Below are 72,089 nucleotides of genomic sequence, written 5' to 3' on the forward strand. Positions count from 1 at the left end.
TGCTTATACCTCCCGCCAGTTGAAGCCTAATGAGAAGAACTACCCCACTCATGATCTCGAGTTGGCGGCAGTTGTGCATGCTCTTTTGACTTGGAGACATCTTCTATTGGGAAGAAAAGTGGACATTTTCACTGATCACAAGAGTCTCAAGTACATCTTCACTCATCCTAATCTCAACCTCAGGCAGACTCGATGGGTCGAAACGATTCAAGAGTATAATCCGAGTATCGAGTATACTCTAGGCAAGGCCAATGTGATTGCTGACGCTTTGAGCAGGAAAGCTTACTGCAACAGTCTGATTCTCAAGCCTTATCAACCCGAGCTTTGTGAAGCTTTCCGCAAACTTAATCTGCAAGTTGTTCCTCAAGGTTTCCTCGCCAACCTTCAAGTCTCTCCTACCTTGGAAGACCAGATTAGCCAAGCCCAGCTTCTTGATGCTATGGTGAAAAAGGTGAAGATTGGGATTGCCAAGAGTCAACCCAAGTACAAGTGCTACTGCCTTGATGAAAAGGACACTCTCTTCTTCGAGGATCGTATTGTGGTACCCAAAGGTGACCTCCGTAAAGTGATCATGAATGAGGCTCACAATTCTCTCCTCTCCATCCACCCTGGGAGCACGAAGATGTATCAGGACCTTAAGCAGGCTTATTGGTGGACTCGAATGAAGCGCGAGATTGCTCAATTCGTGAATGAATGTGATGTCTGTAGAAGAGTGAAGGCAGAACACCAAAGGCCAGCAGGTCAACTCCAACCTCTTGCCATTCTAGAATGGAAGTTTGACCACATTGAAATGGACTTCGTAACTGGGTTTCCAAAGTCCAAGCATGGCTATGATGCTATATTCGTTGTCATCGGCAAACTCACCAAAGTGGCTCACTTTCTGCCTATCAAAGAGTCAATCACTGCAGCTCAATTGGCGGAACTCTATACCTCTCGTATTGTCTCTCTGCACGGTATTCCACAGATGATCTCTTCAGACCGTGGCAGCATCTTTACCTCAAAGTTTTGGGATTCTTTTCAGAAGACCATGGGCACCAACATCCGCTTCAGCACAGCTTTCCATCCTCAAACTAGCGGTCAAGTCGAGCGTGTCAACCAGATTCTTGAAGATATGCTCAGGTCTTGTGTGATCTCTTTCGGCATGAAGTGGGAGGATTGTCTTCCTTATGCTGAATTCTCCTACAACAACAGTTTTCAAGCAAGTTCGGGCAAGGCCCCATTTGGAATTCTGTATGGCAGGAAGTGTCGTACCCCTCTCAACTGGTCTGAAACTGGTGAACGTCAGCTTTTGGGTAATGACTTAATCACAGAGGCAGAAGAAATGTGCAAAGTCATTCGTGATAACCTCAAAGCAGCCCAATCCCGTCAGAAGAGCTACTATGATAGTAAGCACCATGATTTGGCTTTCGAGATCGGAGATCATGTTTACCTCCGCGTCTCTCCTATGAAAGGTACTCGTCGCTTCAGTATCAAAGGGAAGCTTGTCCCCAGATACGTGGGACCTTTCAAGATTGTCAGCAAGAGAGGCGACCTCGCCTATCAACTCGAGCTTCCTTCAAACTTTGCAAATGTTCATGACGTGTTCCATGTCTCTCAGCTTCGAAAGTGCTTCAAGACTCCTGACCGCACCGTCAACTTCGAGGACATTGAGCTCCAAGAAGATCTCTCCTATCGTGAGCACCCAGTTGCTATTCTTGAAGAGACTGAACGCAAGACTCGCAACAAGTCAATCAAATTTCTCAAAGTCAAGTGGTCACACCATTCCGACCGTGAAGCTACCCGGGAACGCGAGGATCACCTCCGTTCTGAGTACCCGGCGTTCTTTCAGTCCTAGATCTCGGGACGAGATCCTTTCGTAGTGGTGGAGTGTTGTAACACCCCGGATGTAACTTTCCCAATTTGTACTCCAACTCTTGCCGTTTCTGACTTTAATTTATATTTATTTTCTCGGGTTCGGGTTTTTGTCTCCATGTGTTGTTATCGTTGTCATGCATCTCATATCATGTCATCATGTGCATTGCATTTGCATACGTGTTCATCTCATGCATTCGAGCATTTTCCCTGTTGTCCGTTTTGCATTCCGGCGCTTCGTTCTCCTCCGGTGGTCATTTCTAGCTTTCTTTCGTGTGTGGGGATTAAACAATTCCGCATTGGACCGAGACTTGTCAAGCGGCCTTGGTTTACTACCGGTAGACCGCCTGTCAAGTTTCGTATCATTTGGACTTCGTTTGATACTCCAACGGTTAACCGAGGGACCGAAAAGGCCTCATGTGTGTTGCAGCCCAACACCCCTCCAATTTGGCCCAAAACCCACCTAAACCCTCTCCATCATCTAGATCGTTCGATCACGATCGCGTGGCCGAAAACCGCACCTCATTTGGACTCTCCTAGCTCCCTCTACCTCTATTTAAAGCCCCCTCCCGAAATTCGCGGATCTCCTCCCTCTCAAAGCCTAGAAATCGCCCCCGCACCAGCCGGGCACGTCCGAATCCGGCCGTACGCGTCCGCTCCGCCGCTCGCAGCCACTCCGAAGCCGCCACGTGGCCTTCTCCGCCGCCAGCCGCCGCTGCGGCCCGGGAGCCCGCAGCCGGCCCCCGAGGCCCAGTCCTCCGCGCCGCTGCCTGCCTTCGTCCTCCTCCGCCGAGCCGCCTCGCCGCCCGTCGACGCCGGCGCCGTGGTCGCCGTCGCCGGCCGCCGCCGCCTCGCCCGGTCGCCGCGCCGCCCGGCCGCCGTGCCGCCTCCGCCGCCCCGCGCCCGTCCTCCATCGTCGCCGCCCGGGCCCGCGCCCCTCTCCGCCATCTCCAGGTCCGGCCGCCGTGGCCGTCGACGCCGGCGAGCTGCAGATCCACCGCCGGGGAACAGTGATCGCGCGGGTGAACAGTAACCCTAGATCTCGGAGGTTGATTTTTCGACTAAAGTCCTCGGAATTTTCAGTTTCAAGTGCCACTGTTCATAGCTCCGTAACTTTGCATCCGTAGCTCCGATTCATGCATATAGCATATCAAATTGTTCATCTCAAAGAGTAAATCATTTCATTCCATTGCATCATTTTCATTTGAGTTCATTTGGATGCCCGAAATGCCGTTAGAAGAGGGCTACTTGAGTTAATTGTCAGATCTGCTGCTCCATTTAGGTTTTTGTCATTTTTGCCATGATTAATGTGTGCTTGTTATGCCCTGATGCTCTACATGTGTTTTGTTAAGGGTTTTGTCATCTTTCCAGAGGTGCAACCCATGTATATTTGTGATGTGTGCGGTGACTAGTGCAAGCTTGCAAAGTGGTGCACTTGATAATTCTGTTTTTAGGGACTTAGCATTTCCACTAAGTCCTTGAGCTGTTTATCTCATGATGCCATATGTTCATGTTGTTTCCTAGTGATCCGTGCCTATTTTGAGGATGATCAGTAAGGATGTTTTGTTAATATTGTAGAGCTCTATCCATCCATGTCTTTGTTTGAAATTATGGAGCAGCCTAGCTTGAGTCGATCGAGCTCTACTTTTGCTACTTAGTGAATCTGCGCAGATTGTCAACTTGTTTGCAATTTTGCCTATGATGTTGTAGTTGATGCGTGCATGCTATGCTATTGTTCTTGCAATGTCTAGCTTTCATTTTGTGTGTTCTTAATTGATGTATTCTTAGCTTATCATGACTTGCACCGTAGTGAGTGCATCGAGCTCGTAAACATGCATACTTGAGTTATATTTCAGCATGTGCCAGTTTTCACTAAGTCTGAAAACTGGTTATGTTTTTGCTATGTTCACATGCTTGCAATTGTATTTTTCTGATCCCTTTTGGCTCATGGTAAATAAGGGAATTTTGTTAAGCTCTTTGAGTAGATCCATGCCATGCTTTACTTTGCCATGTTCAGGTCCTGTAGCATGTAGTTTTGTTGCTCCGAAGAGTGCTACCTGATCTGAAATTCCAGACAAGTGTTAATTTCACTAAGTCTGAGATCTGTTTGCCATATGCATTTTTGCCATGCTTGTTTGAACCTGTTAATGGATGAATTGGCCGTAGCTCAGTGCTAGACTTTTGTTAAGCATCTTGAATGCATACCTGCCATGTATTTTGTTGTCATGTTTGGGTGCTGTAGCATGTTCATCTCATTGCATTTAGATGGCTACTTGCTGTAAATCGCAGACCGGTGTCATATTTGAATCGTTTGCCATTTCCAAACCGTAACTCCGATTCTGGTGTTCTTTATATCGTTTTCAAGCGGTTTCATCTCATCTTTCCAGTGGTACACTTGGTATTCCAAGTTGAGGCCAGGTTCTTGCATTTCCTGTCATATCTTGCATTTTGCATCCCGCATGGCATCCCGCATAGCATATCATCATTGCATCATATTGTTTGGTCCTTGCACGTGGTTGATTGTATCCTTGTTGCTTGTTTGTCTTGTTTGGGCAGATACGGGAGACGAGTTCGCTAACGAGGAGCCCGTTGAGTTTGCTTTCGAGGATCCAGTCAACTCTGACAACTGTGCAGGCAAGATGATCATACCCTCGAAATCACTACTATCTTTGCTATGCTAGTTTGCTCGCTCTTTTGCTATGCCATTGCTACGATGCCTACCACTTGCTTTCAAGCCTCCCAAATTGCCATGTCAAACCTCTAACCACCATGTCCTAGCAAACCATTGATTGGCTATGTTACCGCTTTGCTCAGCCCCTCTTATAGCGTTGCTAGTTGCAGGTGAAGATTGAAGGCCGTTCCTTGCTGGAACACTTATTTACTTGTTGGGATATCATTATATTGCTATGTTATCTTAGTGCATCTATATACTTGGTAAAGGGTGGAAGGCCCGGCCTCTCGCCTAGTGTTTTGTTACACTCTTGCCGCCCTAGTTTCCGTCATATCGGTGTTATGTTCCTGGATTTTGCGTTCCTTACGCGGTTGGGTTATAATGGGAACCCCTTGATAGTTCGCCTTGATTAAAGCTTTTCCAGCAATGCCCAACCTTGGTTTTACCATTTGCCACCTAGCCTCTTTTTCCCTTGGGTTTCCGGAGCCCGAGGGTCATCTTATTTTAAACCCCCTCGGGCCAGTGCTCCTCTGAGTGTCGGTCCGAACCAGGCAGCCTGCGGGGCCACCTTGGGGAAACTCGAGGGTTGGTTTTACTCGTAGATTGACCTATCTGAGTATGCCCTGAGAACGAGATATGTGCAGCTCCTATCGGGATTTGTCAGCACATTCGGGCGGTGTTGCTGGTCTTGTTTTAACCTGTCGAAGTGTCTTGAAGAACCGAGATACCGAGTCTGATCAGAACGTCTTGGGAGGAGGTCTATTCCTTCGTTGACCGTGAGAGCTTGTCATGGGCTAAGTTGGGACTCCCCTGCAGGGATTTGAACTTTCGAAAGCCGTGCCCACGGTTATGGGCAGATGGGAATTTGTTAATGTCCGGTTGTAGATAACTTGAACCTTAATTTAATTAAAATGAATCAACTGAGTGCGTTACCGTGATGGCCTCTTCTCGGCGGAGTCCGGGAAGTGGACACGGTGTTGGAGTAATGTTTGCGCAGGTTGCTCTCTAGTTTCTCGCTCGCGCTTTGCCTCCTCTTCCCGCTCTCTTTTGCGAATAAGTTAGCCACCATATTTGCTAGTCGCTTGCTGCAGCTCCACATATATTTACCTTGCCATACCTATAAGCTTAAATAGTATTGATCGCGGCGGTGCAAGATTGCTGAGTCCCTGTGGCTCACAGATTACTATTACACCAGATGCAGGGCGTGATGATTCCGCTCCAGGAGACGCACTTGAGCTCAAGTGGGAGTTCGACAAAGACTCTCAATGTTACTATGTTTCCTTTCCTGATGATCAGTAGTGGTGCCCAGTTTGGGAGTGATCGGGACCGTGTCGCATGTTGGGTTATCTTTTATTTTGGCGCCGTAGTCGGGCCATGAGTGTTTGGATGATGTAATGTTATTTATGTACTTGATTAATGTGGCGAGTGTAAGCCAACTATGTTATCTCCCCTTTATGATTTATATTACATGGGATGTTGTGAAGATTGCCTAACTTGCGACATATGCCTTCAATGCGATTATGCCTCTAAGTCGTGCCTCGACACATGGGAGATATAGTCGCATCGAGGGTGTTACAAGTTGGTATCAGAGCCTTCCCCGACCTTAGGAGCCCCATTGCTTGATCATTTTTAGCGGTCGAGTTGTATCTAGAAAAATGTTTTGAGTCATTTAGGAATTATATATCGGAGAGTTTAGGAATTCTTTTTACTTCCCAGTCTCCTCATCGCTCTGGTAAGGCATCCTAACGTAGAGTTTTGACTCTTCTCTTCTCAAATTTCACTAAAAATTTTTTTAGGATCACGCGGGTATCTTGGAATCGTTCCGATGGTTTTATGATGAGAACACTGTCTTGGTGCCTCCTGTCAGGGGTTTAGTGGAAGTGTCCCGGGGAGTTGAGCTCTGAGGTGTTGTCATCATAATTTTATCGTTGCAGTTCTGGAATACCTGAGTTTAGTACGCCGACATCAAAAATCTCTTTTATGCAGTTCGTTGGTGAGATAACCTCGACGCCACCCAGTACTGGGGCGGGAGTTCGGGAGTATCGCCATAACTTGTATAACGGATGCTTTTCGAAGGTTGAGGTAGATGGTTTCCGAAGGTTTCTTGGTTATGTGTTGAAGGATGGATACAGCTAGATGTAGGATTTGCTAGTTTGGGTGAGATATTATGCTTCCCTTGTATTCCCAACACCTGATTGCATAACCGGAAAGGTTCGGGAGTTTCATAGGTGGGAATTCTAGTAGCTCTAGTTCTTCTTCCACGGATATTGGTTTGAGATTGGGATTTCTTACCGATTATTCGTTCTTGATCCGTACCTTGTTGATTTATTTCTCTACCTTAATTCTACGTGGCTTCTCAATTTATGGATATGTGACCATTTCAAGAGGAATGCATTCTTTCATTTTGTTCGGATGTGAAGACTATATGTTGCAATTTTCATTCCGTTGGATTCAGCTTCAATATTTATCTGTCAATGTGCTAATGGTAGTCAACCTCTTCAGGATGGCTCCTCCAACGCGCACGACTCCGAATCCTGATCCGCCACCACCTCCACCTCCTCCGGAGGCATGGCAAGCTGTGATGGCCGCAACCAATGCAAACACACAGTTGATCATGCAAATTCTCCAAAAGCGCAATCAAGGCAACCAAGGGAATCAAGGCAGCAATCAGAATCACTTTGCTACACTCAACCAGTTCCTTGCTAACGGGCCAAAGACTTTCAGCAATTGTGTTGAGGCAACCGATGCTGACGATTGGCTAGTGGATCTGTGCAAGCATTTCGAGTGCAGTAACGTCAGGCCTGAGGACTTTGTCAAGTTCGCTTCCTTCCAACTCAAAGATCAAGCTGCAGAATGGTTCCAGTAGTACAAGGATTCCAGAGGTGGACGTGTTATCACTTGGGATGATTTCCGTCGAGATTTCCGAGCTCATCATATTCCTCAGAGCATTGTTGAAAGCAAGCGTGAGGAATTCCGCAACCTGAAGCAAGGCTCTTTGTCTGTCTATGACTACAACAAGTTGTTCCAGAAGCTCGCCCGCTTTGCCAAGCAGGACGTCCCTGATGAGAAGACCATTATATACCGGTTTAGGGGTGGTCTTAGAGAAGAAATTCAGCTCGCTCTTGTTCTCTTTGAACCATTGAGGTACGATGAGTTCTACAACATGGCATTGAAGCAAGAGGCTGCTCAGTTGAGGTGTGATGCTTCCAAGAAGGGAGTCAGAGATGTTACTCCTTCTTCCTCTACTCAAGTGGCCAAGCAGCTGAAGTATTGGCTTCCTCCTCCTCCGTTCCGTCAGCCGTATCAGCAGAAGAGCAAAGGTGGCAGTGGTTCTTCCTACCCACCCAACCCTGGCTTTCAGAACAAGACTTCGTCTCAAGCTCCAAGATCGAGTGCTCCGTAGCACCGTCCGCTTTCGGAGGTCACGTGCAACAAGTGCCAACAGAAGGGTCACTATGCCAACAAGTGTCTCAACCAGAGGCGTCTTCCTCCTCCTCCTCCTGTTAGATCGGCAAGTACAGCTGTGGTCAAGCATAACCCCAAGCACGCCAAGGTCAACTTGATGAATGCAGCTCAGGCAGAGGACTCGTCAGATGTCATCATGGGTAACCTTCCTGTTAACGATATTCCTGCAAGAGTTCTTTTTGACACGGGTGCATCGCATTGTTTCATGTCAAAGCCATTTTTTTACCAAGCATGAGTTCGTTTCTTCTCATTTGGTAAACAAATGGATATCGTTTCTCCTGGCAAACGTTTGAGTGCAAGTCTGGAGGTGCCAGATGTTACTATCACATTGGGCGACTACAAGTTCCTTTCTTCCCCAATGGTTCTTGGTAACTCGGATATTGATCTTATTCTCGGAATGGATTGGCTTACTAAGCACAAGGCACATCTTGATTGTGCAGCCAGGCAGATTCAATTGACTCATTCGTCTAAGGATGTAATTGTCTTTGCCGCTCGTGATGATACCATCCGTCTGTTTTATCGCAATGATAAGGGTGAACTCGATGCCATCTCGCAAATTCCAGTCGTTTGCGAATATCAAGACGTCTTTCCAGAAGAGCTTCCAGGAATGCCTCCGCACCGGCCAGTTGAATTCGTTATTGATCTTGAGCCTGGCACAGAACCTGTGTGCAAACGTCCTTACAAGCTCGGACCTGAAGAGTTGAAGGAGCTGAAGAAGCAACTCGATATTCAAGAGAAAATGGGTCTCATCTGGCCTAGTTCTTCTCCGTGGGGTTGTGGTGTTCTTTTTGTGAAGAAGAAGGATGGAACGGACCGACTTTGTGTTGATTACCGTCCAGTGAACAAGAAGACCATCAAGAACAAATACCCACTTCCCAACATCAATGAGCTGTTCGAACAACTCAAGGGTGCCCAAGTATTCTCCAAGCTTGATATCCGTATGGGTTATCATCAGATTCGAATCCGTGAGCAAGATTTTCCCAAGACGGCTTTCAGGACAAGCTTTGGTTCATATGAATACACTGTCATGTCTTTTGGCCTTGTCAACGCTCCTCCGACGTTCTCTCGCATGATGAACTTCATCTTCAACGCCTACACCAATGAATTCGTTTTGGTCTATCTCGACGACATTCTGGTTTTCTCGAAGAACAAGGAAGAACGTGCCAAGCACTTGCATTTGGTTCTCGATAAGCTCAGGGAACATCAGTTCTACGCCAAGTTCTCCAAGTGTGAATTTTGGCTCGATGAGGTTCTTTATCTTGGTCATATCATCTCTGCCAAGGGCATTGCCGTGAATCCTGAGAAGGTGTCTTCATTTGTGAATTGGGAACCTCCTCAGAACGTGAAGCAACTCCGTAGCTTCCTCGGTCTCGCAAGCTATTGCCGAAGATTCGTTGAAAACTTTTCTAAGATCGCGAAGCCTCTCTCAAATCTTCTCCAGAAGCAAGGCAAGAAAATGGTGCCGGCAAGGGTCACCCAACAGAACACTCTAGGGCATAATGGCAACCATGGTAGTCAAGGCAACTATGGTAAGCGCAAACATCCAGAAGGAGGATCAGATTTTGTCGCTAACACCAATACTGGCTTCAAGGGCCGGAGGCGGAACAACAACTCCGAGAGATCATACAACAGGAACAAACATCGTAATTACGAGGAGGCACTTAAAGCTCCTTTCCCCAAGCACAGTCTTCCAGACAAGCCGGCTAACCACTCGTGGGAGAACTGCTTCGTCATGCAGGAATTCTGCAATCAGGCTTATCAGCATCATCTTGGTGGTGGCGGTGGTGGACACCCGGGATAGCCTGGAGCCGGCGGGTTTGGGTCCGGCTTGCCAGGAGCCGGCTCATCCTGCGGTTTCCCAAATCCCGGCTTTCAGGGGTCTGGTGGCTCAGGAGCTTGCTTCCAAGGGTCTGGTAATAGCAGAGGTGGAAATCAGCGTTCTGGATAAGGCAATCACCAGCAGGGCAACCAGTCTGGTTTTCAAAGTAACCCTAAATAGTTGAACAGTGGGAAATATCGTGTGTTCACGAGTAGCACTTGTAAACACGATCGCAAGCTCCACAAACATGTTGTTAACATGATTGAGCTAGCTATCCCCGAGCACTTAAACTGGTCAAAATAGTCGGTTACCTGGAGCAGAGATGATGATCCCCCCGTTGAGAATCCAGGTTGTCTAGCTCTGGTATGTGACACCCTCGATTTGAACGTACACTAATCATACACGCAAATGTGTACGACCAAGATCAGGGACTCACGGGAAGATATCACAACACAACTCTACAAATAAAATAAGTCATACAAGCATCATATTACAAGCCAGGGGCCTCGAGGGCTCGAACACAAGAGCTCGATCATAGACGAGTCAGCGAAAGCAACAATATCTGAGTACAGACATAAGTTAAACAAGTTTGCCTTAAGAAGGCTAGCACAAACTAGGATACATATCGAAAGAGGTGCATGCCTCCTGCCTAGGATTCTCCTAAACTACTCATAGTCGTCGCCAGCGGCCTGCACGTAGTAGTGAGAACCTCTAGTGTAGTAGGAGTCGTCGTCGATGGTGGCGTCTGGCTCCTGGGCTCCATCGTCTGGTCGCAGCAATCGGGTATAGGAAGGGGGAAAAGGGGGAGCAAAGCAACCGTGAGTACTCATCCAAAGTACTGACAAGCAAGGAGCTACACTACAAATGTATGCATTGGTTTCAAATGGAATAAGGGTATCATATGTGGACTGAACTGCAGAATGCCGGAATAAGAGGGGGATAACTAGTCCTATCGAAGACTATGCTTCTGGACACCTCCATCTTGCAGCATGTAGAAGAGAGTAGATGGTAAGTTCACCAAGTAGCATCGCATAGCAAAATCCTAACCGATGATCCTCCCCTCGTCGCCCTATGAGAGAGCGACCACCGGTTGTATCTGGCACTTGGAAGCATGCGTTTTATTAAGTATCCGGTTCTAGTTCTCATAAGGTCAAGGTACAACTCAAAGTCGTCCTATTACCGAAGATCAAGACTATTCGAATAGATTAACTTCCCTGCAGGGGTGCACCACATTTCCCAACACGCTCGATCCCCTTTGTCCGGACACACTTTTCTGGGTCATGCCCGGCCTCGGAAGATCAACACGTCGCAGCCCTACCTAGGCACAATAGAGAGATCAGCATGCCGGTCTAAATCCTATGGCGCAGGGGTCTGGGCCCATCGCCCATTGCACACCTGCACGTTGCGTACGCGACCAGAAGCAGAACTAGCCCCCTTAATACAAGAGCAGGCTTACGGTCCAATCCGGCGCGCACATCTCAGTCGCTGACGTCACGAAGGCTTCGGCTGATACCACGACGTCGAGTGCCCATAACTGTCCCCGCGTAGATGGTTAGTGCGTATAGGCCAGTGGCCAGACTCAAATCAAATACCAAGATCTCGTTAAACATGTTATCTTGAAGTAACTGCGAGCGCCGATAAGGGCCATGCCCACCTCTCTCCTAGGTGGTCTCAACCTGCCCTGTCGCTCCACCATAAAGTAACAGTCGGGGGCCGTCAGGAACCCAGGCCCACCTCTACCGGGATGGAGCCACCTGTCCTTCCAGCCCCCTCATCAGAATCACTTGCGGGTACTCAACGAGCTGACCCGACTTTAGTCACCACCTGTGTCATGTATATAAAGTATATAGTATATACCCGTGATCACCTCCCGAAGTGATCACGACCCAGTAGTATAGCATGGCAGACGGACAAGAGTGTAGGGCCACTGATGGAACACTAGCATCCTATACTAAACATTAGGATAGCAGGTAAAGGTATCAACAACTGTAGCAACAATGACAGGCTATGCATCAGGATAGGATTAATGAAAGCAGTAACATGCTACACTACTCTAATGCAAGCAGTATAGAGAAGAATAGGCGATATCTGGTGATCAAGGGGGGGGGCTTGCCTGGTTGCTCTGGCAAGAGAGAGGGGTCGTCAACACCGTAGTCGTACTAGGTAGCAGCGGCGTCGGTCTCGGTGCCTAGCGAGAGAAGAGGGGGAAGAAACAATAAATACAATGCAAACAAATGCATGACGATGCATGACATGACAAAGCGCGGTGCTAAGTGTGCCCAAGCGCGGTAATAGATGATACCGGCGAAGGGGGGAAACATTCGGGAAAGTATTCCCGGTGTTCCGCGTTTTTGGAAAGATGAATCGGAGGGGGAAATTTGCGAGTTCGATATGTTAGGGGTGTGTGGCGGACGAAGGGGCTGCGTATCCGGATTCGTCTCGTTGATCTGAGCAACTTTCATGTTGAAAATAATTTAATCCGAGTTACGGATTAAAAGATATGATTTTCTAAAGATTTTATTAATTTCTGGAATTTAATTAATTATTTAATTTAATTCAAAAATGGATTTATGACATCAGCATGATGTCATGTTGACGTCAGCAGTCAACGGGGGTTGACTGGTCAACCTGACCAGTGGGTCCCACTGGTCAGTGACACATTTTAATTAAACATTTTAATTAACCTAATTAGTATTAATTAGGGGTGGGCCCCACTGTCATTGACTGGCTAATTAATTACATAACAGTTTTAATTAGTTTAATTATTTGATTAGTATAATTAATCAAAATTAACTAAGTTAATTAATTCTTTAATTAATTAATTAATTAATTAATTAATTAATTATTATTATTATTTGTAAACGTTCTGGGGAGTGGGTCCCCTTTGTCATTGGCCCTAGGGGCCATAGTGGTTCGGGCGAGCAACGGGGCGGGGCACCCGAATGGGTGCGAGACGAGGGGCGCTGGGCGCGCACGGCGCACACCGGCGCCGACGGCCAGGGCCAGGGGAGGCGGGGCTCCGGCGAGCCACCGGAGCGGCGGCGGAGCAGCGGTGCGTTGCGGTGGTGTAGCAACGCGGGCAGAGCGGATGTGAACGGCGGAGGCGAGGCTGTGGGCGTGCGGGCGAGGTCGCCGGAGGAGGGAAGGGCGTCGGGACCGGCGTGGCTGGAGTGGGACGGCGGCGGCACAACCCGCGGGCAGGGCGGCGCGGACGAGCAGCAGCTGCGAAAGCAGAAGAAGTAGAAGCAACGCAAGGCGAGGCGCGGTGAGGCCGTAGCCGCGAGAGTAGAGAGGCTGCGGCGGAGGGAGGCAGCAGGCGAGGCGGGGCTCACGACGACGAGTGCAGCGGACGCGAGCGGTGAGCGCGGGGTGCGGCGTGCGACAGAGGAGGAGAGGAGGAGTCGGGGCTCACTGTGGGATGCAGGGATCAGGGCAGTGGGGCGCGGGGAGGTCGTCGGCGACGACCGGGCGACGAGGAGGCAGTCCGTTGAGGTGGTCCGACAAGGAAGGCGTGCTCCCTGCGGCGGCGGCGGCGTTCTCTGAGGTGGCGAGCGGCGGCCTCCTCCTCGATTCCGATCCATTCAGGGAGAGGGGGAGATATTTTCATGGGGGGGAGTGGGGTGTCGGTGGCGGTTCGAGCCCTGGGGGGAGTGGATAAGGGGAGTGGGGGGAGTGGCCGGCTGGGCCGGTTTGGGCCTGCCCAGTTGGGCCGGTGGCCAGCTGGGCCGAAGCCCAGGGGGTTTCTCCTTTCATATTTTGTTTGTTTGTTTTCTCTTTATTTATCCTTTTCGATTTATTATAGTTTCTATTTATTTTAGTTTTAATAAAATACAAAAGTGGCACCTAATTTAGTGTTAAAATTGTGCCTTTGCCACTATTAATTTAGCTCTTCAAAATGAAATGGTTTGTAATAGTTTATTCTTTTTAAAAGCATTTAAGTAATTATTTAGCCCATGTTTTAATTAATTTCTTGCATCTAAACATTTTATGAAAATGTGGTTTCTCCCCCACAATCATCCCTGATTTATTTTCTACATTTTGAACATTTTAGTTTTCAATTTTTAGTTTAGTTTTCTTTATGTGAAAACTTTTATTGGTTGCCTCTATTTTAAATTTAAATTTGTATCAATTTTGAACCATCGCGAGATCGACAACAGTAACCATGGTGACGTGGCATCATTAGAAGGGAATTACTGTAGCTTAATTATCCGGGCGTCACATGGTAGTAGCACCCCAAGTTGGCGGGTACAAGCTCACAAAGGTACTCATGGACAGAGGAAGCAACATCAACATATTGTACTATGATACCTTTAGACGGATGAATTTGTCAAAAACAGCTCCAGCCTTCCTCAACTATGTTTCATGGGATTGTTCCCGGAAAGTCTGCTTACCCTATTGGCTGGATCAAGCTCGAAGTGGCATTTGGCACCGAGTTCAACTTCATATCCGAATTTTTGACATTTGAGGTGGTCAAAATTAAGAGCCCGTATCATGCCCTCTTCGGACGATCGGCTTATGCTTGCTTCATGGCGCGACCATTTTATATTTATCTCAAACTAAAGATGTCTGGACCAAAGGGCACCATCACAGTCAACGGTGACAGGAAAATCGCACCGAGTGTGAGGAAGGAGATGCAGCTTACGTCGAGTCCGCTTGCGTAGCGGAAGAGCTGAAGTTCTACACAATCAATGTTGAACCGGTCGATATGATGTCTCTAAAGAAGCCTACCACGGAGGTGGATCCTTTACTCAAGTTTAAGTCGGCCGAGGATACAAAGTAGGTTGACTTCATTCCTGGTGATTCGTCCCAGCAGTTCACTATTGGGACGAGATGGACTCTAAATAGTATAGCATACTCATCGAGTTCATCCATGAGAATCATGACATCTTCGCATGGAAACCTTCTGACATGCCTGGTGTACCAAGAGAACTCGTTGAGCACCACCTTAATGTGGATCCTAAGATGAAACATGTCCGAAAATACCTCAGTTGTTTTAACGAGGAGAGATGCAAGGCTATTGGCAAAGAGATGGCTCGACTTTTAGCAGTTGCGTTCATTGTTGAAGTTTTTCACCCAGAGTGGTTGGCAAATCTAGTGCTTGTCCTAAAGAAGAATGAGACTTGGTAAATGTGTGTTGATTACACAGGGCTCAATAAGGCTTGTGAGGGAGTCCTGGAGTATGGGGTCCTCGGGCGTCCGGCCTGTTGGACATGGGCCGGACTGTTTGGCCATGAAGGTACAAGACTAAAGATTCTCTCACCCGTGTCCGGATGGGACTCTGCTTGGCGTGGATGGCAAGCTTGGCGTTCGGATATGAAGATTCCTTTCTCTGTAACCGACTTTGTACAACCCTAGTCCCCTCCGGTGTCTATATAAACCGGAGGGTTTAGTCCGTAGAGGCAATCATAACCATAATCATAATCATATAGGCTAGACTTCTAGGGTTTTAGCTATTACAATCTCGTGGTAGATCAACTCTTGTAACCCCCATACTCATCAATATTAATCAAGGAGGACATAGGGTATTACCTCCATCAAGAGGGTCCAAACCTGGGTAAAACTTCATGTCCCTTGTATCTTGTTACCATCAACCTCATACGCATAGTTCGGGACCCCCTACCCGAGATCCGCTGGTTTTGACACCGACATTGGTGCTTTTATTTAGAGTTCCACTGTATCACCGTCAGAAGGTTCGATGGCTTCATCCATCATCTGCAACAATGCTGCACTAGGGGAGGTTTTTCTCCCCGGCCAGATCTTCGTATTCGGCGGCTTCGCACTGTGGGCCAACTCGCTTGGCCATTAGGAGTAGACCGATAGCTACACCCTAGGTCACCAGATTAGTTTTGGAAACCAGGACTATGTTGCTGATATCCGAGGAGACTAGATCTTCCAAGGATTCATGACCCCAACCTCTGCTCTGGCCTTAGAGCCGGAGCGCCTCGCCAGTACCGAAGACGGGATTTCTAAACCCACCGGACTATCTGTGGCCACTAAGCCCAGTACGGGAGAGCCGAAGGAAGCAGCGTCACCGGCATCCATCGCTAAGCCGGACCCTTCCCCAGACGACGACTCTGAACTCTCAGAGTCACCATCGTGTGAGCTCGGCTAAGGAATTCCCTCCCCGCCATACTCCACGAATTCTCTCCTCCCTCAACAAACCTCGCCTTTAAGCGAGACTCTGGACTTGATGCGATCCCTCATGATTTCGGAGGAGCAACGTCCGAACTACGTCCAGCCGGACTAGGGGCTGAGAGCGGGGAATTTTACGTCCCACCTGCCACCCACTTCATCGCCACAATAGAGGACTTAGCCGACATGCTCGATTAAGACTCTGAAGACATTGACGGTATGGACGACGATGCCGGAGAAGAGCAAGCCGAAAACCCACCGTTTACTAAACGCTAGACGGCCACCTCTTTCGTATGACGTGTATATGGTGGACGCACCCAAGGAGGGTGACAGTGATAAAGAGAAAAATCAAGTAGAAGATAAACCTCCCGAGATACAATAAAAGCACCGCCGCCGGCGCTCTAAATCACGCTGCAGCAAAGACAGCAATACCGACACGAGAGAAAACAACACTCCGGACGATGCCAATGACCCACAAGTATACGGGATCTATCGTAGTCCGTTAGATAAGTAAGAGTGTCGAACCCAACGAGGAGCCGAAGGAAATGATAAGCGGTTTCAGCTAGGTATTCCTTGCAAGCACTAAAATTATCAGTAACAGATAGTTTTGTGATAAGGTAATTGGTAACAAGTAACAAGTGTAAATAAAGTGCAGCAAGATGGCCCAATCCTTTTTGTAGCAAAGGACAAGCCTGGACAATTTCTTATATAGAGAAAAGCGCTCCCGAGGACACATGGGAATTATCATCAAGCTAGTTTTCATCACGTTCATATGATTCGTGTCCGATACTTTGATAATTTGATATGTGGGTGGACCGGTGCTTGGGTGCTATCCTTACATGGACAAGCATCCCACTTATGATTAAACCCCATTGCAAGCATCCGCAACTACAATAGAAGTATTAAGGTAAACCTAACCATAGCATGAAACATATGGATCCAAATCAGCCCCTTACGAAGCAACGCATAAACTAGGGTTTAAGCTTCTGTCACTCTAGCAACCCATCATCTACTTATTACTTCCCAATGCCTCCCTCTAGGCCCAAACAATGGTGAAGTGTCATGTAGTCGACGTTCGCATGACACCACTAGAGGGATGACAACATACATCTCATCAAAATATCGAACGAATACCAAATTCACATGACTACTAATAGCAAGACTTCTCCCATGTCCTCAGGAACAAACGTAACTAATCACAAAGCATATTCATGTTCATAATCAGCGGGGTATTGATACACATAATGGATCTGAACATACGATCTTCCACCAAGTAAACCAACTAGCATCAACTACAAGGAGTAATCAACACTACTAGCAACCCACAGGTACCAATCTGAGGTTTGGATATAAAGATTGGATACAAGAGATGAACTAGGGTTTGAGATGAGATGGTGCTAGTGAAGATGTTGATGGAGATTGACCCCCTCCCAATGAGAGGATCGTTGGTGATGATTTCCCCCTCCCGGAGGGAAGTGTCCCCGGCAGAACAGCTCTGGCGGAGCCCTAGATTGGTTCCGCCAAGGTTCCGCCTCGTGGCGGCGGAGTCTCGTCCCGAAAGCTTGCTTATGATTTTTTCCTCAACGAAAGACTCCATATAGCCAAAGATGGACATCGGAGGGCCACCAGGGGGCCCACGAGGCAGGGGGCGCGCCCAGGGGGTAGGGCGCGCCCCCACCCTCATGGCTGGTGGGTGGCCCCCCTCTGGTACTTCTTGCGCTTAGTATTTTTTATATATTCTGGAAATATCTTCCGTGAAATTTCAGGACTTTTGGAGCTGTGCAGAATAGGTCTCTAATTTTGCTCCTTTTCCAGCCCAGAATTCCAGCTGCCGGCATTCTCCCTCTTTATGTAAACCTTGTAAAATAAGAGAGAATAGGCATAACTATTGTGACATAATATGTAATAACAGCCCATAGTGCAATAAATATCGATATAAAAGCATGATGCAAAATGGACGTATCAACTCCCCCAAGCTTAGACCTCGCTTGTCCTCTAGCGAAAGCCGAAATCGAAAAATATGTCCACATGTTTAGAGATAGAGGTGTCGATAAAAATAAATACGGACATGAGGGCATCATGATCATTCTTAGAACAACAACATATATATATATATTGTCATATGATCTCTTATGCTAAAGTAACAATTCAATCACAATTTCAAGTATGAATCATACACTTCGTTGAGAACCAACAAACTCTAATCTCAGTCATTTAGGCAATTGCAATTTATCATAACATAGGAAAGAGTCAATATAAGAGCTTTTCAGCAAGTCCACATACTCAACCATCTTTTAGTATTTCACAATTGCTGACACTCACGCAATATTTATGGGTATGAAGTTTTAATCGGACACAGAGAAAGATAGGGGCTTATAGTTTTGCCTCCCAACGTTTTACCTCAAGGGTAATGTCAACAATAATAGTTCATGAGGACTCACATCCAATTAGCTATATATATCATGATCTTTCCAACATATTGTGCTTGACAAAGATAAAATGTAAAAAGGAAAGGTGAAGATCACCATGACTCTTATGTAAGGTAGAAGATAAAAGTAAAAGATAGGCCCTTCACAGAGGGAAGCAGAGGTTTTCATGCGCTTTTATAGTTGGATGCACAAAATCTTAATGCGAAAGAACGTCACTTTATATTGCCACTTGTGATATGGACCTTTATTATGCTGTCCGTCGCTTTTATTTCTTCCATATCACAAGATCGTATAAAGCTTATTTTCTCCCACACTAGTAAGTCAACATATTTAGAGAGCAATTTTTATTGCTTGCACCGATGACAACTTACTTGAAGGATCTTACTCAATCCATAGGTAGATATGGTGGACTCTCATGGCAAAAGTGGGTTTAGGGATATTTGGAAGCACAAGTAGTATCTCTACTTGGTGCAAAGAAATTGGCCAGCATGAGAGGGAAAGGCAAGCTCAATATGTTGGATGATCCATGACAATATAATTTATCTCAGATGTAAGAAAACATAACCCATTACGTTGTCTTCCTTGTCCAACGTCAACTCTTAGCATGTCATACTTTAATGAGTGCTCACAATCATAAAAGATGTCCAAGATAGTATATTTATATGTCAACCTCTCTTTCTTTATTACTTCCTATTCATTGCAACGATGACCAAAACTATGTTTGTCAACTCTCAACAACTTTTATTCATCATACTCTTTATATGCGAGCTCATTACTCTCCATAAGATCCATATGATCTCTTTATTTCTTCTCTTTTATTTTATTCCCTCAAGATCATAGCAAAATCATCAAGCCCTTGACTCAACACTAATCTTTATTATATATAGCTCACGGACTTGATTACATAGAAGGATCATAAAGCAAAACTCACAACTAGATCATACTAAAACTTTATTCTACTAGATCAAGATATTATCAAAAGGATCGAACTAAGAAAAACGGTAAAGATAAAAGTGATGGTGATACGATACTGGAGCACTCCCCCAACACTACAAAAAAATACACTTCCGTGATGATACGTGTTTGTCACAGTAGGTCGCGTTTTTTGTCATGCATTTACGTCCATGACAAATTTATGACAGAATCAAGATAGTCATACCTGTGCTGTCATAGAAGTATTCCATGACATTACCAAAATTATCATCACAGAAGTGTCCACTTCCATGACAATAAATCGCGCGTCACAGAAGTGCTTTCGTCAAGGGTGACCGACACGTGGCATCCACCGTAACGGAACACCGTTAAGCTATCAGGTCGGGTTTTGGATCCGATAACCCGTTAACAGCCCCGACCAATGGGAAATTTCCACGTGTAAAATTCTTATTGGCTGGACGAAACACGTGTCAGCTCGTCAGTGGGTCAGATAGGCGCCTATGATATGTCGACACGTGGCACGACCCAACAGTGGCCCATTTAGCTTACAAAGTCGGCCCGTTTGACTTGGTCAAAAGTTAACGGGCTGGCCCATGAAAAGCCTGTTAACGGTCTCTTCGCAAATAGCCCATTTTACGGCCAGTTAACACACGACCCGTTAGGCCCTAAAGGAAATCGGCCCAACAATTTCATGTGGGCCGTTGAATATAATACCAGCCCATTTCACTTTCGGCCCATGTATGGCCCACGACGTCTTTCGGCCCATATGAGTTCTTCGTATCTTTCGGCCCATTACAGGCCCACGGTGACTCTAGCCCATAATGAACAGTAATTTTCTTTATACCCGTTAACGGCCCATGATTTACATGGGCCGTTTCCAGCCCGTGTTAGCTTTCGGCCCATGATTTACAACGAACAAGGTGGCCTTGTATTGGTATGCTGAGCCGCCTGTTTTAACACACAGGAGCTGGTGTGGTGATTATACACACATGCACGCATGCACATGAATTGCATCCACGCAACACTCACACAAACACATGCACCCATGCACGCACACAACACTCACACGTACACACGCAGCCACGCACGCAACACTCACACACACGCACGCAACACTCACACGCAACACTCACACAAACAAATGCACCCACGCACACACGCACGCAACACTCACACGTACACACGCAGCCACGCACGCATGCAACACTCACACGCACGCACGCAACACTCACACGCACACACGCACGCATGCATGCACACACCAGTACACCACACGACCAACACACACTCTCACACTCAAGTGCTCAACCTACACGTGCATGCACACACATCAGGCCCTGACAGACACATACACAACCAGGTGATTCCCGTGCACGGGTTGGAGCCTTGTCGTGCCTGCGTAAATTTGTGTTTATCTGACCTTTTGCCTATGCGAACTGACAGGTGGGACCCACAACGAACGTGGTCAATTTAACTAGTCAACATGGCGCCACGCAGACTATTTGGCCGGTCAACAGAGTGCAATTCGATGCTGAGCTGTGAGCAAGTGACCGTATAATCACCGCAAAACGTATATAGTGACCGTAATCAGCTTATTCTGAAGTTCGGTGACCGTATTACACTTTTCTCTCTGTAGGCCCTCCAAAACTACATCTCTACACGTTCTCACATGTTACATCTAACAACTATGCAATACAGCACTACTACTACACTCTAACACAATAAATCATATATGTTTTTAGTTTTACTAGATATCATATTGTTACTTATAATTATTCAGTTTGCATACATTAAAATTGCCTTTGAAATGTATGGCCAGTATCATCTACCGCACGGGAAAAATCCCGCCCTTTCCTGTTTAATCGAGTTTGTATCGATGGATCGTGCGAAATAGCATAACTATAGTACTATACAGTACAAGTGACAGTTCACTGGGCCGTCGTGTCGTCTACTCCTCCATCGTAAGAGTGGAGCGCTCGCTTTCATAAATCTTCTAGTCCCTTTCGCCGACATGTGGGACATCAACAAGCTACCGGGTCCACGTGCCATACCGGAATACAGTGCAGAGCAGCCGGGGTGAAGCACCCCAGTCATGGCACCGGCGTAGTAATGAGCAATGAGGCGTCAAATCACAAAGCTGCACCTTTCCTGAAGTTAAGTTGGAGAGACGAAGCAACCATCATATCACTCGTTGCTGAATCCGCTTCTCCCTCATCTTCTTCAACTTAACCACGTGTTGCTTCTGCCATTGTTCTGCCTCATGTGGGATGCGGATCGGCTTGGTAAAGCACTGACACGTGGGACCGCATGTTAGCAAACCGCCAGGACAACGTCCTCCGAAAATAAGAATCCTAATCCGCGCGGCAAAATCACCTCCTTTTTACTAATCTCGATTCTATAATTTTTTAGATCAATATAATTGAGATTTGTATAGATAGCACACAGGAGCAAAACCAAGTGGTACGGTTAAGGGCATCCACAATGAGTAGCCAAATGTGAAAATAGCTTTTGGCATCGTGGGAACCATTGTGGACGGTGTTGCCAAAGCCAAAAACATGGAACCGAAGCTCCCTGATTGATTGATTGAAGGAATAGAAAAATGCAACGTCTCTCCTCTTTCTCCCATGCTTGGACGCATGTAGTACAGTATAGAGCACAGAGTCTACTCCCTTGTCCCTTCTATCACAAATCACAAAGCAGTGAGGCATCAAATCACAAAAGCACGGACGAAGCAACCATCATTTCACTCTTCGGTGACTCCGCTTCTCCATCGTCTTCTTCGAGAAGCCATCTCACCGCATTAGTTACTCCTAGTAGTACTAGTAAAGGACTTCCTGGATGCAAATAAGGCAGTTGTCTCGGCTTGCAGGCGGCACTTGCGAACGACTTACCGTGGTCTCCCTCAATGGTGTTCTCCGTCGAACGCACTTCGCCAAACCACCAAAAAAAATCATCGACGTCACCGCAATGGGGAAGGAAGTCAAATATAGTTACTACCTCCATTTTTTTACACAAGGCCAGTATATGAAAATTACAATTTGCAAAGGGCCACTAACACTAATCGAGGAAAAATTGATGGGGTTAGCAACCAAGGACATTAATATCCCATGCATGCATACGGAAGTGAGAAGGTTGGTTTGCATGGCGCTGCATTAATCAAGCGATGAGGAGTGAGATGGTTAGCTCTTTGGTCTTTGGAGAAAAAATACGCATTAATTGACACGTGAAACGAGGATTTGTATCGATTAAATCCCACGAAGGAAAACCCAGCCTTTCTTTTTTAACACTAGTACTCCTAGTACGTACGTACTTATCCTGTTTGGGTCTAGGCCTTGCATTGCCAAACTTTGCCACACATTTTTGCCAAGCTTGCCTAAAGTTTTCAAAATGAGAAGGAGGTCAACTTGCGCATGGCTATCGCGGTCGCACCGCACCCTCACACGGTCGCTCCTGCACGCCGCGGTCGCACCGCACCCTCACACAGTCGCTCCTGCACGCCGCAAACCCAACCAAGGGAACGCACCGACACTGACACGTGCTGTCGCATGTGAACACACCAAAATCAGCCATCCTATCGCTGACACATAATTTTCATTTCATAGAGTATGTTTATCCAACCGCATGTTGGGGAGTATCCATACGGCCCGTGCGGTGGTCTGTTGGGGAAGAAGAAGAGGTGAGGAAGAAGGAAAGAAAGGTTAGGAGACGTAGGATATTCATCCAACCGCCTGAAATGGTAGACTGACCCAAGTCAGGCGACTTGCATAACGAAATAATGTTTTTACACAACAAAAGATCCATAAAAACAACAACATAAAGAAAAACTATCACTGCTCGTGGAAAGAGACGACCTCGTCGTCTTTGGCTGCCGGTGCGAACCAGCCGTCGCTGCCAACGTGTGTCTCCGCACCATGTTTGTCCTCGGCCTCCAGCTACTCGTTCAAGCGGAGCGTGCGGGCGTTCTGCACGGATGAGAGCACAACCCGGTACAAGTCGAGGACGTCCGGTTCCGCCTGCAGGAGGGCCTCGATGGCAGCAGCATCCGCACGCTCCGCGTCGAGTCGAGCCTCCGCTGCCCGGTTCAAGTCCAGGACGTCCGGTTCCGCCTACAGGAGGGCGTCGATGGCAGCGGCATCCGCGCGCTCTGTGTCGATCGAGCCTCTGCCGCCCGGTTCAAGTCCAGGACGTCCGGTTCCGCCTGCAGTAGGGCCTCGATGGCAGCGGTATCCGCGCGCTCCGCCTCAAGTTGAGCCTCCGCTGCCTGGTTCACATCCACGACATCCGGTTCCGCCTGCAGGAGAGCCTCGATGGCAGCGGCATGCGCGCGCTCCGCGTCGAGTTGAGCCTCTGCCTCCGCCTCCCGGTCCTCCTTTAGTATCGCCATGTTGAACCGCTGGTCCGCCTGCACCATGGGGGACTCAGACGCCGGCACGAAGTCGACGTCCATCGTCTCATACCCATCGGGGGCCTTCTGCGCCGCGACCTCCGCCATGAACATTGGATCGACTTCCTCCTCCTGGTAGCTTGGCTCCAGAGAACTCAGGGATTGGCCCGCCGCAAAGCGAGCTTGGGAACGGAGGTCTGTGGCGCCGACCGCCGCCGCGATTTCTGCGCGGCGCTCCGGCGTCAGCATCTTGTAGTAAGTGATCTTGTGGCGCACCATGGCTTTCCGGCGAACTAGGGGATGCTTGATGCGGGCTAGGGGAACGAAAGGTGGGGGAATGGGCTGGAGATTTGGTGTGCTTTTAGGGCAGTGGCTGGCGTAGGCCGAGCAGCGAAGGTTCTGGTGTGAATAGTGGTTCCGGTGACGACCGGCCAATCTGTTTTGACTGTACATCGCTCTTGTCGCGTTCGCATTGCAGCCCGGCACGCTGGACCCTCCACGTCGCTCACCGAATGGAACGCACTTCGTCTTGCGTTTTCGCTCGCTTGTGGGACCGCAGTTAAGAGCAAACCGACATTCCTCCCCCTCCCCCGCCCGCGTCATTTATTATACCACCACTCCCTCCGTTTTATGCGGAGTAAATAAAAACAGAGGGAGTATACTATGGATGAGGATCCCCTGACGTGGCCGAACCCATTGAGTAACTGACATGCGGGGCCTAGCAAGCATGGGGTCCGCCAGTAAGTGACCGAAAGGGAGGGTAAGGCAGGGATACCCACGTCAGAGGATCCACTTCCACTATACTACTTTGACCAAATGTTAGAGTAATAATATGTGACATGCAACTTACATAAATGTTAGAGTAATAATATATGACAAGCAACTTACACAAAGCATACAGGGTCTAATGCGTTTTTCGAGGCTAACTTTGACCAAATGTTAGAGTAATAATATATGACATGCAACTTACACAAAGCATACTGTCAAATTCGTATGTGAAAGGAGTTTCTAATGATATATTGTCAAATTCGTATGTGAAAGGAGTTTCCAATGATATAATTTTCACATTATACATTTCATGTACTATTAATCTTACACAAAGCATACTGTCAAATTGGAAACCATCTCGAGTACAAATCTAGGAGTACGTACGAATCTAACAATATTGATTGGGCGTTGTTGTATGTTGATACCTTTTTGATCAAACTAGATATACTTGGACTACACATAAAACTTATATGTAAACTAGAAAGGATAGGAGGGAGTATATTGTACGTTCAAAAAACAAAACGAACATTGAATACCCTTTATATATGATTTGCGGATGCTATGATCACCGGTTCAAAATTTTGAATCCGCCTTAGGTATCACGTGCCCCCCACTCATTCCCTCTCGATTTCATCTCGGGGTCCGGAGATCTATTGAAAGAGGACTAGGGTGGGTACATGCGAATGATACTCAGCGGAATGTTCAAATGAGGCATGCGAGAGGATGGACTCGACTGGAGGGCGACATGATCGATGGAGAAGAGGGTTGGAGAGGAATGAGAAATAAGCAAACGCCACATGATTATACTTGAACGACTCAAATAAACAATAAGTTGTCTCGCTTGGTCTACATAGTTAAAGGCCTAATGCGCAATGCGGAGCACTGACGCTCGAATATGGCCGGGAAAACAGGGAAACAGACATGTGGGGCACACCCATCAGGATGACGTAGCGCAGACTAGTCCAATGGAGGAGCTGGCCCACAACCTCCTCGCCACCGACAATCGTTCATGTGGGTCGTTGGGGCCAACAATGGGGCGCAGCTCCAGCACCGCCTATGGACACGACGACCACGGTGAGTGACACGCTCATATCATCACTAGACACGGTCGGTTTCAGTTTTCCGAGGGTGGCGTTAGTGCTGTGGCACGACCAACGATATGTTTGGTTTGTGCCCATGGTTGCCCCATCAAAGCATTGGGTAGCCAAAATTTTGGTTGAGGTATTGGTTGCCCATGATTTGGCCGACATTGGCAAGAAAAATGAACTTGAGTTGGCTAGAGTTCATTGGCATGCCAAAGAAATGGCAACCATCCAAACAAAGACTAATCTTTGGGTCATGACCAAAATTTTGGTTGAGGTATTGGTTGCCCATGATTTGGCCGACATTGGCAAGAAAAATGAATTTGAGTTGGCTAGAGTTCATTGGCATGCCAAAAAAATGGCAACCATTAAACAAAGACCAATCTTTTGGTCATGACCAAAATTTTGGCAAGGTGCACTTTGGCCACAATCCAAACACACCCCAACACCCGGCTCGTCGAGGATGCACGGGGCGCTGCGACGCGTCCACGGAGTGGTGTAGCGCGGCCAACTACATCCTCTGGACCTGAGACCATGCCGGGTCGTCTTGCTTTTTCAATGACATGCGGGGATCACATGTGAGCAAAGGGCATCTCCAACTTTGCCACGACCGCAGCTGACTACCCTGGCACACCAAAACCCTCGTCCCTCGCGCTGTCGCGCGGTGCGTTCCCAGCCGGCGCCAGCTGCCCGCATTCATGCCGTCCATTCCTATATCGTCATTAAGAGGCTCGGTGCCCGCGGAACCAACTCCGGCGACTTAATGACACACCCGGACGCTTGGCCTCACCGGAATGCGCTACTTAAAGCGGCAACGCCCAGCTAACCTCCACACCATAGCGCATCGTCCTCCTGCTTGGAACCACATCCGCCATGAACGCAAGCGCGAACGCTCTGCGGGAGAGCTTGTCTTCGGGGATGGAGCTCGAGGTTGCCGCCCTCGCTCAAGTCGCCGCACAAGTGGTGGCCACGCTGGCGGCCGACGGTGGGAGCACCGTCAGCCACGCGTCCTACTTGCCGCCGTCCAACGTCCGGCACCGCCGAGGTCGGGGACTCGTCCGAGGATGAGTAGGGCATGGGAGGCGGCAGGGCATGGTGTGCCAACTGGCCGGTCCGTCTCCCGTGTTCTACTTTTGCTCACCGGAGACCACACCTTCACTTCACGGGTCTTGAACCCCGCCCTCGTACATGGAGATCATAGATGGAGGACGTCGGTCGCCGCCGTAGAATAGGTTTAGGTTCGGGTTTATTTTATTTTTTTTGTCCTATAAAAGTTCGAAATGTAATGAAAATCTGCCGTGTTTGCATTAATCTCGGCCGGTGTATATGAACTTTCACAATAATATACATATTGTAGGAGTACTAGCAAGATGCCCATGCGTTGCACGGAAGATCAAGATCTTGTTGGAGAAAAGGATGAACGAGGGAAAGCCTTATCTGCAAATGTGGAGAGGAGTGCGGGTAAATTGTCATAGTTTCCTTCCTATCCGTTAGATATAGATTGGACGGCCTACATTGCAGGATCGGACACATCTTTCTACATCTACGGGAACCTACGAAAGGGTTAACGTAAATTGCCTCTCTCTCTCCTCCCCTGATTTTCATGGCGGTGGCCCCCTCCCTCCCCCCAATCTACAATCAACAGCTCACATGTTTCACATTACGTTAATTATGTAACTGGGATTACATAGGTGTAGCATTACTCGTCCTAAAAAACCCAACTAAGCCAACCTCCCAGCATATCGCGCGGGAAAAGGCAAGGCCGCGCCGTTTTAGTCGGGATTACCAGATTACTAGTAATAGTATCGATGGATTGCGCGAAGCAACATATTTTTTTTGAGGGGGCGAAGCACCTAGTTTAAAAGGAAAAAAATGCGGTACACTCACAGCACTCCTGTCGCAGTCGCATTACACCCCACACACGTTCGGTCCCGCACACGGCTCACGCAAACGGAACACGCTTCGACTTGCCTCTTCACTTACACGTGGGACTGCACTTGGAGAAACCGACCATGCGCCAAACTCCCGCCGCCCAGCGCGCGAAAATCCTCCCCCCACACCCAAAAATTTCCCCCAAATCCGATTCAACCGCCCTTCGGCCAACTAGCCAATAATATTTCCCAACCCCCCCCATCCCCCACCACTCCATTCGCTCCGCCAAAGCCGCCCTCCCCGCCGCGCCGATACGTCGGCGCCGCGGTTCGGCGATCCTCTCGCTCCCACAGTACGCTCTCGTAGACTGCCGTCCTCTAGCCACGCCACCACTTCTGGCTACGTTCTTGTGGAGGCGCACGGTGGTCAGCGCCGCCACCGCTGGCGATGTTCGTGTGGAGACGCACGGCGGTCAACTTCTCCCATGGTACGCGCATTCTAGACAGAGGCCCCGTTCATGTCGGTGTAGCGCTGAATGTTAGCTGATAGACGCTGTTAATCTCACTGTTTGCCGAAGTAGTTTACTGTCAGTATGCTCATCTTAAGAAGCTTCCTTGCCCTGTTCTGCACTCAATCTTCTTAGCTGAGATGGCATGCCACGGCCGATTAGTTGCTAAAATATCCTGCCATATATTTATTGTGACGTAGATTGCCATGGTATAGTAGCCAATCTGTTAGCTGAAATAGCTCTACACTGTTTTATACTCAATCTTTGTTGCTGCGATGGCCTTCGATAGTTCGATGGTTGTGTGCTCGGCCTCATTGAGTGCTAAAACAGCCTGCCATAATTTGGCACTCAAATCTGTTTGCTGAATTAGTTTTAATATATTTCGTTACTTAGATCTGCTCGTCCAAATATCTTGCCATAGCTTTAGACATCGACCTAGGTATATTTTTTCTGGACTTCATAAAAAAGCATATATGTTTTTCCTGTAATATCTAGTAGAAGAACTAATTTGTATGTCTAATAGATGGACAGGACTTGGATAACTTCTTCTCGAAGATTCTCCGCTGCATATGTCGAGGGGGTTGAAAACTTCATGAACTTTATCAGAGCTGAGTACCGTGGTCCGAAATCAGATGTGCTCTGCCCATGTAGCAGTTGTATGAATTCAGTTACAAGACCCCTGTCAACTGTGCAAAATCATCTACACTTGTATGGGATGTCGGTCACATATACTAGGTGGGTTCATCATGGTGAAGCTGTGAACGTCAATGTTATTGACTACGTGGAAGCAGCAGATCACCACCTTGATCTACCTAATGCTCAGGTGGAAGAGGAGGAGGAGGTGGTGGTGGCGGAGCCTGTGAGTTTGACCAACATTGAAACAATGCTACGAAATGCTCGTGCATTTCGTGAACTTTCACATGCAGAAGAAAAACGGTGGGCCCGCATGTTGGAACAATGCAACGTTGCTGTCACCCCAGGAAATAAGCTGTCAGTATTCTCAGCTATGGTCACCTTTCTTCAGGTGAATACATCTGAGCGGATGACCAACAAATCATTCGATGCGATGTTGGCTGCTTTCCATGAATCTTTCCCAGATGCGTCTGAGCTACCACACACCTATAGTAAAATGATGAATTTCCTTCGTGCAGTTGGAATTGGATATGATATGATCCATGTTTGTAAGAATAATTGTGTTCTGTTCCGGAAGGATTATGCCAACTTAAGTGAATGCCCGAAATGCAAATCATCAAGATGGAAAGATGGCGATGCTGTGAAGAGGATTCCTCATAATGTTCTGAGACATTTTCCAATTACACCAAGATTGCAGAGGTTGTTTCATGATGTTGAAACAAGAGAGGATGTACTGTGGCATTCTAGGAACCAGGAGTACAGAGATCAGAATGTAATGAGCCATCCATCTCATGGTAGTGAGTGGAAAAGCTTCAATTATAAACACAAAGAGTTTGCTGCTGACCCGAGAAACATTAGACTTGGCTTAGCTTCAGATGGATTTAACCCATTTGGCCACCAGAGCGCCACATATAGCATGTGGCCAGTGCTTGTTATCCCTTATAACATGCCTCCAAATGTCTGCACCAAAGAATCAAACTACATGATGGCCTTGCTCATCCCAGGTCCAAAAAGTCCTGGAAAGGATTTTGATTTGTTCATGGAGCCTCTTGTGGAGGAACTTCAACAGCTATGGAAGGGTGTTCTCACTCGAGACCTATATATCAGCCCACCAGCTGATTTCTTTCTGCGCGCTGTTATAATTTGGTGCATCCATGATTATCCGGCTTTGGGCACTATGTGAGGGAGAACGACACATGGTTACAATGCATGTGTTCGCTGTGACAGGAATCCGCTGTCATACGCAATACTTAGCAAGATCTGTTACATTGGACACCGCCGTTTCCTTGCCAAGGACAAGCCACATCCTAGAAAATACCGAAGACATGTGTTCAATGCAAAGCATGAAAACCGTGATGCGCCAAAGAGGTTCACCGCCGATGAGTTGCAAGTGGAATTAGAGAAGGTCAGGCATATTATACCAGGAAACCATCCTGGTAATGGTAGCGGGAAAAGGAAGCGTGCAGGGTAGAAGAGAGATTATTGTTTACCCGCAGGTCCACTTTGTGGGACTTGGAGTATTGGAAAGATTTGGATCTGCGGCATAATATTGATGTGATGCACATCGAGAAAAATATATGTGACATCATTATCGGCACACTTCTTAATATTGAAGGCAAGACGAAAGATACCTTAAAATCTAGGATTGATTTGACACAGCTGGGTATTAGAAAGGATTTGCAGGTGCATGATGAAGGTAAACCACGGGATATGGCACCAGCTGTGTACGTCTTGGACAAGGTAAAAAGAAAAGAATTCTGCGAGGTCCTGTCACGTGTGAGATTCCCACATGGATTTGCTTCCAACCCTGAAAGGAGAGTCAGTGCAGATGGAAACAAGGTACAAGGGTTGAAAACTCATGACTGCCACATCCTACTTCAAAGGGTTTTACCTATTATCCTTAGAGGATTGTGCCGCCCTGACTTATACAGAGCAGTTGCAGAGTTGGGACAATTCTTCAAGGAACTCTGCAATAGGAATATCAGGATAGATGCTTTGGAGTGTCTTAGAGACAAGATACCAACTATCCTATGTGACCTTGAGAAGATATATCATCCAGCCTTCTTTGATGTGATGGTGCATTTGGCTGTTCATCTACCTAATGAGGCACTACTTAGAGGTCCAGTATAGTATGGCTGGATGTACCCTATTGAAAGGCGGCTAGGCACTTTCAAGGGCTATGTTAGGAACAGAGCTAGACCTGAGGGTCCCATTGCAGAGGCCTACATTTCTACAGAAGTGTTGACATTCTGCTCAAAATACATTGAAACAGCTGATCAGCTTAGCAAAGAGGTGGGTGAAGACGATCCCAGGCTCAATGTTTTTGATTATTCTATTCGAGTTACAGGGAAGAGTTGACAAGAGGACAAACCTAAAGATTTGGACAAAATGGTTTGGTATGTGTTGAATAACTGTCCTGAGATACTACCTTATATCAAGTAAGTGCAGTACTGCATCTTATACGTCGTAATCTACTAAACTTGTAGCACATTCTTATATATTTAGATGTTTGACGCGATCACTATGTTGTGCAGCATCTACAAAGAGGAGTTACTGCCGCAGAATCCAAGAAACATTGACAAACTGGTTATGGCAGGATTTGCGAAATGGTTCAAGAACCATGTAAGCTTTTGAAGTGCACTGTCAGTTTTTGTAATATATTGAGTACATAAGATGATCAGCTTGTCTATTTTTCTAACCATAGGTTAAGAAGATGCGGGAGGATGGGCAGGTAGTTGATGATGCCCTTTACTCACTAGCAATGGGTCCTGATACTCGGGTAAGACATTATGAATCTTGCGTTGTTGGAGATGTGCGCTACAACACCCTTGCACGAGACGAAGGCAGGAAGACACAAAACAGTGCCATCATGAGCATGGATACGTATGACAAAGAGACAACTAAAATGTATGCTAACATAACAGACATTATTCAGTTGCAGTATATCTCCAGTTTCGAGGATCATCGGTGTGTGGTTCTGTTGTGCTGTCGTTGGTATAACCTGTTTTCCAGGATCGCAAAACCTAGAGCTGATGATTATTTCAAATCCATCAATGTCAAGGCGACGTACCAGACCAACGAGCCTTTTATTTTGGAAAATCAAGCAACACAGATATTTTTCTTGGAAGACACATTTGCACGTAGCGATGACTGGAGAGTAGTGCAAAGGTTTGAGCAGAGGAATTCGTTTAATGAAGTTGCACAACAAGATGATGCTTACACTGCTCCTGATGTACAAGATAACACAGATGTTCCTAATATCTTTGAAAACCATCACGTCAATGACGCCGGCGAAAAGATTGCCTGTCGTGCTGTGGACATACAAGAGTTGATCAAGAATAAGCAAACGTTCGAGGACGTTGAGGACGAAGAAGTAGATGACACCGTGGGGAATTACGATTCAGACTGATACACATGGTGAAGATGTTGACGCTTCTGCTGCGGATGATGATTACATTGCTTTTGTCGTATTTTCCTGTCAGAAGACGTTTTTTTATCTACTATGTGAAATTGTGTTTTCTATGACAACTGAAACCTGATGAACATGTTGTTTAGTATTTTCCTGTGAGAACATCACTTGTTATGTATGCTGATTTGTGTTTGGTGATTGTATGACAACTAAAACATGATGACATTGTTGTTTAGTTGTACTCATATTTGGCTGTGAAACTTGAATTTGATGACATAGTTTGCTGTTGGACTGCAATTTGCTTGACGTCTTCGAATAAGAACAAAGTTGACCCGACAGGGCGTCTGCTATTTATTTATTTATATGAGCAAAAGGGGATACCTCCTGATTTCCGTTAATAGAAATTATTAGATGTTCACAACACTACACCCAGCCTGCTACACAGGTTTCATTCATTACTAGTTTCAGCAAAGTGCTCATGTCGTAGCCACTGAATACATCACGAGTGCTACATACACTGCAAATAAAGAGACAATCATCCTACAGAGCACATCGATTTTTCCCATTATCTTCACAAGCTCTTTCATCTCCTCATTGCTGTCAAGGCCGTTTAGCAGCTGTTGCTTGGCCATGATCAGAGGAACTGCATCTTTAAGCTTCTGCTATGCATCTTCCTCTTCTGCCGTTCCTTCAGTTACTTGTCCAACTCCCCAACCTGCTGGTATTGGGATTCCTCGGCTAACCAAATAATCAGCGTAGTTGCATTCCCCCACATCAGCAACTTCCCGGAAATACAAATCACATGAATCTTCCCTTTTCTGCACGAATCAAATTGGTAGATCATCAACCAAACTATTAAAAAATCATCAACTGAAAGCAGCAGAACAACACTTAACATATTATTACCCCATGATTCGGGCATTTGTAGAAGACTCGAACAGGGTTGCGGATTGTGGTTGAGATGCGACGGATGACTGTGCGTGATTTGCAGCAGTGGCACCACACCAACGACAGCGGGTTGCGATGAGCAATCGGCTGCGGTGCGCGTGCCGGCGAGGGTGTGATGAGACCCACAGGCGATGGTACGGGTTGCGACTTGGCGCATATCTGGTTGTTGCCTGCTGAAGAGCAGGTGGACGAGTAGCCAGCGGACATGGTTGCTGCGGCCAGAGCTTCTGATGCTAGGCAGAGTAAGTAGAGAAGAGGAGAAGCGAACATTGGATATGTCAGTTTCATTACTTGCAGAGTAGCATAGCACCATATATAGTCATAGTCTAGGTTTGGATTCGAACCAGCTACAGGAGCACGTCTTTCTTTTTTCTAAAACTTGGCAATGTCTCTTTACTGGTACACTAGCTTGTTCTGTACGCCTTCCCAAGTCTTTGATTTTCTTTCCCTTTTTTGCGAGGAAGGAAGGAGGACAAAATTGAGAGATCCTGGGACTCGAAACCAAGACCTCTCGGTTGAAAACCAAGGGTGCTAGTCACTTATGTGGCGAACGTTCCCTGTGAGGAGGATGGCAGACGAACGCATTTTCCTCATAGTTTTCTTCCTATATATAAAAAAGTATGCTACTTGGTGTCGGCTTAGTCAACAAACGATTGTGCCAACCTTGACCGTTGGATTGACATTCAACGTCTGTCGCGTTTCTTTAGTCACTTCTTCCTCGAGCCGCCAAAGCCAAACCAGCGCCGGCGGGACCGCTTGCTCCAGCCTCCCACGGCTGGCTGTGATCTGCCCCGGCTCCTGTTCGTTCCCGTTCGAGGCCTCACCATTGTCCTCCGCCTTGGTTCGCTCGCCACAGCGCCGCCCTCCGGTGTTGTCAACATGGTCAACAACCGAGAGGAATAAGGAGATGATTGTACATGGTGAGGATGACAGTAGGGACCCAGCAACGCGTGCAGTAATTTTCTTTTTTCGGGACGGAGAAGGGTATCAACTAGGTTGTGCGGGACCCGTGGCCCGTCTAGCCCAGGCTTTTATTTCATATGTTTAGTACATGACCAGCCCAGTTTGTTTTTTTCCTTTCTAAAAATTGCTAGCCAACTATTTTGTTTTTTGCAGAATAACCAACGTAGGCCTACTTGCTTTTCTACGCCCTGCTGGGCTGGAAATCTTTCAAGACGAGGAGGGAAGCATTTTACCCAGAAAATGGGCTATAAGTAATAATAAATGGGCTATAAGTAATAATAAATGGGCTGTAAAATGAAAAAATACAGCAAATAGACAATTAGTTCCAAAATACTGTTTTCTTTCGGATTTTGATATTTTAAATTTCATTGTTTTTGTGCGGGTAAAATTTCATTGAATTTAAATTAAGGTATATTTAGATTTCAAATTAATTTGAATCTGGCTAGAAATTTCGGGCTGTATGCTGTTTGGGACAGATTTGGAGGCTGACTTGTGGGTCTACTAGGTTGACATGTACTTTGGCTTTGTCAACTTAGTCCACAAATGATTCTAGCAGCAGTGACCGTTGGATGTTAATCCAACGGCCGTGCTGCTTCTTCAATATCTGATCTTCTTGCTCCAGCTGCCCAAACCAGCTCCGGTGGGACTGCCTGCTCCCGCCTCCCGTGGCCGGCTGTGCTGCCGCACAGGCCGCACCGCCCCACCCTACTTCACTGCTGGCCAGGCCATTCCTCTACTCACCCACACCTCCTGTTATTTTCCGGCGACGACAGCCGGACCAGTAAACCCTCGTACTTCCCACCGCGTGGGCAACCATTGCCGAGTCTTCCCCGGCTCCGTGTCGTTCCCTTCCTAGGCCTCGCCGTCGTCCACCGCCATGGTGCTCTCGGAGCGGCCTAGTCAACTTGGTCAACGAACGACATCCATCGGCCGTGGACTGTACGCGCAAAATAATGATTCCTCCACCTGACAGCTGGGACCCACCGGAAGGGCCTCTGTATTTCGTGAAAAAAACGTTCCCCTCGCTGACATGTCGGACCCACCAGCTATATCTTTGCACGCAAGGAAGTGCCTCCTTATTACGCACAAACAAATGAATACCCCCCTGCTAGCTGGGACCCACCATAGTGGTAGGATGACTTGTGGGCCAACAAAGTTGACGGGGACGGAGGGCTTTGTCAACTTAGTCAATATGAATGATTCTAGCTCTAGTGACCGTACGATGTCCATCCAATGGCCGTAGTGCTTCTTCAATCTCTGGTCTTCTTGCTCCAGCCGCCCAAAGCAGCGCCGGTCGTGCCGCATGCTCCTGCCTCCCGTGGCCGGCTGTGCTCCCGCGGAGGCCTCACCGCCCCCTACTATTCCCACCGCTGGCCAGGCCCTGCGGCGACGGCAGCCTCGCACCGCAGCCGAACCAGTGAACCCTCGTACTCCTCTCCACGCGGGCTTCCACTGCCGCGTCTTCCCCGGCTCCGTGTCGTCCCCTTCCTAGGCCTCGCCGTCGTCCCCTTCCTAGGCCTCACCGTCGTCCACCGCCGTGGTGCTCTCTGCGCGGCATGGTCAACGTGGTCAAGGAACAACTTCCATCGGAAGAGTACTTTATGTGGAGAGGCTGGCAGTTGGGTCCATGGCCAGAGCCTAGTTTTTTGTGATTTGCCAAGTAAGTCGCTTTATCAGGCCTATTGGGCTGCAAATCTTTCAAGACGAGGAGAGCTTTCATTCGGCTGGCCGAGAAAATGGCCCATCAGTAATGAGAAATGGGTTGTACATTTTTAAAACACATCAAACCGGCAATTAGTTTCAAATATCTTTTTTTTCATTTCAAGATTTTAAATTGCATTAATTTTTATGCGTGGAGAATTTGTTGGATTTTATATTGATATACATTTATTTTTAAAATCAGTTTGAATGTGAGTCGAAATTTCGGGATTAAAAACAGTTCGAACCGCACCGAAATATGCAAAATTTCGTATAAATTTTTAGCCGTGGCCACAATTTGGGTTGTAATGCTAACAAAAAGAATATGGGCTCCAAAAAAACCTTAAGAATTAGCAAATGGGCTGAAAATTATTAGAAATAATGGCAGATGGGCTGTATGCTGTTTTCCACAGATTTGAGGCTTTCCTGAAAAAAGGTTGACGCACAAGCAGTGACTGTTGGATGTCCATCCAACGGCCGTCGTGCTTCTTCAATCTCTGCTCTTCCTGCTCCAGCCGCTCAAACAAGCGCCGGCGGGACTGCCTGCTCCCTCCTCCCCGCGGCCGGCTGTGTTGCCGCGCAGGCCTCACCGCCCCACCGTACTCCCATCGTTGGCCTAGCCATCCCTCTACTCACCCACACCTACTGTTATTCTCCGGCGACGAGAGACGAACCAGTAAACCCTCGTACAGTCGTACTCCCCTCCGCGTGGGAAACAACTGCCGAGTCTTCCCTGCTTCCGTGTTGTTCCCTTCCTAGGCCTCGCCGTCGTCCACCGCCCTGGTGCTCTCGGCGCGGCCTGGTCAACATGGTCAACGACCGACATGCATCTGAAGTGGACTGTACATGGAGAGGCCGACAGCTGGGTCCACGGCCGCACGCAAGGAAATGCCTCCTTATTACGCGCAAAATAATGATTCCTCCACCTGACATCAAGGACCCACCGAAAGGGCCTTTGTATTTCATGAAAAAAACATTACCGCCGCTGACAGCTCGGATACACCAGTTATATCTTCGCACGCAAGGAAGTGCCTCCTTATTACGCACAAAAAAATGAATACTCCCCTTGTTAGCTGGGACCCAGTATAGTGGCAGGCTGACTTGTGGGCCTACTAAGTTGACGGGGACGGAGGGCTTTGTCAACTTAGTCAATATGCATGATTCTAGCTCCAGTGACCGTACGATGTCCATCCAACGGCCGTAGTGCTTCTTCAACCTCTGGTCTTCTTGCTCCAGCCGCCCAAACCAGCGCCGGTCGTGCCTCGTGCTCCTGCCTCCCGTGGCCGGCTGTGATGCGGCGGAGGCCTCACCGCCCCCTACTCCTCCCACCGCTGGCCAGGCCATCCCTCTACTCACCGACACCCCTTGTTACTCTGCGGCAACGGTAGCCTCACACCGCAGCGAACCAGTGCCCTCGTACTCCTCTACGCGTGGGCATCCACTGCCGTGTCTTCCCCGACTCCGCGTCCTCCCCTTCCTAGGCCTCACCGTCGTCCACCGCCCTGGTGCTCTTGGTGCGGCGTGGTCAACGTTGTCAAGGAACGACTTCCATCGGACGTGGACTGTACGTGGAGAGGCTGATAGCTGGGTCCACGACCACAGCAAGGAAGTGCCTCCTTATTATGTGCAAAATAATTATTCCTCCACCTGACAGCGGGGACCCACCGGACGGGCCATCGTATTTCGCCCCCCTGACTGCTGGGACCCACCAGGTACATCTTCGCATGCAAGGAAGTGCCTGACAGTCGGGACCCTCCCGGTCGAAGCATACGTAGCGTTGTCATTCTGGTCGCGAACGTGTACGTACATATATACTGGTGGATGTAGAGGCGCGCACGTGTCGTAGTAGAGGCGGCCAGGGTGCAAGAAAGAAAATACGCTCGAACGCCTACTCGCGCATATATATGGCGAGGGCTCGTTGACATGGCTGGGTCGGAACGCAGAAACAACATCGTCATCATGTTCATGGGTAGGCAACGGAATGCGTCATGTTCATGGGGAGGCAACGAAATGCGTCGTGTTCATGGGGAGGCAACGGAATGCGTCATGTTCATCGGGAGGCAACGGAATGCGTGGGAGCCAACCGGCCGGGTCGGAACGGAATGCGTGGTTGTGTTCATCGGGAGGGCTTGGATGGAACAGGTGATGGAAACGAGGCCTGGCGTACTGCACAACGGAGGAAACGGACCTCCTACGTTCGGAATGGTGTCCTGTTGATCGAGAGGGGTCTGGCGTACCGCAAAACGGAGGAAATGGACCTCCTATGGTCGAAACGGGGGTCATGTTCATTGGGAGGGGTGTGGCGTACCGCAAAACGGACGAAACGGACTTCCTACGGTCGAAACGGGGGTCCTGTTCATCGGGAGGGGTGTGGCGTACCGCAAAATGGGACTCCACGGGATACTGTTCATCTCCACCGTCGACCCCCTCCAGCCTCCATGAGCTAATGTTCATCCACCGTCGACCTCCTCCAGCCTCCACCTGCGACTGTTCATTCATGGGCTCCTGTTCATCCAGCCTCCACCGCGCGCTACTCCACCGGCTACTGTTCAGCCAGCCCTCTCCATGAGCTCCTTTTCAACCACCCCTCCACGGGCTACTGTTCATTCTGCCCTCCACCATCTATTGTTCATCCTGCCCTCCATGGGGTGGTCCTGTTCATCCAGCCCTCCACGGGGTCCTGTTCATCCAGCCCCAACTGGCTCGATCGATCGGGGTCCTGTTCATCCAGAGGCAACACCACGGGGTCCTGTTCATCCACCCCCACCGGGAACTGTTCATCCACCCCCCCGCAACGCTCACTGTTCATCCAGAGGCAGCATCTATCGGCTTTAGTTAGCAGCAGTAGCGAAGGAATCTCTCGATCGGGTTCAGTTAACAGCCATCAATCGATCGCTCGGGTTCAGTAACGCGTAGCCTGCAGTGCAATCACTCGGGTTCAGTTAGAGCCCAATGCCTCGCTCGGGTTCAGTTAGAGCCAACGCCTCACACACACGCGCGTACGTGTATGAGAGAAATGTGCATCGCTTGGCCCCCGACCTCCCACCGTAACCGGGAACTCCCCGAAATTTTCCTCCCCCTCGCTTCTACCACGGTTTTTCCCGTCATGGACGGCCCAAAGAATGTCATGCAGCTGCGTCTCCAGCCCGCCCAGGACGAAAAGCCCATTTTCTGTCATGATTATTTGTCATAGAAGTAGGAGCCCACCACATCTATGATGATACCGGGTTCTGTCACAATTATCATCATAGAAGTGTCATACGTATGACAGAAAAAAAATTCGTCCGGCCCAAAATGTCACGGATGTGTCTTTTTTTTGTAGTGCAAGCTTGGCAGTTGCCAAGGGGAGTGCCCATACCCATGTGATTATATCTCTTTTGACGGTGAAGGAGTTGGAGTTATTGATGATGTAGGCTTGTCGTCCCTCTTCCAAGGCATAGGCTCACCATCATAGATGGATGATCGAGTCTCATGAGTCCTCAAATCTGCAGCCAAACTCATCCTTTTGAATCTATATTCATACTCACAATTTTGATTTTGCAGGTCATAGAAATGGGCTTGGAGGTGCTCGATTTTCTCATGAAGCTTGAAGATGGCCTCCCCAATGTCCTTGACGTCCAGCTTGTGGTTGTTGGTGAACTCCGTGATCATAATGTGATTGGAGTCGAGTCCACGCTCCACCATCCCCTGACACTTGAAAATTTGTTGCTCCAATGCCTCGAGCCTTGACTCCATGCTCCCAGTCTTCCTTGGTCCCTCAACATCGCGGATGTGCAACAACCCCTCATGCGTCTCAATGGTTTGAGGGTGTTGCAGGACCTCCGCGAGGTAGGGGTTGATGACCTTCTCGAAGAACTTGTCCTTGGGTTACTTGAAGACGACATGACGACCTAGATCTGTCAGAAAAACAGCTCGAAACAAAGATGAGAGATATTTGCGTGATACGGTGGTCAAAACCTTCAGGAGATTATATAATGAATTTTTACCAACCAAAAGAAGTATCGTGCAAGAAAACGGAGTCCGGAGAGCACATGAGGTGCCCACGAGGCAGGGGGCGCGCCTAGGGGGGTAGGGCGTGCCCTCCACCCTCGTGGAAGCCTCGTGTCCTTTCCGGTCTGCTTCTTATTTTCCTATTTTTCTAAATATTTCAAAACAGAGAAAATTTGCCATTAGAACTGTTTTGGAGTCGGTTTACTTACCGTACCACATACCTATTCCTTTTCGGAGTCTGAAACATTCTGGAAAGTGTCCCTTATGTATTCTTCCGGGGTTATGGTTTCTAAGATATTAGTTTCAACTTTTATAGGATTACCTGAGATATAACGTTTGATTCTTTGACCATTCACCACCCTTGGATTTGTGCCTTCGAAGTTGTTGATTTTTATGGCACCGGAACGATAGACCTCCTCAATAACGTAAGGACCTTGCCATTTAGAGAGAAGTTTGCCTGCAAAAAATCTTAAACAAGAGTTGTATAGCAATACATAATCACCTACATTAAACTCACTCTTTTGTATCCATTTATCATGCCATCTTTTAACTTTTTCTTTAAACAGTTTAGCATTCTCATAGGCTTGGGTTCTCCATTCATCCAGTGAGCTAATGTCAAATAACCTCTTCTCAGCGGCAAGTTTAAAATCATAATTGAGCTCTTTGATAGCTCAATATGCCTTATGTTCTAGTTCGAGAGGTAAGTGACATGCTTTACCATAAACCATTTTATACGGAGACATACCCATAGGATTTTTATATGCAGTTCTATAAGCCCATAATGCATCATCAAGTTTCTTTGACCAATTATTTCTAGATCTATTAGCAGTCTTTTGCAAAATTAATTTGAGCTCTCTATTACTTAATTCTACTTGACCACTAGACTGTGGGTGATAAGGAGATGCAATTCTATGATTAAGATCATACTTAGCAAGCATTTTACGAAAAGGCACCATGAATAAAATGTGAACCACCATCAGTCATTAAATATCTAGGGACTCCAAACCTCGGAAAAATAACTTCTTTAATAATCTTAATAGAGGTGTTATGATCAGCACTACTAGTTGGAATAGCTTCTACCCAGTTAGTAATGTAATCAACATCGACTAAAATATGTGTATTCAAAGCCCCAAACATCAAATGGTTCAATAACAAGTGAATAATTCATAGGCATTTCTTGACGTCTAATAATATTACCAATTCTTTGACATTCATCACAAGACAAGACAAACTTACGAGCATCCTTGAAGAGAGTAGTCCAATAAAAACCGGATTGCAATACCTTATGTGTAGTTCTATCTCCAACATGGTGTCCTCCATAAGCCTCGGAGTGACACTTGCGTAGGATCTGTTCCTGTTCATGCTCGGGTACACAACGTCTAATAATACCATCTACTCCTTCTTTATAAAGATGTGGGTCATCCCAAAAGTAATGTCTCAAATCATAGAAGAACTTTTTCTTTTGTTGGTATGTGAAACAGGTGGTATAAATTTAGCAACAATATAATTAGCACAATCAGCATACCATGGAGCAGTACGAGAAGCATTTATGACATTTAATTGTTCATCAGGAAAGCTATCATCAATAGGTAGTGAGTCATCAAGAACATTTTATAACCTAGACAAGTTGTCTGCAACGGGGTTCTCAGCTCCCTTTCTATCAATGATATGCAAATCAAATTCTTGTAGCAGGAGAACCCATCTAATAAGTCTAGGTTTAGCATCTTTATTTTCCATAAGGTATTTAATAGCAGCATGATCAATGTGAATAGTTACTTTAGAATCAACAATATAAGGTCTGAACTTATCACAAGCAAAAACAACTGCTAAAAATTCTTTTTCAGTGGTAGCATAATTTCTCTGGGCATTGTCTAGAGTTTTACTAGCATATTGAATAACATTTAATTTCTTATCAACTCTTTGTCCTAGAACAGCCCCTACAACATAATCACTAGCATCACACATAATTTCAAAGGGTAAATTACAATCAGGTGGTTGAACAATAGGTGCAAAAATCAATGTTTTCTTAAGTATTTCAAATGCTTCTACACAATCATCATCAAAGACAAAAGGAATATCTTTTTGTAATAGATTAGTCAGAGGCCGAGAAATTTTTGAGAAGTCCTTAATGAACCTCCTATAAAAACTAGCGTGACCGAGGAAGCTTCTTATACCTTTAATGTCCTTGGGTGATGGCATCTTTTCAATAGCATCAACTTTAGCCTTGTCAACTTCAATACCTCTTTCAGAAATTTTCTGCCCCAAGACAATACCTTCATTAACCATAAAGTGGCATTTCTCCCAATTCAGAACAAGATTAGTTTCTTCACATCTCTACAAAACTCGATCAAGGTTGCTCAAGCGATCATCAAAAGAGGATCCATAAACGGAGAAACCGTCCATGAAAACCTCACATATCTTTTCACAAAAGTTAGAAAATATAGCCAACATGCTTCTTTGAAAGGTAGCAGGTGCATTACATAAACCAAAAGGCATACGTCTATAAGCAAATGTACTGAAAGGACAAGTAAAAGTGGTCTTTGCTTGATCATCAGCTGACACATGTATTTGAGAAAAACTGGAGTAACCATCTAAAAAGCAAAAATGTGTATGTTTGGATAATCTTTATAGCATTTGATCAATAAAAGGTAAGGGATAATGATCTTTTTTAGTAGCCTTATTTAATTTGCGGAAATCAATTACTATCTTATAACCTGTAATAATTCTTTGCGGAATCAATTCATCTTTATCATTAGGAACAATAGTAATACCTCCCTTCTCAGGGACACAATGGACATGACTTACCCACTGACTATCAACAACGGGATAAGTTATACCTGCCTCAAGGAGTTTTAATATTTCCTTTCTTACCACTTCTTTCATCTTAGGATTCAGCCGTCGTTGGTTATCAATAACTGGTTTGGCGTCTTTCTCCAAATTTATTTTGTGTTCACATAGAGTGGGACTAATGCCCTTAAGATCATCAAGAGTATATCCAATAGTAGCATGGTGCTTCTTCAGAGTTTTCAATAATTTTTCTTCTTCATGCTCTGAAAGTTAGCACTAATAATAATAGGATATATCTTCTTTTCATCAAGATAAGCATATTTAAGGGTATCAGGTAATGGTTTAAGCTCAAACACGAAATCACCCTTGGGTGGAGGAGGATCCCCTAGGATTTCAACAGGCAAATTGTGTTTCAGAATGGGTCCTTGTTTAAGGAATACTTCATCTATTTCCCTTCTCATGGTCTAGCAAATATTGTTCTAAAGGATCATTAGGAGGAACAACAATAGAAGCAAGACCAATAATTTCATATTTGCTAGGCAATTCTTCATCACAGGGTTGTCTATGTAATTTAGAAAAATTAAACTCATGAGACATATCATCCAAACCAATAGTAACAACATCCTTATTGCAATCTATCTTAGCATTAACAATATTCAAGAAGGGTCTACCAAATATAATGGGACAAGAGCTATCTTGAGGGGAACCAAGAACAAGGAAATCAGCAGGATATTTAGCCTTCCCACACAAGACTTCAATCTCTCTAACAATCCCAATTGGTGAAATAGTATCTCTATTAGCAAGCTTAATGGTAACATCGGTATCTTCTATCTCAGCTAGTGCAATATCATGCATAATTTCCTTATATAAGGAAATAGGTATTGCACTGGCACTAGCACCCATATCACACAAGCCATGATAACAATGATCTCCTATTTTAACAGAAATAACAGGCATGCCTACAACATGTCTATGTTTATTTTTAGTATGAGGCCTAGCAATTCTAGCAGCTTCATCACATAAGTAAATTACATGCCCATCAATATTATCGGCCAAGAGATCTTTAACCATAGCAATATTAGGTTCAACTTTAACTTGCTCAGGGGGGTTGTGTGTCCTAATATTACTTTTGTGGACTACAGTTGAAGCTTTAGCACGATCCTTTATTCTAACAGGGAAAGGTGGTTTCTCAACATAAATAGTAGGAACAATAGGATCATTATAAGTGATAGTTTTTTCTTCAACTTTAATAGGTCCAACTACTTTTGTTTCAATGGGAGGATTATATTTAAACCACTTCTCCTTATGGAGGTCAACATGAGTAGCATAGGATTCACAGAAAGAAGCTACTATCTCAGAGTCAAGTCCATATTTAGTGCTAAATTTACAGAAAACATCGGTATCCATAAAAGATTTAACACAATCAAACTTAGGTGTTATACCTGACTCATTACCTTCGTCGAGATCCCAATCTTCAGAGTTGCGTTTAATTCTCTCCAATATATTCCATTTGAATTTATTAGTCTTCATCATAAAGGAACCAGTACAAGAAGTATCGAGCATAGAGCGATTGTTGTCAGAAAGCCGAGCATACATTTTTTGAATAATCATTTCTCTTGAGAGCTCATGATTGGGGCATGAATATAACATTCACTTAAGCCTCCCCCAAGCATGAGCAATGTTTTCTCCTTCACGAGGCCAAAAATTATATATATAATTACGATCACGATGAACAAGATGCATAGGATAAAACTTCTGATGGAATTCCACTTTCAACCGTTTGTAGTCCCATGATCCCATATCATCACATAGCCTATACCATGTCAATGCATATCCCTTCAAAGATAAAGGGAAGACCTTCTTCTTGATAACATCATCGGGCATACCTGCAAGCTTAAAAAATCCACAAACTTCATCCACATAGATTAAGTGTAAGTCGGGATGTAATGTTCCATCTCCTGCAAAAGGATTAGCTAGCAATTTCTCTATCATACCCGAAGGAATTTCGAAGTAAACATTTTCATTTTCAGTAGGTCCAGTAGGTTGAGGAGCAACTATTTGCTCTACCGGTCGGGGTGAAGATATCCCAAACAAGCCCCTCAAAGGATTGCTTTCCATAGTAACAAGTGACAGTAAATTTCAGCACACTATATAAATGTTTCCTTACCAAATTCCACCTACCAAAGGCGCTTCACTCCTCGGCAACAGCGCCAAAAATGAGTCTTGATGACCCACAAGTATAGGGGATCTATCGTAGTCCTTTTGATAAGTAACAGTGTCGAATCCAACGAGGAGCAGAAGGAAATGATAAGTGGTTTTCAGCAAGGTATTCTTTGCAAGCACTGAAATTATCAGTAACAAATAGTTTTGTGATAAGGTAATTGGTAACGAGTAACAAGTAACATGTGTAAATAAAGTGCAGCAAGATGGCCCAATCCTTTTTGTAGCAAAGGACAAGCCTGGACAATTTCTTATATAGAGAAAAGCGCTCCCGAGGACACATGGGAATTATCGTGAAGCTAGTTTTCATCACGTTCATATGATTCGTGTTCGGTACTTTGATAAATTGATATGTGGGTGGACCGGTGCTTGGGTTCTGTCCTTACTTGGACAAGCATCCCACTTATGATTAACCCCCATTGCAAGCGTCCGCAACTACAACAGAAGTATTAAGGTAAACCTAACCATAGCATGAAACATATGGATCCAAATCAGCCCCTTATGAAGCAATGCATAAACTAGGGTTTAAGCTTCTATCACTCTAGCAACCCATCATCTACTTATTACTTCCCAATGCCTCCCTCTAGGCCCAAACTATGGTGAAGTGTCATATAGTCGATGTTCACATGACACCACTAGAGGGATGACAACATACATCTCATCAAAATATCAAACGGATACCAAATTCACATGACTACTAATAGCAAGACTTCTCCCATGTCCTCAGGAACAAACGTAACTAATCACAAAGCATATTCATGTTCATAATTAGAGGGGTATTAATATGCATAATGGATCTGAACATATGATCTTCCACCAAGTAAACCAACTAGCATCAACTACAAGGAGTAATCAACACTACTAGCAACCCACTGGTACCAATCTGAGGTCTGGATACAAAGATTGGATACAAGAGATGAACTAGGGTTTGAGATGAGATGGTGCTGGTGAAGATGTTGATGGAGATTGACCCCCTCCCGATGAGAGGATCATTGGTGATGACGATGGTGATGATTTCCCCCTCCCGGAGGGAAGTTTCCCCGGCAGAACAGCTCTGCCGGAGCGCTAGATTGGTTCTGCCTAGGTTCTGCCTCGTGGCGGCGGAGTCTCATCCCGAAAGCTTTCTTATGATTTTTTCTTCAACAAAAGACTCCATATAGACAAAGATGGGCACCGGAGGGCCACCAGGGGGCCCACGAGGCAGGGGCGCGCCCAGGGGGGTAGGGCGCGCCCCCACCCTTGTGGCTGGTGGGTGGCCCCCCTCTGGTGCTTCTTGCGCTCAGTATTTTTTATATATTCTGGAAATATCTTCTGTGAAGTTTCATGACTTTTGGAGCTGTGTAGAATAGGTCTCTAATATTTGCTCCTTTTCCAGCCCAGAATTCCAGCTGCCGGCATTCTCCCTCTTTATGTAGACCATGTAAAATAAGAGAGAATAGGCATAAGTATTGTGACATAATGCGTAATAACAGCCCATAATGCAATAAATATCGATATAAAGGCATGATGCAAAATGGACGTATCAGATGCCGAAGACCAAGAAAACCCCGTCGAGCAAAACTCTGAACAAGACAATCAGGAGGGTGGGCGAGTTAGCCCTGATAAACAGGCTGTAAACGAAGACTTGGAGGACACTAATTATCTTCCACCCTCCGAGGATGAGGTGAGCCTCAGCGACGAAGACTTTATCATGCCGGAGGAACCTCTCGAGAAGGAGCACTTTAAGCAACAGCTAATAGACACTACAAGGAGCCTGGAAAAGAATCAGCAGCAGGTTCAAGCTGATCAAGATCTGCTCAACGATAGATGGACTGATGTCCTGGCAGCAGAAGAATACGGCCTCAGGCGCCCAACCAAAAGTTACCCGAAGCATAAACTGATACCGCAATTCAATAACGAGGCACTTGAGCCCGTACCATCAGCGCGTAATGTGGCTGATCGACCACCACGTGGCCGGGACAAAATGACAACTCAAGCCAAACGCCGGCCCGTCCTACCTCACCGTAAAGGCAGAGACAAAACTGCTCAGGGATACACGTATGACCCGTGGTAGGACCTGAAGAATAAAGCAGGTCCGGCTAGATCAATCTACGGATCACGGGGGCGTGCCCCGATGCGTGACGACGGCTATCAAGCCGAACATGGCAAGCACAATCACTTCCGAGCCGAAAGCCACAGACGGACTCCATCCGAACTACGTCACAATCTGGCCCGATATAGAGGTGCTGCACACCCCCTCCGCTTCACTGATGAAGTAATGGAACATGAATTCCTAGAAGGGTTCAAACCCGTGAATATCAAATCATATGATGGAACCAAAGATCCCGCGGTATGGATTGGAGACTTCATTCTCCATATTCATATGGCCCGCGGTGATGATATTCATGCCATCAAATACCTCCCCCTAAAACTCAAGGGGCCAGACCGACATTGGCTGAACAGCCTGCCTGAAAACTCCATTGGCAGCTGGGAGGACTTGGAAGAAGCCTTCCTTGACAACTTCCAAGGTACATATGTTCGACCTCCATATGCCGACGACTTAAGTCACATAATTCAACAGCCCGGAGAGTCGGACAGGAAATTCTGGACTAGGTTCTTAACCAAAAAGAACCAGATCATTGACTGTCCAGATGCCGAAGCCCTAGCGGGCTTTAAACATAGCATCCGGGACGAATGGCTCACCCGACACCTCGGCCAGGAAAAGCCGAAGTCCATGGAAGCCCTCACGGCGCTTATGACCTGATTTTGCATGGGTGAAGATAGCTGGCTAGGCCGTAGCAATAACAACGCAAGCGAACATGGCACTTTGGAAGTCAAAAATATCAACGGGAAGCCCCGACGCAAGAGACACAAGCGTCAAAGCAATGGTGAAAATACAGATGCCACGGCGGTCCATGCCGGATTCAGTGGCTCCAAGTCCGGTCATCGGAAGAAGCCATATAAAAGAAATAATCAGGGCCCTTCCAGCCTGGACTGCATACTCGATCGTCCATGTCAGATTCATGGCACCCCTGATAAACCAGCCAATCGTACTCACCGGAGTTGTTGGCTGATACGTCTCCAACGTATCTATAATTATTGATTGCTCCATGCTATATTATCTACTGTTTTGCACTATATTGGGATTTTTTTTCCACTTTTATATTATTTTTGGGACTAACCTATTAACCAGAGGCCCAGCCCAGAATTGCTGTATTTTTGCCAATTTCAGTGTTTCGAAGAAACGGAATATCAATCGGAATAAACCTTTCTGGAACGTGATTTTCTCCCCGAATATGACCCAGGAGACTTGGACCCTACGCCAAGGAAGCTTCGAGGTGGGCACAAGGTAGGGGGCGCGCCCTATACCCCCAGGCGCACCCCCACCCTCGTGGGCCCACCGAAGCTCCACCGACGTACTTCTTCCTCCTATATATACCTACGTACCCCCAAACGAATAGATACGGAGCCAAAAACCAAATTCCACCGCCGCAACTTTCTGTATCCACGAGATCCCATCTTGGGGCCTGTTCCGGAGCTCCGCCGGAGAGGGCCGTCATCACGGAGGGCTTCTACATCATCATAGCCTCTCCGATGAAGTGTGAGTAGTTTCCCTCAAACCTTCGAGTCCATAGTTATTAGCTAGATGGCTTCTTCTCTCTTTTTGGATCTCAATACAAAGTTCTCCCCCTCTCTCGTGGAGATCTATTCGATGTAATCTTCTTCTTTTGCGGTGTGTTTGTTGAGACCAATGAATTGTGCGTTTATGATCAAGTCTATCTATGAATAATATTTGAATCTTCTCTGAATTCTTTTATGTATGATTGGTTATCTTTGCAAGTCTCTTCGAGTAATCAGGATGGTTTGGCCTACTAGATTGATCTTTCTTGCAATGGGAGAAGTTCTTAGCTTTGGGTTCGATCTTGCGGTGTCCTTTCCCAGTGACAGAAGGGGCAGCAAGGCACGTATTGCATCGTTGCCATCGAGGATAACAATATGGGGTTTATTTCATATTGCATGAATTTATCTCTCTACATCATGTCATCTTGCTTAAAGCATTACTCTGTTTTTAACTTAAAACTCTAGATGCATGCTGGATAGCGGTCGATGAGTGGAGTAATAGTAGTAGATGCGGAATCGTTTCAGTCTACTTGTCACGGACGTGGTGCCTATGTACATGATCATGCCTAGATATTCTCATAACTATGCTCAATTCTGTCAATTTCTCAACAGTAATTTGTTCACCCACCGTAGAGTACTTATGCTCTTGAGAGAAGCCACTAGTGAAACCTATGGCCCCCGGGTCTATTCTCACCATATCAATCTCCATCACTTTAATCTTTCTTTGCTTTTTATTTTGCCTTTTACTTTTCACTTTGCATCTCTATACCAAAAATACCAAAAATATTATATCTATCATATCTCACTCTCGTAAGTGACCATGAAGGGATTGACAACCCCTAATCGCGTTGGTTGCTAGTAGCTATTGTTTTGTGCAGGTACGAGGGACTTGAGCATGGCCTCCTATTGGATTGATACCTTGGTTCTCAAAAACTGAGGGAAATACTTACGCTACTCTGCTGCATCATCCTTTTCTCTTCAGGGAAATGCAACGCAAGCTCAAGAGGTAGGAAGAAGGATTTCTGGCGCCATTGCCGGGGAGTCTATGCAAAAAGTCAACATACCAAGTACCCATCACAATCCCTATCTCTCGCATTACATTATTTTCCATTTGCCTCTCGTTTTCCTCTCCCCCACTTCACCCTTGCCGTTTTATTCGCCCTCTCTCTCTCTATCCTCCCTCTCTTTTCCGTTTTCCTTTTTCTCGCTTGCCTGCTCGTGTGTTGGATTGCTTGTTTGTCGCGATGGCTCAAGATACTACCAAATTGTGTGACTTCACCAGTACCAATAATAATGATTTTCTTAGCACCCCGATTGCTCCACTTGCCAATACTGAATCTTGTGAAATCAATATTGCTTTGTTGAATCTTGTTATGAAAGATCAATTCGCCGGCCTTCCTAGTGAAGATGCCGCTACTCATCTGAATAGCTTCGTTGATTTATGTGATATGCAAAATAAAAAAGATGTCGATAATGATGTCGTTAAATTGAAGCTATTTCCTTTTTCGCTTAGAGATCGTGCTAAAGCTTGGTTTTCGTCTTTGCCTAAAACTAGTATTGATTCTTGGAACAAGTGCAAAGATGCTTTATCTCTAAGTATTTCCCACCCGCTAAGATCATCTCTCTTAAAAACGATATTATGAACTTTAAGCAAGTTGATCATGAACATGTTGCACAAGCTTGGGAGAGAATGAAATTTATGATACGTAATTGCCCTACTCATGGTTTGAATTTGTGGATGATTATACAAAACTTTTATGCCGGATTGAATTTTGCTTCTAGAAATCTTTTAGATTAGGCCGCGGAGGCACTTTTATTGAAATCACTTTAGGAGATGCTACTAAACTCCTAGATAATATTATGGTTAATTATTCTCAATGGCATACTGAAAGATCTTCTAATAAAAAAGTGCATGCGATTGAAGAAATCAATGTTTTGAGTGGAAAGATGGATGAACTTATGAAATTATTTACTACTAAGAGTGTTTCTTCTGATCCTAATGATGTGCCTTTGTCTACTTTGATTGAGAATAACAATTAATCTATGGATGTGAATTTTGTTGGTAGGAATAATTTTGGTAACAATGCTTATTGAGGGAATTTTAATCCTAGGCCATATCCTAGTAATCCTTCTAATAATTATGGGAATTCCTAGAACAACTCTTATGGAAATTATAATAAAATGCCCTCTGAATTTGAGAATAGTGTTAAAGAGTTGATGAATTCACAAAAGAATTTTAATGCTTTGCTTGAAGAAAAATTGCTTAAAGTTGATGATTTGGCTAGGAATGTTGATAGAATCTCTCTTGAGGTTAATTCTTTAAAGCTTAGATCTATTCCTCCTAAGCAAGATATCAATGAGTCTCTCAAAGCCATGAGAATTTCCATTGATGAGTGCAAGGAAAGAACCGCTAGTTTGCGTGCTTCCAAAGATGCCTTTATTAAAGCGTGTTCTTCCAATTCCTATGAAAATCAAGATGAAGATCTAAAAGTTATTGATGTGTCTCCTATTAAATCTTTGTTTTGCAATATGAATCTTGATGAAATTGATGAAAGTGGGATTGAAAGAAATAAAAATCTAGATGTTGCTAAATCCACTATATTGGATTTCAAGGAATTTAATTATGAAAGTTGCTCTTTAATTGATTGTATTTCCTTGTTGCAATCCGTGCTAAATTCTCCACATGCTTATAGTCAAAAGAAAGCCTTCACTCAACATATTGTTGATACCTTGATGCAATCTTATGAAGAAAAACTTGAGTTGAAAGTTTATATCCCTAGAAAACTCTATGATGAGTGGGAACCAACTATTAAAATTAAAATTAAAGATCATGAGTTTTATGCCTTGTGTGATTTGGGTGCTAGTGTCTCCACTATCCCCAAAACTTTGTGTGATTTGCTAGATTTCCGCGATTTTGATGATTGCTCTCTAAACTTGCATCTTGCGGATTGTACTATTAAGAAACATATGGGAAGGATTAATGATGTTCTTGTTGTTACAAATAGGAATTATGTGCCCGTAGATTTCATTGTTCTTGATATAGATTGCAATCCTTCTTGCCCTATAATTCTTGGTAGACCTTTCCTTAGAACGGTTGGTGCGATTATTGATATGAAGGAAGGGAATATTAGATTTCAATTTCCATTAAAAAAGGGCATGCAACACTTTCCAAGAAATAAAATAAAATTTCCATCTGAAACTATCATGGGAGCCACTTATGGATTGCCTACCAAAGATGGCAATACCTAGATCTATCCTCGCTTTTATGCCTAGCTAGGGGCGTTAAACGATAGCGCTTGTTGGGAGGCAACCCAATTTTATTTTTATTCCTTACTTTTTGCTCCTGTTTAGTAATAAATAATTTATTTAGCCTCTGTTTTGGTTGTGTTTTTGTGTTTAATTAGTGTTTGTGCCAAGTAGAACCGTTGGGAAGACTTGGGGAAAGTCTTGTTGAACTTGCTGTAAAAAACAGAAACTTTAGCGCTCACGAGACTGCTGTCATTTTTATTTGGAAAGTGCTATTTAGTTAATTCTTTTTGCAGATGATTAATAGATAAAATCCTCACGTCCAGAAATTTATTTTAGAATTTTTGGGGTTCCAGAAGTTCGCGTTAGTTACAGATTACTACAGACTGTTCTGTTTTTGACAGATTCTGTTTTTCGTGTGTTGTTTGCTTATTTTGATGAATCTATGGCTAGTAAAATAGTTTATAATCCATAGAGAAGTTGGAATACAGTAGGTTTAGCACCAATATATATAAATAATGAGTTCATTACAGTACCTTGAAGTGGTCTTTTCTTTTCTTTCTCTAACGGAGCTCACGAGATTTCTATTGAGTTTTGTGTTGTGAAGTTTTCTAGTTTTGGGTGAATTCTTTTGATGGATTATGGAACAAGGAGTGGCAAGAGCCTAAACTTGGGGATTCCCATGGCACCCCCAAGATAATCCAAGGACACCAAAAAGTCGAAGCTTGGGGATGCCCCGGAAGGCATCCCCTCTTTCGTCCACTTCCATCGGCAATTTACTTGGAGCTATATTTTTATTCACCAACATGATATGTGTTTTGCTTGGAGCGTCTTGTATTATTTGTGTCTTTGTGTTTTAGTGTGCCACAATCATCCTTGCTGTACACACCTTTTTAGAGAGCCATACATGAATTAGAATTTGATAGAATACTCTATGTGCTTCACTTATATCTTTTGAGCTATGTAGTTTTGCTTTATGTGCTTCACTTATATCTTTTTGAGCTAAGTAGTTTTGCTCTATGTGCTTCACTTATATCTTTTGAGCTATGTAGTTTTGCTCTATGTGCTTCACTTATATCTTTTGAGCGTCATAATTTTGCTCTATGTGCTTCACTTAGATCTTTTAGAGCACGGTGGTGGATTTGTTTTAAAGAAACTATTGATCTCTCATGCTTCACTTAAATTATTTTGAGAGTCTTAATAGCATGGTAATTTGCTTAATAATAACATGCTTGGTATTCAAGATTTGTGAAACTTTCTTTTGAGTGCATTGAATACTAAGAAAAGATTGAAGCATGATAATTGTTTTGAGATATGGAGGTGATAATATTAGAGTCATGCTAGTTGAGTAGTTGTGAATTTAAAGAATACTTGTGTTAAAGTTTGTGATTCCCGTAGCATGCACGTATGGTGAACCATTATGTGATGAAGTCGGAGCATGATTTATTTATTGATTGTCTTCCTTATGAGTGGCGGTCGGGGACAAGCGATGGTCTTTTCCTACCAATCTATCCCCCTAGGAGAATGCGCGTAATACTTTGCTTTGATAACTTGTAGATTTTTGCAATAAGTATATGAGTTCTTTATGACTAATGTTGAGTCCATGGATTATACGCACTCTCACCCTTCCACCTTTGCTAGCCTCTCTATTACTGCGCACTTTTCATCGGTATCATACACCTACCATATACCTTCCTCAAAACAGCCACCATACCTACCTATTATGGCATTTCCACAGCCATTCCGAGATATATTGCCATGCAACTTTCCACCCTTCCGTTTATTATGACACACTCCATCATTGTCATATTGCATATCCCGGTACACCGCCGGAGGCATTCATATAGAGTCATATTTTGTTCTAAGTATCGAGTTGTAATTGTGAGTTGTAAGAAAAATAAAAGTGTGATGATCATCATTATTAGAGGATTGTCCCAGTGAGGAAAGGATGATGGAGACTATTATTCCCCCACAAGTCGGGTTGAGACTCCGGACGAAAAATAAATAAAAGAGGCCAAAGAAGCCCAAAAGAAAAAAAGAGGGCATAAAAAAAGAGGCCATAAAAAAGAGAAAAGGCCCAAATAAAAAAATAAAAAAATGAGAGAAAAAGAGAGAAGGGACAATGTTACAATCCTTTTACCACACTTGTGCTTCAAAGTAGCACCATGATTTTCATGATAGAGAGTCTCTCCTTATGTCACTTTCATATACTATTGGGAATTTTACATTATAGAACTTGTCTTGTATATTCCAATGATGGGCTTCCTCAAAATGCCCTAGGTCTTCGTGAGCAAGCAAGTTGGATGCACACCCACTTAGTTTCTTTTGATGAGCTTTCATATACTTATAGCTCCAGTGCATCTGTTGCATGGCAATCCCTACTCACTCACATTGATATCTATTGATGGGCATCTCCATAGCCCATTGATACGCCTAGTTGATGTGAGACTATCTTCCCCTCTTTTTGTCTTCTCCACAACCACCATTCTATTCCACCTATAGTGCTATATCCATGGCTCACGCTCAGGTATTGCGTGAAGATTGAAAAAGTTTTGAAAAAGTTAGAGTATGAAACAATTGCTTGGATTGTCATCGGGGTTGTGCATGATTTAAATACTTTGTGTGGTGAAGATAGAGCATAGCCAGACTATATGATTTTGTAGGGATAACTTTCTTTGGCCATGTTATTTTGAGTAGACATAATTGCTTTGTTAGTATGCTTGAAGTATTATTATTTTTATGTCAATATAAACTTTTGTCTTGAATCTTTCGAATCTGAATATTCATATCACAATTAAGAAGATTTGCATTGAAATTATGCCAAGTAGCACTCCGCATCAAAAATTCTCTTTTTATCATTTACCTACTCGAGGACGAGCAGGAATTAAGCTTGGGGATGCCTGATACGTCTCCAACGTATCTATAATTTTTGATTGCTCCATGCTATATTATCTACTGTTTGGACTATATTGGGCTTTATTTTCCACTTTTATATTATTTTTGGGACTAACCTATTAACCGGAGGCCCAGCCCAGAATTGCTGTTTGTTGCCTATTTCAGTGTTTCGAAGAAACGAAATATCAAATGGAGTCCAAACGGAATAAACCTTTCTGGAACGTGATTTTCTTCCTGAATATGACCCAGGAGACTTGGACCCTACGCCAAGGAAGCTTCGAGGTGGGCACGAGGTAGGGGGCGTGCCCTATACCCCCAGGCACGCCCCCCACCCTAGTGGGCCCACCGAAGCTCCACCGACATACTTCTTCCTCCTATATATACCTACGTACCCCCAAACGAACAGTACGGAGCCAAAAACCTAATTCCACCGCCGCAACTTTCTGTATCCACGAGATCCCATCTTGGGGCCTGTTCCGGAGCTCCGCCGGAGAGGGCCGTCATCACGGAGGGCTTCTACATCATCATAGCCTCTCCGATGAAGTGTGAGTAGTTTACCTCAAACCTTCGAGTCCATAGTTATTAGCTAGATGGCTTCTTCTCTCTTTTTGGATCTCAATACAAAGTTCTCCCCCTCTCTCGTGGAGATCTATTCGATGTAATCTTCTTCTATTTGCGGTGTGTTTGTTGAGACCGATGAATTGTGGGTTTATGATCAAGTCTATCTATGAATAATATTTGAATCTTCTCTGAATTCTTTTATGTATGATTGGTTATCTTTGCAAGTCTCTTCGAGTTATCAGGATGGTTTGGCCTACTAGATTGATCTTTCTTGCAATGGGAGAAGTGCTTAGCTTTGGGTTCGATCTTGCGGTGTCCTTTCCCAGTGACAGAAGGGGCAGCAAGGCACGTATTGCGTCGTTGCCATCGAGGATAACAAGATGAGGTTTATTTTATATTGCATGGATTTATCTCTCTACATCATTTCATCTTGCTTAAAGCGTTACTCTGTTTTTAACTTAATACTCAAGATGCATGCTAGATAGCGGTCGATGAGTGGAGTAATAGTAGTAGATGCAGAATTGTTTCGGTCTACTTGTCACGGACGTGATGCCTATATACATGATCATGCCTAGATATTCTCATAACTATGCTCAATTCTGTCAATTGCTCAACAGTAATTTGTTCACCCACCGTAGAATACTTATGCTCTTGAGAGAAGCCACTAGTGAAACCTATGGCCCCCGGGTCTATTCTCACCATATCAATCTCCATCACTTTAATCTTGCTTTGCTTTTTATTTTGCCTTTTACTTTTCACTTTGCATCTCTATACCAAAAATACCAAAAATATTATATCTATCAGATCTCACTCTCGTAAGTGACCATGAAGGGATTGACAACCCCTAATCGCGTTGGTTGCAAGTAGCTATCGTTTTGTGCAGGTACGAGGGACTTGAGCGTGGCCTCCTACTGGATTGATACCTTGGTTCTCAAAAACTGAGGGAAATACTTACACTACTCTGCTGCATCATCCTTTCCTCTTCGGGGAAATCCAACGCAAGCTCAAGAGGTAGCAAGAAGAATTTCTGGCGCCATTGCTGGGGAGTTTACACAAAAAGTCAACAAACCAAGTACCCATCACAATCCCTATCTCTCGCATTACATTATTTGCCATTTGCCTCTCGGTTTCCTCTCCCCCACTTCACCCTTGCCATTTTATTCGCCTCTCTCTCTCTCTCTATCCTCCCTCTCTTTTCCGTTTGCCTTTTTCTCGCTTGCCTGCTCGTGTGTTGGATTGCTTGTTTGTCGCGATGGCTCAAGATACTACCAAATTGTGTGACTTCACCAATACCAATAATAATGATTTTCTTAGCACCCCGATTTCTCCTCTTGCCAATACTGAATCTTGTGAAATCAATACTGCTTTGTTGAATCTTGTTATGACAGATCAATTCGCCGGCCTTCCTAGTGAAGAAGCCGCTACTCATCTGAATAGCTTCGTTGATTTATGTGATATGCAAAATAAAAAAGATTTTGATAATGATGTCGTTAAATTGAAGCTATTTCCTTTTTCGCTTAGAGATCATGCTAAAGCTTGGTTTTCGTCTTTGCCTAAAACTAGTATTGATTCTTGGAACAAGTGCAAAGATGCTTTTATCTCTAAGTATTTCCCTCCCGCTAAGATCATATCTCTTAAAAATGATATTATGAACTTTAAACAACTTGATCATGAACATGTTGCACAAGCTTGGGAGAGAATGAAATTTATGATACGTAATTGCCCTACTCATGGTTTGAATTTGTGGATGATTATATAAAACTTTTATGCCGGATTGAATTTTGCTTCTAGAAATCTTTTAGATTAGGCCACGGAGGCACTTTTATGGAAATCACTTTAGGAGATGCTACTAAACTCCTAGATAATATTATGGTTAATTATTCTCAATGGCATACTGAAAGATCTTCTAATAAAAAAGTGCATGCGATAGAAGAAATTAATGTTTTGAGTGGAAAGATGGATGAACTTATGAAATTATTTACCTACTAAGAGTGTTTCTTCTGATCCTAATGATGTGCCTTTGTCTACTTTGATTGAGAATAACAATGAATCTATGGATGTGAATTTTGTTGGTAGGAATAATTTTGTTAACAATGCTTATTGAGGGAATTTTAATCCTAGGCCATATCCTAGTAATCCTTCTAATAATTATGGGAATTCCTACAACAACTCTTATGGAAATTATAATAAAATGCCCTCTGAATTTGAGAATAGTTTTAAAGAGTTTATGAATTCACAAAGAATTTTAATGCTTTGCTTGAAGAAAAATTGCTTAAAGTTGATGATTTGGCTAGGAACGTTGTTAGAATCTCTCTTGAGGTTAATTCTTTATAGCTTAGATCTATTCCTCCTAAGCACGATATCAATGAGTCTCTCAAAGCCATGAGAATTTCCATTGATGAGTGCAAGGAAAGAACCGCTAGTTTGCGTGCTTCCAAAGATGCCTTTATTAAAGCGTGTTCTTCAAATTCCTATGAAAATCAAGATGAAGATCTAAAAGTTATTGATGTGTCTCCTATTAAATCTTAGTTTTGCAATATGAATCTTGATGAAATTGATGAAAGTGGGATTGAAAGAAATAAAAATCTAGATCTTGCTAAATCCACTATATTGGATTTCAAGGAATTTAATTATGAAAGTTGCTCTTTAATTGATTGTATTTCCTTGTTGCAATCCGTGCTAAATTCTCCACATGCTTATAGTCAAAAGAAAGCCTTCACCGAACATATTGTTGATACCTTGATGCAATCTTATGAAGAAAAACTTGAGTTGAAAGTTTCTATCCCTAGAAAACTCTATGATAAGTGGGAACCAACTATTAAAATTAAAAGTAAAGATCATGAGTTTTATGCCTTGTGTGATTTGGGTGCTAGTGTCTCCACTATCCCCAAAACTTTGTGTGATTTGCTAGATTTCTGCGATTTTGATGATTGCTCTCTAAACTTGCATCTTGCGGATTCTACTATTAAGAAACCTATGGGAGGATTAATGATGTTCTTGTTGTTACAAATAGGAATTATGTGCCTGTAGATTTCATTGTTCTTGATATAGATTGCAATCCTTCTTGCCCTATTATTCTTGGTAGACCTTTCCTCAGAACGGTTGGTGTGATTATTGATATGAAGGAAGGGAATATTAGATTTCAATTCCATTAAAGAAGGGCATGGAACACTTTCCAAGAAAGAAAATAAAATTTCCATATGAAACTATCATGAGAGCCACTTATGGATTGCCTACCAAAGATGGCAATACCTAGATCTATCCTCGCTTTTATGCCTAGCTAGGGGCGTTAAACGATAGCGCTTGTTGGGAGGCAACCCAATTTTATTTTTATTCCTTACTTTTTGCTCCTGTTTAGTAATAAATAATTTATTTAGCCTCTGTTTTGGTTGTGTTTTTGTGTTTAATTAGTGTTTGTGCCAAGTAGAACCGTTGGGAAGACTTGGGGAAAGTGTTGTTGAACTTGCTGTAAAAAACAGAAACTTTAGCGCTTACGAGACTGCTGTCATTTTTATTTGGAAAGTGCTATTTAGTTAATTATTTTTGCATATGATTAATAGATAAAATCCTCACATCCAGCAATTTATTTTAGAATTTTTGGGGTTCCAGAAGTTTGCGTTAGTTACAGATTACTACAGACTGTTCTGTTTTTGACAGAGTCTGTTTTTCGTGTGTTGTTTGCTTATTTTGATGAATCTATGGCTAGTAAAATAGTTTATAATCCATAGAGAAGTTGGAATACAGTAGGTTTAACACCAATATAAATAAAGAATGTGTTCATTACAGTACCTTGAAGTGGTCTTTTGTTTTCTTTCTCTAACGGAGCTCACGAGATTTCTATTGAGTTTTGTGTCGTGAAGTTTTCTAGTTTTGGGTGAATTCTTTTGATGGATTATGGAACAAGGAGTGGCAAGAGCCTAAACTTGGGTATGCCCATGGCACCCCCAAGATAATCCAAGGACACCAAAAAGTCGAAGCTTGGGGATGCCCCGGAAGGCATCCCCTCTTTCGTCCACTTCCATCGGCAATTTACTTGGAGCTATATTTTTATTCACCAACATGATATGTGTTTTGCTTGGAGCGTCTTGTATTATTTGTGTCTTTGTGTTTTAGTGTGCCACAATCATCCTTGCTGTACACACCTTTTGAGAGAGCCATACATGAATTAGAATTTGATAGAATACTCTATGTGCTTCACTTATATCTTTTGAGCTGTGTAGTTTTGCTCTATGTGCTTCACTTATATCTTTTTGAGCTAAGTAGTTTTGCTCTATGTGCTTAACTTATATCTTTTAAGCTATGTAGTTTTGCTCTATGTGCTTCACTTATATCTTTTGAGCATCATAATTTTGCTCTATGTGCTTCACTTAGATCTTTTAGAGCACGATGGTGGATTTGTTTTAAAGAAACTATTGATCTCTCTTGCTTCACTTAAATTATTTTGAGAGTCTTAATAGCATGGTAATTTGCTTAATAATAACATGCTTGGTATTCAAGATTTGTGAAACTTTCTTTTGAGTGCATTGAATACTAAGAAAAGATTGAAGCATGATAATTGCTTTGAGATATGGAGGTGATAATATTAGAGTCATGCTAGTTGAGTAGTTGTGAATTTAAAGAATACTTGTGTCAAAGTTTGTGATTCCCGTAGCATGCACGTATGGTGAACCATTATGTGATGAAGTCGGAGCATGATTTATTTATTGATTGTCTTCCTTATGAGTGGCGGTCGGGGACGAGCGATGGTCTTTTCCTACCAATCTATCCCCCTAGGAGCATGCGCGTAATACTTTGCTTTGATAACTTGTAGATTTTTGCAATAAGTATATGAGTTCTTTATGACTAATGTTGAGTCCATGGATTATACGCACTCTCACCCTTCCACCTTTGCTAGCCTCTCTATTACTACGCACTTTTCGCCGGTATCATACACCTACCATATACCTTCCTCAAAACAGCCACCATACCTACCTATTATGGCATTTCCACAGCCATTCTGAGATATATTGCCATGCAACTTTCCACCGTTCTGTTTATTATGACACACTCCATCATTGTCATATTGCATATCCCGATACACTGCCGGAGGCATTCATATAGAGTCATATTTTGTTCTAAGTATCGAGTTGTAATTGTGAGTTGTAAGAAAAATAAAAGTGTGATGATCATCATTATTAGAGCATTGTCCCAGTGAGGAAAGGATGATGGAGACTATGATTCCCCCACAAGTCGGGATGAGACTCCGGACGAAAAATAAATAAAAGAGGCCAAAGAAGCCCAAAAGAAAAGAATAGGCCATAAAAAAAGAGGCCATAAAAAAAGAGAAAAGGCCCAAATAAAAAAATAAAAAAATGAGAGAAAAAGAGAGAAGGGACAATGTTACAATCCTTTTACCACACTTGTGCTTCAAAGTAGCACCATGATTTTCATGATAGAGAGTCTCTCCTTATGTCACTTTCATATACTATTGGGAATTTTACATTATAGAACTTGTCTTGTATATTCCAATGATGGGCTTCCTCAAAATGCCCTAGGTCTTCGTGAGCAAGCAAGTTGGATGCACACCCACTTAGTTTCTTTTGATGAGCTTTCATATACTTATAGCTCTAGTGCATCTGTTGCATGGCAATCCCTACTCACTCACATTGATATCTATTGATGGGCATCTCCATAGCCCATTGATACGCCTAGTTGATGTGAGACTATCTTCCCCTCTTTTTGTCTTCTCCACAACCACCATTCTATTCCACCTATAGTGCTATATCCATGACTCACGCTCAGGTATTGCGTGAAGATTGAAAAAGTTTTGAAAAAGTTAGAGTATGAAACAATTGCTTGGATTGTCATCGGGGTTGTGCATGATTTAAATACTTTGTGTGGTGAAGATAGAGCATAGCCAGACTATATGATTTTGTAGGGATAACTTTCTTTGGCCATGTTATTTTGAGAAGACATAATTGCTTTGTTAGTATGCTTGAAGTATTATTATTTTCATGTCAATATAAACTTTTGTCTTGAATCTTTCGAATCTGAATATTCATATCACAATTAAGAAGATTTGCATTGAAATTATGCCAAGTAGCACTCCGCATCAAAAATTCTCTTTTTATCATTTACCTACTCGAGGACGAGCAGGAATTAAGCTTGGGGATGCCTGATACGTCTCCAACGTATCTATAATTTTTGATTGCTCCATGCTATATTATCTACTGTTTTGGACTATATTGGGCTTTATTTTCCACTTTTATATTATTTTTGGGACTAACCTATTAACCGGAGGCCTAGCCTAGAATTGTTGTTTTTTGCCTATTTCAGTGTTTCGAAGAAACGGAATATCAAACGGAGTCCAAACAGAATAAACCTTTCTGGAACGTGATTTTCTTCCCAAATATGACCCAGGAGACTTGGACCCTATGCCAAGGAAGCTTCGAGGTGGGCACAAGGTAGGGGGCATGCCCTATACCCCCTGGCGCGCCCCCCACCCTAGTGGGCCCACCGAAGCTCCACCGACGTACTTCTTCCTCCTATATATACCTATGTACCCCCAAACGAACATATACGGAGCCAAAAACCTAATTCCACCGCCGCAACTTTCTGTATCCACGAGATCCCATCTTGGTGCCTGTTCCGGAGCTCTGTCGGAGAGGGCCGTCATCACGGAGGGCTTCTACATCATCATAGCCTCTCCGATGAAGTGTGAGTAGTTTACCTCAAACCTTCGAGTCCATAGTTATTAGCTAGATGGCTTCTTCTCTCTTTTTGGATCTCAATACAAAGTTCTCCCCCTCTCTCGTGGAGATCTATTCAATGTAATCTTCTTCTTTTTGCGGTGTGTTTGTTGAGACTGATGAATTGTGGGTTTATGATCAAGTCTATCTATGAATAATATTTGAATCTTCTCTGAATTCTTTTATGTATGATTGGTTATCTTTGCAAGTCTCTTCGAGTTATCAGGATGGTTTGGCCTACTAGATTGATCTTTCTTGCAATGGGAGAAGTGCTTAGCTTTGGGTTCGATCTTGCGGTGTCCTTTCCCAGTGACAGAAGGGGCAGCAAGGCACGTATTGCATCATTGCCATCGAGGATAACAATATGAGGTTTATTTCATATTGCATGAATTTATCTCTCTACATCATGTCATCTTGCTTAAAGCGTTACTCTGTTTTATACTCTAGATGCATGCTGGATAGCGGTCGATGAGTGGAGTAATAGTAGTAGATGCAGAATCGTTTCGGTCTACTTGTCACGGACGTGATGCCTATATACATGATCATGCCTAGATATTCTCATAACTATGCTCAATTCTGTCAATTGCTCAATAGTAATTTGTTCACCAACCGTAGAATACTTATGCTCTTGAGAGGAGCCACTAGTGAAACCTATGGCCCCGGGTCTATTCTCACCATATCAATCTCCATCACTTTAATCTTGCTTTGCTTTTTATTTTGCCTTTTACTTTTCACTTTGCATCTCTATACCAAAAATACCAAAAATATTATATCTATCAGATCTCACTCTCGTAAGTGACTGTGAAGGGATTGACAACCCCTAATCGTGTTGGTTGCGAGTAGCTATTGTTTTGTGCAGGTACGAGGGACTTGAGCGTGGCCTCCTACTGGATTGATACCTTGGTTCTCAAAAACTGTGGGAAATACTTACGCTACTCTGCTGCATCATCCTTTCCTCTTCGGGGAAATCCAACACAAGCTCAAGAGGTAGCATTGGGTCTTCAAACAGGCCAGCAAGTTAAATGCCAAATACAATGAGAAGGGGTCGCAAAGCGAGAATGGCGACGAGGAGCCCCGCCCACCGAACACAGGTGGACAGAAGAAGTCCCCCCCCCAAATCAAAGCGGTGAACATGATATACACTACCCATATCCCCAAGAGGGAGCGCAAGCACGCGCTCAGGGACATCTATGCGATAGAGCCAGTCGCCCGAAAATTCAACCCATGGTCGTCATGCCCGATCACCTTTGATCGCAGGGACCACACGACCAATATCCATCATGGCGGTTCAGCCGCATTGGTCCTCAACCCAATAATTGATGGATTCCACCTCACACGAGTCCTCATGGACAGTGCCAGCAGCCTCAACCTGCTCTATCAGGATATAGTGCGCAAAATGGGCATCGATCCATCAAGGATCAAGCCCACCAAAACTACATTTAAAGGAGTTATACCAGGTGTAGAGGCCCGCTGCTCGGACTCAATCACATTGGAGGTCCCTTCGGATCTCCGGACAACTTCCGAAGCGAAGAGTTAATCTTCGATATCGTCCCCTTCCGCAGTGGCTATCATGCACTGCTCGGACGAACCTCGTTTGCCCGATTCAATGCGGTGCCACACTATGCTTATCTCAAGCTCAAGATGCCCGGACCACATGGTGTCATTACAGTCAATGGAAACACGGAGCGCTCCCTCCGTACCGAGGAGCACACCGCGGCCCTGACAGCAGAGGTACAGAGCGGCCTTCACAAGCAGAACATCAATTCGGCGGCCATACTCCCGGATACTGTCAAACGGGTCTGGACTACTCTGTGGTAGGACAACCCAGCTCGTCAGGAGCTCGATTAGCAATTCAACCTCCGTCTCAGTCCCGACGAAGTGGCGGAATACGTATCATGCGTCGTTGACTACGCACTAAAAATACCATGGGCAGAGACGGAGGCATAACTAGACTGTGGTCCACAATATGGCTCGACCTTCCTTGGACACACATACTTTTACTTTTCTTTTTATCCTTTTCAGGTTTCTTTTCCGCAGGCCCCTCTCGACGTCCTCATGCTCGGTCCTTTCGAAGGACAGATATACCAAGGTGACAAGTAGCACAGACGTGTGGGGGAATCTCTACACGTTCTTCTCAACGATCATTCCACCTGCTTTCAGGACCCGTACGCAGCTCCTCCTTGGTCTTGGCATGTTAAATAGCCACTGTTGCTTATTGCACTATTTGTACAAAATACGCTTTGACGTATTAATCAAACTATAATGGAAATAGTTTGCGGCCGAACTTTTGCGGCACTTGCTTGCTACTTCATTTTTACTTGATAATCTTATCAATCGCACTCGTACACTTTGGTACGCATTAAATCGCCAGGAGCTTTACCGCGCTCCATTCTATGGCAACAAAGTCCGAACACTTTTACAGTATAGTTCGGCACCCTGAATTTCAGCATTATATGCATTGGCTCCGAATCATGTCTTTGGTCAATAGTTGGGTTGCTCGGCTCCTGTGCTTACTACCTTACGTTCCGCTCTATCGGCTAGGGTAGTAAAGGGAGAACTACTGCAATTGTGTCCTGGTTTATCCGGATGAGCACCTCAATAGAGAAAGCTGAAAACTGACTGTCATGATGCAGCGTGAGCCGGTCAGCTGTTCGGAGGTTACAAATCTTTTACGATTTTTTCTGCATTATGCGACGAATCGGTCTTTACACGATCAGGTGTTTACATCACCCTAGTTCGGACTTACGAATAGTAGGGGCTGCACCTAAAATTCTATTGTCAAACTCCTATGGCTAAGTGAGGGTGATAAAGCCACATAGTCCGATTGTCTGGTTCGTTGCGCTAAACACCGCCTTCAAGGACCAAAATTTTGGATAAAGAGTGTTTTAGATTCATCCCGAACACCCCCGTACTACCTACGTGGGGGTTGAAGCCGACGACTGGCCAACTCTCAAACTTAATAAAACGGCCGCACATGAGGTAAATTTTTAAATAATAAACAGCAAAGCGTTATATTGCATATCAGCCTTGTTTTCATCATACAGGAAGGGGCAATATTAATGATTTCATTCAAAGATAATGTCTTTCGAATACCGCCCTTCTACTATACGGGATCCCTTCAAGACATCTTCAAAATACCGTTCGGGCATGCGGTGCTCCTTGCCCGCGGGCGGTCCTTCGGTCGCAAGCTTGACAACATCCATCTTCACCCATTGTATCTTGACACGGGCGAAGGCCATCCGTGCACCTTCTATGCAGACCGATCGCTTGATGGCATCAAGCCGAGGGCAGGCATCGACAAGCCGCTTCACGAGGCCGAAGTAGCTGCCGGGTATGGCTTCTGCATGCCATAGACGGATTATCAAATCCTTCATGGCTAGTTCGTCCACCCTATGCATCTCGACCAGCTGTTTAAGCGGACTGCTAAAGGGCACCAGCTTCTCCGTTGAGCTCCCCTCTTCGGCTTGGAAGAATTCCGCAGCGTCAGAAACGCTGCGCAGCAGATCCGCAAGCGCCCATGGAGAACTCCAAATCCGGATCAGTAAGAGATACCTCTTGTTCACATACTAGCTTTGCATAATGAAAGCCTTACCCGCCGCGACTTTCTTGGCCTCTTGGATTTCCTAGAGGGCGCCTTGGGCTTCGGTCCGGGCCTCTTGTGCGCTTTGGCGGGCCTTAGCGAGTTCGGACTCTTGGTCCGCATTCTGGCGCTCCAAGGACTCGTATTTCTTCACGGCATCCTGGAGCTCCTATTGGACCTCACCAACCCCAGCCTCGTGCCTTTCATGGGTGGCTTGTTCCTTTGCTGCTCTTTCCCGTGCCTCGGCCAGTGTCTTCTTGAGGGCCTCCACCTCGGTTGCCTCCCCTAATAAATATCATAGCACTGTGGTAAGCACAAAAATATTCACCCTTTTTCGGACACACACAAGGTCATTGCATACCATGGGTGTCCTCTAGCTGCTTTTTCGCACGACCGAGCTCTTCCTCGGTCCGCTCCAGCCTCTGCTTCAGCCCAGAGACTTCGGCAGCATGAGAAGTCGCGGCTAGCAGCGACGCTTGCTTATTCACAAAGACATATACGGTTAGTCTCCTGCGAAAAATATTTGATCCTCTGTTCGGCTCTTCTTTTCGAACACCGGACAGAGTCTCAAGGGCTACTGTCTATACTGTAACTTTCTTTTCACATAAATGCAGTGCGTACCTCAAAGCCTGTTAGAAGGCTAGCGCATGCTTCGGTCAGTCCACTCTTCGTGGACTGAATCTTCTCAATCACCGCACCCATGAGGGTACGGTGTTCCTCGACAATGGAAGCACTTCGAAACGCTTCCAATAGAGTATCCGGTGCCTCTGGTTGGACAGAGGTCGTCGGTGGAATAGGCATACCTCCTTCTTTCGAACGAGGCTGCTTGCCGGATTCCGGAGCCGTATAGGTCTTCGGGGCCGTATTCGGCTGGGGGCCGAATTGGATATGGCACCCATCACCGGTCTCCATGGGAATTCGCTCTCCCATGTGTCCGGCGGCCGATATTTCTCCCTCTGGCGCCGCCCTGACAGCCTCTTGCGTCTCTCCCTGGCCTGGGGTCCTTCGGGATAGTACCTCAGTGTCATCCTTGGCCTTGGGAGAGGAGGCCGCCAAAAGGGACCTGCTATCCATCACCTTCGGGTCCAGCAAATTCCCCAAAGATGAGGATCGCTCGAGTTCAGAAGGAGCCAGACTGCAAGTACATGATTCAACATGCTAAAGCCATAAAGTAAAGGAGCGAATATTTGAGTGTGTATTTGAGTACTTACGATTCAGCCAGGGGCTTATCCCTGGGGCGCCACTCGGAGCTGCTGTCGATATCCCACGCGGGGTTGTCCGCGGCGGAGGCCTTCCCCTTCTTGGACGCCTCTGCCTCCAGATGCGTGGAGGACACCCTTTTCTTCCCTCCCCCTTCAGACGGAGAATCGCTTTCCTCCTCTTCCTTGTCATCAATGGTGGGAGGGGAGTGGGTGTCGGTGTCTTCGGACATCACGTCCGAAGTACCCTTACGGCGGAGACCACCCCTGGTCCCCTTGGCCTTCTTCTTGGCCTTCTTTTTCGGCGCCTGATAGGGCGCCGGACCAGCATCTTCGTCAGAAGCGGGATTGCTAGTTCTTCGGGCAGCAGAGCTGGACACTGAATCCGCTCCGCCTTCTTTGTCCAGCCCTGAAAAAACAAAACGGGGAAGTTTAGACATCTTCCTTGAGTATACAAGTAAAGGGTACACCTTGAAATACGGAACACTTACCACACTAGCGGGATGGGCCAGGTCGTGCCCGCGGTCCTCGGTCGTCGCCGGCCACGTCTCGTTGGCCTTGAAGAGCACCTTCTAGATGTCTTCGTGCGTAGTGCCGAAGAACTGTTGCAAGGTCTGGTGCTTGGCCGGGTCGAACTCCCACAAGTGGCAAGTCCGGCTTTTTCACGGCAGGACCCGGCGAGCGAGCATCACCTGAATCATGTTGACAAGCTTGACGTCGTTGTCCACTATGCGCTTGATGCGCGTTTGGAGTGCTGTCAACTCGTTCGACGAAGACCAGTCCAGGCCCTTCTCTAGCCAGGAGGTGAGCCGCATCGGGGCGCCGGACTGGAATTCGAGAGCTGCGGCCCAGGTGGTATCGTGAGGCTCTATGACATAGATACACTGCTGTTGCCACCCCTTGACGGTCTCCACAAAGGTACCTTTGGGCCATGTGACATTGGGTAGCTTGCTCACCATGGCGCCTCCACACTCTGCATGTTGGCCATCCACCACCTTCGGCTTCACGTTGAAGGCCTTCAGCCACAGTCTGAAGTGGGGAGGGATGCGGAGGAAGGCCTCGCACACGACAATGAATGCCGAGATGTTGAGGAAGGAATTGGGGGCCATATCTTGAAAATCTAGGCCGTAGTAGAACATGAGACCGCAGTCGAAGGGGTGGAGAGGAAATCCCAGCCCATGGATGAAATGGAGGATGAACACGACCCTCTCATGGGGCTATGGGGTGGGGACGATCTATCCCTTGGCCAGAAGACGATGGGCGATTTCTTTGGCTAGATACCCGCCCTCCCGGAGTCTAGTGATGTCCTTCTCCTTGACAAAGGAGACCATCCACTTGCCCTGCGCTCCGGATCCAGACATGACCAGAGTGCTGTTTGGAGGCGGAAAGGATGAGGACTTGGGCGCTGGAGCTCGAGAGTGGGTACGCAGAGAGCGAGAAAGAAGGCGTGGGTGAAAGGGGGTGAGTCCTTATCCCTTTATAAAGGCAGCGAATATCAATCGCCTCCCCACTAGCCTTAAAACTCGCCTCTTTCCCAAGGGTCGTGCAGGCAGTACGGTTGGCTTACCCACGCCCGTATTGATGAGAATCCCATAATAAGGGGACACGATCTCTGCTTTGACAAGACGTGCCAATAAAACCGCATCTAGAAATATGAAGCGGCATGCCGGAAAATGGTTCGAAATAATGACCGGGTGGTGATGTGGTATCATGCTACAAAAAGTTGTTAGCGGATTGGTCTCGTGAAATATTACACTCTCTGCGATTGTCTGTGGTGCTTGTTTTGCAGAGCCGGACACGTTCTTTGTGTTCTAAAGCTGTTTTGAAGTATTCGGAGGAGGAACCCGCCTTGCAATGCCGAAGACAATCTGCGCGCCGGACACCTCGTCATTGAAGCCTGGTTCAGGGGCTACTGAGGGAGTCCTGGACTAAGGGGTCCTCGGGCGTCCGACCTGTTGGACATGGGCCGGACTGTTGGGTCATGAAGGTACAAGACTAAAGGTTCTCTCACCCGTCTCCGGATGGGACTCTCCTTGGCGTGAATGGCAAGCTTGGCGTTCGGATATGAAGATTCCTTTCTCTGTAACTGACTTTGTACAACCCAAGTCCCCTCCGGTGTCTATATAAACCGGAGGGTTTAGTCCGTAGAGGCAATCATAATCATAATCATATAGGCTAGACTTCTAGGGTTTTACGATCTCGTGGTAGATCAACTCTTGTAACCCCCATACTAATCAATATTAATCAAGCAGGACATAGGGTATTACCTCCATCAAGAGGGCCCGAACCTGGGTAAAACTTCGTGTCCCTTGTCTTCTGTTACCATCAACCTCAGACGCATAGTTCGGGACCCCTACCCGAGATCCGCCGATTTTGACACCGATACCTTGTCTCTAGGATCCGTTTGCTCTTCCTCACATTGATCAGATCATTGATTCTACGGCCGGTTAAGAGAGTTTATGCTTTCTGGACGCTTGCTCTGGCTATCATCAGATCAAGATGGTTGTTGAAGATCAAAAGAAGACGACCTTTATTACACCATTTGGGGCTTTATGCTATGTCTCTACGCCTTTTGGTTCAAAGAGCATGGGGGCTACTTACCAGCGTTGTGCCTAAAAGTGTTTTCACAAGAAGATCAGGCAAAATGTTCATGCTTATGTTGATGATATTGTGGTCAAGACTTAGAAGAAGGAAACCTTGTTGGCTGATTTGTAGGAGACGTTTGATAACCTCTGAGTCTACCAGATGAAACTCAACCTGGCCAAGTGTGTGTTTGGTGTTCCTGCCGGAAAATTGTTGGGTTTCCTCGTCTCAGAGCATGGAATCAAGGCTAAACTGAACAAAATGATAGCCATCACTGCACTCGCCAAGCTGGCCAACATCAACGACGTCCAGCGAGTGGTGGGTCAAATTGCGGCCTTGAGCCGGTTCATAAGCCGGCTCGCGAAAAAGCGACCCTCATTTATTAGTTATTGAAGAAGACGGGCGAATTTGTCTGGAATGATGCTGCAGATAAGGCTTTTGAGGCTCTCAAACAACAGCTATCTATGGCACCAATCCTTGTTGCTCCAATCGACAAAGAGCCTATCCTCCTATACATCGTTTCTAACAATAAAGCAATGAGTGTTGAAGTTGTCACAGAACGCAAGGAGGCAGGGAAAGAATATCCAATCCATAGGCGAGTCTATTATGTCAGCGAGGTTTTGACCGAGTCCAAGCAGCGCTATCCACATTGACAGAAACTGGTATTTGGTGTTTTCATGGTCAACCGCAAAATAAAACACTATTTCAAGGACGAGAGCACTCGATCACTGTGGTCAGCTCAGCTCCTTTAGGAGACATTATCCAGAACCGGGAAGCCACGGGTGTCGGTGTCAAAACCGGCGGATCTCGGGTAGGGGGTCCCGAACCGTGCGTCTAAGGTCGATGGTAACAGGAGACAAGGGACATGATGTTTACCCAGGTTCGGGCCCTCTCTATGGAGGTAATACCCTATGTCCTGCTTGATTGATATTGATGAATATGAGTATTACAAGAGTTGATCTACCTCGAGATCGTAATGGCTAAACCCTAGAGGTCTAGCTTGTATGGCTATGATAATGAGTATATCCTATCCAGACTAAGTCTTCCGGTTTATATAGACACCGGGAGGATCTAGGGTTACACAAGGTCGGTTACAAAGAAAGGAATCTACATATCCGATCGCCAAGCTTGCCTTCCACGCCAAGGAGAGTCCCATCCGGACACGGGTGCAGTCTTCGGTCTTCGTATCTTCACATCCCATCAGCCCGGCCCATGGCTAACAGGCCGGACGCCCGAGGACCCCGTTGTCCAGGACTCCCTCAGTAGCCCCCGATCCAGGCTTCAATGACGAGGTGTTCGGCGCGCAGAATGTCTTCGGCATTGCAAGGCGGCTTCCTCCTCCGACGTCTTCCAAGTAAACTGTTCGACTTTCAATTCAATGTGCACCCCTCGGCTTCTATGCATTTGTGACTTCGTCCTCCACGTGTCGGGCGAATGTAGACGGTCAGGGTATTTTTTTGGAAATAACACCCTAGCCCTGCAAGAAAGAGTGTCTATTTAAAGAGATTGGATCTCAGATCCTTTCGGCACCACACGGAGAAAATTCTCAGATACTGCCAGGCAAAACCATTCCAACATGGCCAACATTCCCAGCTCCTCTTCTCGTTCCAACCCGGAGAGAGGCGAGTGGGAGAGGTGCTCCATGTCCCACAGGCAATTGGTGACGCTGCAAACGCAGGGATTTCTCCTTCCTGTAGATCTGGTCCTTGTTCGAGCAGGATTGGCCTTCTTCAATGGCAAAACCTAGGCGGAGGATTTCCCCAATCCGTCTGCGGGAGAACGAGTGTGCTTTGTCCCCTATTTGCTGAGGAGCGTGTGATTTCTAATTCACCCATTCCTCCGAGAGCTTCTGGAGTACTATGGCCTCCAGCTGCATAATTTTACCCCGGCCTCCGTCCTTCACATTGCGGGTTATGTCGCTTTATGCGAACTATTACTGGGTTGCGAGGCCCATTTCGATTTGTGCAGAAGACTGTGCTGCCTTGTCCCTCGCAATCAAGGTGGGTCAATTTTTGAAGTGGGAGGAGCCGAAGTGTGGCGCATCGCCGGGACCGGATACCTGTCCGGCACGCCGAAGAAAGCTCCCGAAGAGTGGCCTTCCGAATGGTTCTACATCGACGACGTCGCTCTACCCGACCCCGTCCACATGGGCCTCCCCGAGTTTTCAAATGTTGCACTGAAGAAACGCCATAGATGGCATCCTCAGAGCCTCGAGGAAGAGGATAGTGCGGAGGTCAGCCTGCTGCTGGGCAAGATTAAGGTGCTTGCCCAGTCCGGATTGTCAATAGTCGAGGTAATGGCGATCTCTATAACGCGGGGGTTCCAACCACTCCAATACAGAGGGCTGCCCATGTGGCATTATAACGGGGAAGACGACGCCTCACGCTATGGTCAGAAGGGCCCGAAGACCCCCGCCGCCCTGGCCAAAATACTAGCCGAGCTGTATAAAGGGGAGAAGGAGCAGTTCAGCCTTCTCCAATATCGAGACGGATTTTCCATGTATAATCCTCCCAGCTAGGTAAGGTTCAGCTTCACTGTCAATGTCAAAACCGGCGGTTCTCGGGTTGGGGGTCCCGAACTATGCGTCTAGGATCAATGGTAACAGGAGACGGGGGACATGATGTTTACCCAGGTTCGGGCCCTCTCTTTGGAGGTAATACCCTACGTCCTACTTGACTGATCTTGATGAATATGAGTGTTACAAGAGTTGATCTACCACGAGATCGTAATGGCTAAACCCTAGAAGGCTAACCTATATAACTACGGTAATGAAATATATCCTTTCTAGACTAACCTGTCCGGTTTATATAGACACAGAGAGGGAGGAATCTAGGGTTACATAGAGTCGGTTACATAAGAAGGAATCTTTATAGTCGGTCGCCAAGCTTGCCCTCCACGCCCAGTAGAATCCAATCCGGACATGGGCACGGTCTTCGACCTTCATGTCTTCACAGCCCATTAGTCCGGCCCATGGATAATAGGCCGGACGCCCGAGGACCCCTTAGTCGAGGACTCCCTCAGTAGCCCCTGAACCTGGCTTCAATGACGAGGAATCCGGGCGCAGATTGTCTTCGACATTGCAAGGCGGGTCCCCCCCTTCCGAACTCCCAGTTGATCTTCAGATGTGATGATTGT

At 45.6% G+C, this 72,089-nt stretch overlaps 1 long non-coding RNA gene across 1 annotated transcript; it reads right to left on the bottom strand.

The window, feature by feature from the left end:
- Window positions 1–10,251: 10,251 nt before the first annotated feature.
- Window positions 10,252–13,433, bottom strand: LOC147984510 (uncharacterized). The gene is made up of 3 exons (XR_015616060.1): window positions 13,219–13,433; window positions 11,920–11,994; window positions 10,252–10,572 (listed from the first exon to the last, which is right to left on the bottom strand). It is a non-coding gene; the product is annotated as an uncharacterized LOC147984510 (long non-coding RNA).
- Window positions 13,434–72,089: the final 58,656 nt, after the last annotated feature.

The sequence above is a fragment of the Triticum urartu genome, chromosome 2A, assembly GCF_056163025.1.
Source record: "Triticum urartu cultivar PI428250 chromosome 2A, HENAU_Tu73, whole genome shotgun sequence".
Classification (NCBI taxonomy): domain Eukaryota; kingdom Viridiplantae; phylum Streptophyta; class Magnoliopsida; order Poales; family Poaceae; genus Triticum; species Triticum urartu.